At 49.8% G+C, this 70,065-nt stretch overlaps 3 protein-coding genes and 1 non-coding gene across 7 annotated transcripts; 2 read left to right on the top strand and 2 right to left on the bottom strand.

Annotated features, from left to right (window-relative positions):
- Positions 1-8,144: 8,144 nt before the first annotated feature.
- Positions 8,145-16,621, top strand: CCDC86 (coiled-coil domain containing 86). Its single transcript, XM_061166505.1, has 4 exons — positions 8,145-8,993; positions 13,611-13,740; positions 15,489-15,563; positions 15,742-16,621. The coding sequence occupies exons 1-4, from the start codon at positions 8,254-8,256 to the stop codon at positions 15,859-15,861; spliced, it is 1,065 nt and encodes a 354-aa protein (XP_061022488.1). The 5' UTR covers positions 8,145-8,253; the 3' UTR covers positions 15,862-16,621.
- A 14-nt stretch (positions 16,622-16,635) lies between these two features.
- On the bottom strand, positions 16,636-21,667 carry PTGDR2 (prostaglandin D2 receptor 2). Of its 4 annotated transcripts, none has more exons than XM_061166474.1 (2): positions 21,568-21,667; positions 16,636-19,238 (listed from the first exon to the last, which is right to left on the bottom strand). In XM_061166474.1, exon 2 carries the CDS (start codon positions 19,228-19,230, stop codon positions 18,010-18,012), a length of 1,221 nt encoding a protein of 406 aa, XP_061022457.1. In that variant the 5' UTR covers positions 19,231-19,238; positions 21,568-21,667; the 3' UTR covers positions 16,636-18,009. The 4 variants fall into 4 exon arrangements, with proteins under 4 accessions (XP_061022457.1, XP_061022479.1, XP_061022473.1 ...); XM_061166496.1 differs by lacking the exon at positions 21,568-21,667 and adding an exon at positions 21,403-21,534; XM_061166490.1 differs by lacking the exon at positions 21,568-21,667 and adding an exon at positions 19,853-20,758.
- Positions 21,668-41,555: 19,888 nt separating this feature from the next.
- On the top strand, positions 41,556-41,628 carry TRNAF-GAA (transfer RNA phenylalanine (anticodon GAA)). The gene has a single exon. It is a non-coding gene; the product is annotated as a tRNA-Phe (tRNA).
- Positions 41,629-55,072: 13,444 nt separating this feature from the next.
- Positions 55,073-64,889, bottom strand: PRPF19 (pre-mRNA processing factor 19). Its single transcript, XM_061166464.1, has 16 exons — positions 64,650-64,889; positions 62,776-62,925; positions 62,506-62,582; positions 61,613-61,754; positions 61,456-61,529; positions 61,274-61,336; positions 60,370-60,411; positions 60,169-60,243; positions 59,751-59,826; positions 59,468-59,577; positions 58,312-58,467; positions 58,012-58,081; positions 57,713-57,798; positions 57,241-57,411; positions 57,007-57,112; positions 55,073-55,566 (listed from the first exon to the last, which is right to left on the bottom strand). Exons 1-16 carry the CDS (start codon positions 64,666-64,668, stop codon positions 55,469-55,471), a joined length of 1,515 nt encoding a protein of 504 aa, XP_061022447.1. The 5' UTR covers positions 64,669-64,889; the 3' UTR covers positions 55,073-55,468.
- Between the last annotated feature and the right edge of the window lie 5,176 nt (positions 64,890-70,065).

Below are 70,065 nucleotides of genomic sequence, written 5' to 3'. Positions count from 1 at the left end.
AGCATTTACTAGTCTGGGCTCTAAGCATGTAGTAACATACAAAATAGAAAAAAAAATCCTATCCAAGGGAAACTGACATTCTAGTCAGTGGAAAATAAAAAATAAACAAGTAAGAAAGTCAAATATATTAATATACTGTGACTAGAGACCTTGCTATTCAATCTGCCTCTAATGAAGTCATGGGGCTCTGACTGGGTGTCATCCTTGCCAATCATACATGCCCTGGGAGAAGGTGCTAAAAAGGCCAAAAGACATTTTCTCTTGAGACAGACTCCTGTTTATGAGAAAATACCTCCTGTTCCAGTTAGTACTACTGTGTAACAAACATCCCCAAAACTCAGCGGTGTAAAGCAACCGTTTTATCATGCTCACAGATTCTGTGGCACAGAACTTGGACATGGCATAGTGGGGAGAGGTTGTCTCTGCTCCATGATTCCTGGGACTTCTGCTGGGAAGACTCAAAGTGGACAGTGACCTGACAGGTGGTGGCTAGAATCCTCTGGAAGCACCTTTGCTCATGCCTGTCAGACAATGTGGGTTGTCAGCTGGGATCTCAGCTGGGCTGTCAGCTGGATCACCTTCACCGGACTCTCCATGTGGTCTCTTCATGGGGGGTGATTTTGGCTTCCTCACTGCATGGTGACTAAGTTTCAAGAGCAAGCACCCCATAAAAGTCAGGCAGAAGCACATGGGATTCTTATGATCTAAGCTCAGAAGTCACAAAGCAACAGTTCTACCATAATCTTTTTGCCAAGGCAATCACAAAGGTCTATCCAGGTTCAGGGATTGGGGGGGGGGGGGCACAGATCCTACTACTCAAGGGAAAAGGTATCAAGGTCACATTGGAAGAAGAGCCCATGGATGGGAGATACCATTGCAGCCAACTTCTAAAACTGCAATCTTCTAAAACACCTTCTGTGTCTAATTTCAATAACCAAAAATGTGGGGGTAGATATACCCAGAGTCATCCTACAGGCAGAGAACTGAAACTCAAGCAGAGAGTGATAATATCTGAGGGTTATGTAATATTTTATTTTGAACAGAAAACAAAAGAGCAGTGGAATAACCCTTTAGTCATTCAGCCCTGCTCTGTGTGGAAGGCTTATGATTTCTTAATGACCTGAAATTTCTGCCTTGGGACTTATTTTTAAAGAATGAAAAATTAGGCCTAGGCTAAAGAAAGAATTTATTTTTTATTTGGGTCAAGTGCTTAAAACATAGAGGCAAAGAGGTGTGGGCAAAGGCACTTTGGGAGGCAGAGTCATGGGTTCCAATACATTCTCTGCTTTTTCCCAACTGCCTGTCCTTGGACACGTTCTTTCACCTCTGAAAACCAGGGTGGTAGGGTTAATTCCCTCATGAGGCTGCCTGAGATTAAATGAGATAATACCTGCAAACCCCCTCCATGCTGGGTAGCCACTCTGGACAGAATCTTTATCTTTTAAACAGCCAACAGAACAGGTGTATTTTTGTATATTTTAATCTACAGCAATAAAATAAACGTCTTCTTATCAATGTTGCTATAATTTTTACATCCTTAAAATTTGCCATAGGGACTTACCTGGTGGTCCAGGGGCTAAGACTCTGAGCTCCCAATGCAGGGGGCTCCAGATTCAATCCCTGATCAGGGAACTAGATCCCACATGCTGCAACTAAGAGTTCACATGCCCCAACTAAAGATCCCAAGTGTAGGAACTAAGAACCACACAGCTAAGTAAATAAGTAAAATTTTGAAAGGAAAAAATTTACCATAAACACTATGCCTTTAAATCTATAAGCATAGGAATGGGCCTTTAGGGTGAAATGATCTGTATGTTTCTACAACGATCCTTCGGTAGAGGAAGCCTTGGGGGTGTAAGGTCCGAGAGGATGAGTCTGGCTGGTCCACTGAGCTCTGGGAGCATGAACTCCTGGACGCAGAGTGAGAGGAGCAGAGAAGCAAGATTAGCAATTAAGGGGAAACCTCAATTCTGCTCGGTCTGATACAGGGCTGGTTTTTGTTCACCGCTAGAGTGTGCAGAGGTGGAGAGAGGGTAAAGATTCTCCTGCCAAAGGGCCAGCAGATGCCCATCCTCAAGTTGGGACCTCATTGGCCAGTGCTTCAGAAAAGGGGCCTCATAATTTGTTCCTTGGTCACCAAGGCAAATTCTCTAGGGGTTGCCTTGGAGATGAGGCTGCTATATTGGATGGGGGAGACAACCCTTGCTGGAGAAGATATGGCATAGAGGAGGGACCACAGCTGCAGAGAAACCAAATATTAGAGGAAATGAGAGGAGAAGGATAAGTGAACAGTGAGGAAGGGAGGGGAAGTGACTCACTGTGAAACTCTGTAGTTATCCTGGTCTCGGGAACTGAGTTGGGTGTGAGCATGGGGGAGGGGGGCCTGCCTGTCTGTCAAGCTTGCCTTCCATCCATAAGGATGAAGCCCCCAGCTGTCACATGTCCAGGGTCTGTAGCTCAGCCATCTAAACTCAGCCTCATGAAGCTGAGATGGCTCACAGCCAGGGGATGGCCGTCAAATTTTGAGTTGAGAAGTTCTGAGTTTAGGTCCTGCCACTTAATATTCACATGACTTTCAGCAAGACATGTAACCTCTCTGTGATGCTATTTCCTCACCTGTGATGGGGCATGAGCTTCCGTGTCTCGCTTCTTGGGGTATCTTCCTCCCACCTGGCATGGGTGTGAAACAGGGATGACAATTCCTGCTCAGCCTTCTTCAAAGGGCAGTTTTGAGATTCAAGTGATTAATATCTGTGTCCCCAAGACACTGTAAGTGCCACTGAGGCAGGCACCATGACTGCCCTGCTCCCTGCTGTACTCTTAGTGCCCCTCAGAGTAAACATTCAGTCAATACTTGGTGACTGAGTAAATGTGAGGATGATGGGGACTCAGGCTCTGCGTTATCCAACCAGGCAAAGCAGGGAAGCTTGCACTCCTCCTGCAGGACATAGCTCCTCCAAGTGTGGTCCACAAACCAACAGCCGAATCACCTGGGATTTGCAGAAATGCAGAATCCCAGGCCTACTCCAGACCTACTGAATCATCACGTCTGGCATCGGGGCCCAGAAATCTGGGTTTCAGCATGTCCTCCAGGTGATTCTGAAGCTCACCCGAATTTGAGAAGCATTGCCATTGGACACCGTGGAGTGAGGGTGAGATGGGGCATGAGCTTCCGTGCCCCTCTTCTTGGAGTGCCTTCTTCCCACCTGGCACAGGTGTTCATTCCCCAGCCCACCCCCACCCTTGCTTGGTCTGCCCAGAGCAGGGGAACAGGCTGTGGAAGCTGTCCTGGGGGGGCAGGGCGGAGCGGGGGGGAGCAAGAGGAGGTCTTGTCACACCCGTGGTAGCATGTCCACCCCTTCCTGTTTCAGCAAAACCTGCAGATGCTGGGAGGGGATCAGGAGATAAGCTTTGCCGGTACATGAGAGCTTTGCAAAGAAGTCCCTTCCCAATCCAGTCATCTTCTCTGCACCCCAGCAATATCCAAGGGTCCCAGGTGCCACTCCTGCCTTTCCTTCCCCCCGGCCCCTCTGTTGTCTCTGTCCCCCTCCTGTTGAGGATTGGAAACTCCCTACAAGCTGCTGGGAACACACAAAAAAGATGAACCTCCAAGATAAGAGCCTGTGATAAGAACTGATGTGATAACCCCACTCTCGTTGCAGGTTCTCAGCAGAGCCTGATTCACAGTGCCCAGAGCAGCTGTTCACACACGCAAAGGAGGAGGGGTGGCAAACACTGAAGGAGGAGAGATGGATCTCCCAAGGTCAAAGCAAAACACAAGGCCAAACGGCAAGTCCTGTGCTTCTCCAGAAAGGCCAGCAGCTCACGTCCAGGATCCTGGGATCGGCAGCTGGAACCAGATGGAGGGGTTCAATTGGCAGATCCCTGTTGAGAAAAGGGATGGCTGCCTGGCCGTAGTGACAGGAACCATGGAGCAGGGAGGGGACAAGTCCATTCAGCTCTCTGTGGGGCAGTCAACCTTGGGTACCTGCGGGAGCCCTGGACATCACATTCTGGAAGGTTGTAGACAACCAGTGTCTTCCCCAAGGATTGACTCTGTTGTGGGAGAGACAGATAGAGGAGCAGATGTCTGGTCAGGACAAAAGGCAGGTCTAAGGAAGCTACAGGATAACTGTCTTCAAATACTTGAGAACTCTGAGTGGAAGAGAAAGCAGCCTGGACCCATGTGACCCAGTGAAGGTCAAGCAGGGGCAGCCCAACTCTGGAGATGCCTCCTCCTCAGCCAGGTCCTGTCCTCACTCCCGCAATGCTCAGCCATGTCCCAGTCACCAGATCCACCCTCCCAGACCAAGAAATTCCTTACAAATCCTCAGCCCATTTCCCGATCCTGAGCACAGTGGATGTGAGAGCAGGGGCTTGGGTTTAGAATCAAGAAGCCCCAAGTTCCAGCCTTGACCCCACACCTTGCAGTGAGTCTTTGGGTCACCTTGTACCAAGTCACAGCCTCTCCCAATCTTGGATTTCCTTGTGGGTAAGCTGGGGAGGCTCCTCCCTGCCCCTTCCCTCATCCAGCCAGTGCTGCAACCTGCCTCCCGCACCAGTGCCCCAGGGGATTCAATGAGCACCCAGGGGAGGATCTGCACTAAGTGCTCTGTTAGTGCGTAAGGTGATGTGACTGCCAGGACCCATTCCCCCACCATCTCCAATCTTGGTTCAGGTCCCTGACATCTCAAACCTGACTTGTCAAACCCTCCCAACCACAGCCCCATGGCTGGGTGGAGGATGGATGCTCCCAGATGAACAGCCGTATCTTCCATCATCTGTGGGTACATGGTTTCCTTCAGTCAGCAGATCTTAGGTTACATAAAAAGCCAGGGTATTGCCAATTCAGCACACTCTGTCCTGCCCATGTATGCACAGGGCCTCAGCTGGCAGGTGGGGCGACCTGACACCCAGCATCTCCCAGTAAGCGGACCAGGATCAGTGTGAGGAACCAGTGAGGGAGGCCCATGGGGAGGGCAGTTGCAAGGCAATGAAGCTTGCCAGTTCTGGAATTGTAGTCCTTGCTCCTTGATGTAGAGTTATGTGACTTTAGGCAAACACCTTAGCTTTTCTGTGCCTTGGTTCCCTTACCTGGATAAGGGAGATTTACTCTTAAGAGTTGTGGCTCTGCAGTCAGAAGCCCACATGTAGATCCCACCTCCACCATTTCTCTGCTGTGTGACCTTTACAAGTGTTCCAGCCTCTTTGTGCCTCAGCTTCTTTATCTGTGAAATGGGAGCAATAACAATAGCACCTGCCTCACAGGGTGGTTATAAGGACTAAATGGGTTTGTATATATAGTGTGCTAGAAAGAATGCCTGACTCAATAATTGCTTGCTCCAGGGTTTTTGGTTGAGTTTCTCCATAGCCAACTCAGGGACAAGGATTTAAATGCAAATAGTCTATTCAGAAAATGACCCCAGCAAGCACCTACAAGGGAGTGGGAAACTGAGGTGGGGACACAGAAGAAACCAAAAGACAGTGGATAAATGACCAGGTTTCTTCATAAGTAATGGGGCTCAATCCTGCTCGAGCCTCTGGGAGACTGTAGAAGACCCACCCTCTCAGCATCCTTTCCCCCAAGATCAAGAGGTTGGTCTGTCTGCAGCAGAAAGACAGGGAGCACAAGAGAACACAGTCCCAACAGTGACTAGCATACCAAGCTTTTCTGAAAAATTCAGGAGTGTCCCCGGGACCCCTGCACACCATTTATAACGACAATGACAAACTGAACCCAGGTGGAAGAGAGGGTTCTGGGCCCTTAGTTCACTTGATGCCTCCATCGTTTAGGGGCCTCCTTACCTGATCTGAAAGATGTCTGTAAAGCCATTGCCTGCTCTTACACCCCCTGGCAGGGATCTGAGATCACCCTCTGAAGTAGTTTAAGCAGAACCAGGATATGATCCAACTGGCATTTGAGAGTGGGCTCTGCAGCTCAGGATGGGAACTCAGGAAGCAGGGAGAACGGAAGGGCCCCTGGGATAGGGCGGGTGATATGTAGTCTTCTACACAGCCCTGGTGTGGATCCCAGTGGCTGGCCATTATGGCCGCCAGGCTGGGGCAGGGAATTTAAGGAACTGAGAATTGGGGGTTGGAAGAGCTGGGCAAAGAAGGGACTGGGCTGCTTCTGCAGTGGGGAGCTGCACTGCTGGCCTGGGGAAAAGCCTTGCTGCATAGACTTCATCAGTCCAGCAGCAAGGGGACCAGGGATGCTGAGCCTGTGGGTGGAGCCTCTGAGAGTGGCCAAGAAGGCAGGGACTGACCCAGGATTTCAGTGCAAGGGTGCAACTATTTCTGACAACTTGGAAGAATACTGGTGAAGCCATGCCATCATCCTACTGTCAAGCGAGTTTATGCTCCTCGGTTCTTTGTCTTGTCACAACAAAGATCTGGAGTGACGGACATTAAAGCCCCCTTGGGGTGTCACAGCTCTCGGGTCTTGGACAGACTGTGTTATAGCTCTTAGACAAATCAGTGTTACAGCTGTGTTACAGTTCCACTTTATTTAGAAGATAGCAAGAAAATCCATCTTCAAGGCACGAGGGCTTGTCGATTCAAAGACGTGAAGAGAAGAGCATCCCATCGCGCGGGGTGGGAGAGGGGGGGGGAGAGAGAGAGAGAGAGAGAGAGAAAGAGTGCACGCATACATGGGAGTGGGAGTGGGGGAGAGAGAGAGAGAGAGAGAGAGAGAGAGAGTGCCCTTTGGCTCCTCTTTTTTTTCCCCCATTTATTTTTATTAGTTGGAGGCTAATTACTTTACAATATTGTAGTGGTTTTTGTCATACATTGACATGAATGTCTCCTCTTTTTATATGTTTTTTTTCTTACCCATGAGCCTACCCTACTCAAATTGGGCTTAGTCAGGAGTGCTGTTCTACCTGAAGTCCTCACTCTGGTCCTCGGACCTTCCTTTGACCTTCTTTTGTTCTGTTTTCGTGGGCTTTTCCCTTCCTTGTCTTTTAGCCACAGCCATTTCGGACTCCTTTTCCCTATTCTAACTACCTAACACTACCCTTATGGGAGGTAATTTCAACAAGCTAACCTCACTGGGAGGCACTTTGAAAGCTGTCTGGCACGAACCAAGGGGGGAGAGGTCTTAAGGGCTCCTCAGTCCTCTTTTTGGTCATCCAGGAACCTTGCTGGGTTTTGATCCTCCTTACCTCCTCTCCATTTGCCGTCAAGACACCCAGGGCCCAATCTGACACTCTCACTCATGTGGTTGGGCAAGTTCCAAGATGTTCTTCCTAAGAAAGGCAAGTGCTGTGAGTAACTCAAAGCCCTCATCTGGGTCTCACACAGAGGAGGGGAGGAGGCAGCCTCACACGTTGGGGTGGGGACAACTATGTTGGCTGAAAGAAAGCTCAGAGATGATCCAACCTCTCTGTTTCTAGAATGGAGAGGATGTGCAGCATGGCTGAGCACCCAGGGCTGCCACAGGACAAACAAAGGTGGTACATTTCTCACCAGTCCCTTAACATTATGTGTAAAGCTGACAGTGTGGCAAAGGGAGAGCCGTAGATTTTATGCTTGAGCACAGAATGGGAGAAGAGAAAGCAAGGATTACACTTTCTTTTTGGGGGGGAGCACCACTCAGCATGAGGGATCTTAGTTCCCCTTCAGGGATGAGGGATGGAACTCACGCCCTCTGCAGTGGAAACTCTGAGTCTTAACCACTGGACCCAGGGAAGTTAGGTGTTATATTTAACACACAATTCAGAACTTAAGAAATTTCCCACTTCCAGGATCCGCCAGCTACCACTCACTCTGTCGGTCAGGGGTACCCCGACAGGACCAAACTAGTGCAAAAGCATCCACATTACAAATGAGAAAATCGAGGACCCCTGTCTAATTCCACACGAGTGAGTTAGCGGTAAAGTTTCCATCCAGCCTTGCCTTCAGGTTCCCTGGATGTTTTCCCAATCCTCTTGTCTTCCAAAAATGGGTCCCTCTCTTCCTTTTCTCGCCTGCACATTTTCTTTCCCAGGAGACCAGGTTCTTAGGAAAAGCAACTGCGGGTCTTAATCTGGGACTAGTCAATCACAAGTAAATGCGTCAAAGCGCTTTGCGCATGCGCCTATTGAGCCTAGGCACCACCCCCCGGACTCCACCCACTCCCCTTCACCCCTCAGCAACATGGCCTCTGCGGCAACAGCCTCTCTTGCCAGGCACAGACGTGGCGACTTCTGACGTCATAGGACGGCGCCGGTAGTCCCGGAGGCTGCACGTGGGCTCGGAGTTGGTCCCGGAACCATGGATACGCCGCTGAGACGCAGCCGCCGGCTGGAAGGACTAAAGCCTGAATCTCCGGACAACCCCACCTCAATTTTGCGGGTGAGACGGGCCCTTGTGGAGTTCGAGTCGAACCCAAAAGAAACGAGGGAGCCTAGGTCTCCACCGGGCCTGGGATCTCCCAGTCGTCAGCCGGAGACAAGCCCAGGATCACCCAGTCTGCGGAAGGGGCCAGCCTTAGGGTCCCCTCGAAAGCAGCCAGAGCTGGACTCAGGGTCCCCCCAGGGTCAGCGAGATCCAGGCCTGAATTTTCCCCAAAGTCAGCCGGAATCGAGTCCTGAATCCCACCTACTTCAGCCAAAGCCAGGTGAGGAATCACCAAAGTTATCCCAGGACCAAGGAGAAGCGGACTCGGAGTTGCCCAAGAATAAGGAAGAGCCGACCCCGGGGTCCCCTCGACGTCAGTTGCAGCAGGACTCAGGATCACTAGAGCCTTTCCCCGGTCAGAAAGCACCGGGTCCTGAGCCCTCGAAGCCACTGCAGGAGCTGACACCGCGGTCGCCCGGCTCCCCACGGGATCAGCATGAGCCGAGCAAGCCACCTGCAGCTGGGGAGCCGGCGAGAGAAGGCCCCGCGCCAAAGAAGCGAGAAGCTTCTTCGGCCCAGGCCCCAGCGTCCAAGAAGCCAAAGGAGGAGGTTCCTGTAATCCCGAAAGGGAAGCCCAAGTCTGGGCGGGTGTGGAAGGACCGCTCAAAGAAGAGGTGAAGTGGGGGACAACTGGGCAGTATTGGGGTTTTTTGTGGTGCTGGGGCCTGGGTGCAGTCTGGAGATAGGTCATGGGTTAAAGAGAGCTCACATCAGTGGGGAGTCACACAAACAGGTCATTATAACCTGAATGTGGTAAAATGCACTGAGATCTCAGGCAGGGGTGCCCTCAAAGGACCCCTGGATAGCACCCTCATGTCTGTGTTCATTCAACACAATTTTATCCTTGTCTCTGCCCTCTCTAGAAATGGGGCAGAAGCAAGTGTACCAGCAAGGGAGGTCTTCATGGACCAACATCCATTACAGTTATTTGCCTTTTTTATAAAGGTGTTAATGAGCACCCAGTATAAAGGACGCTACTAAGCATTCTAGTACCTGTTGTCCAGGGAAAGGGCCTTTCAAACAGGGACCAGCATGCATCTTGCCATTTAATCTGCCCATCAGCTCTCTGAAAACAGCAGGCATTAGGATTATCCTCATTTTACATGTGAGGACCCCTTGGCTCAGGGAGGCTAAATGAGTGCTAGAGGCAGGACCTGAACACAGATCTGACTCCGAAGCCTGCATGAAAGCCTTTTACGTATGCTCTGTAGATCCACCTTGCACTGGATTGCAGCCTTCTTTTTTTCTTTTAATTTTTTATTGGAGTCCAGTTGATTAATAGTGTTGTGTTAGTCTCAGGTGTACAGTGAAGTGATTCAGTTATACATATACCTGTATCCATTCTTTTTCAAATTCTTTCCCCATTTAGGTTGTGACATAATATTGAGCAGAGTTCCCTGTGCTATACAATAGGTCCTTGGGGCTGTCCATTTTAAATACTGCAGTGTGTACATGTCAATCCCAAACTAACTATCCCTTCTAAAGGGTAGGCATGAGGTCACATCTTTCTGTGCCGCAGGCAGTAAGTACTCTGTTAAATGCTTGTTGAATGAAGGAACAAAGAGGCTCAGCTGATTAAAGAAGTGTTTAGGCTGCCAGTAAGGAGAGGTCCTGGGAAATCCCATGGACAGAGGAGCCTGGCAGGCTACAGTCCATGGAGTCACACAAGAGTCAGACAAGACTTAGCAACTAGACAACAATAAAATCACCTGGCAGGCAGGAACTTGTGACTGTGAGGAACCACGGGGAAGGCAGTGATTTTAAGGAAGGAGCAGAAATTTACTAAGAATTGACTGTATATCATGCTTTGTGTGCTAGGCCTTTTGCAGATGTCATATTGCTGAATCCCCTGGAGCCCAAGGCAGTGGGAATTATTCCCCTCCCCCATTAAATGGAGCAGAATCTAAAACAGGGAGTAATTTCCTACAAGTTACCAATCAGAGGCTTTGGGCTGTTGGAGAACTGGGTGGTGGCACTGCCCCTCCACATCGATGCCAGCAGGTCCCAGAGAATGCTGGGGCCAGTGATGGCCAGGCAGGACCAGATGAAAAGGCTGGTTCTGGTGGGAAGAGGGTGATGAGCAAGTTGAGTGTAGGAGCCTGGTACTTGGGAGGTGGAGGGGGGAAATGAGCTCGCTGAGCAAGAGGGGGCTGCCTGCACCCATGAACAGGCTCAGCAGAGGATACCAAGAAGTGAGAGAAACAGGGTATTTTGTCCCAACTCACTGCATGAAACCCTTCCTGACTTCCTGTTGTTTGCCTGGAGACGTGCTCCAGACTTCTTCCTCTCCTCCGTCATCACTGAGCATCTCTCACGCTGACCTCCCCTCCGTGTGCCCCTGTGGGTGATGCTCCCTCCCACTTCAGGGCCTTTGCACATACTGTTCTTCTACTGAAAGGCTGTCCCCCTGGCCAATCCCTGCTCATCTCTCAGGGCTCAGCTTAAACATCGCTCCTTGGGAAAAGCCCTCTTTTTCCAACCCAACAAAGGTCAAATCCTCAAGCTGTGTGTTGTCATTGTACCTTATACTCCTCTTTTGTTAACACCCCCACTTGCATAAATGCTTGTTTAGTTCTGTGATTCTTGTGGGCTGCCAGCTCCCCCTCTAGACCAGAGGCTTCAGGAAAGTGGGGATTTACCTTTAATGGCTGGATTCCTCCAGAGCCCAGCACATGCTAGACACTGAGTTGAACAAATAGATGAATGAAAACAAAAGGTAGTTCATTCATTTAACCAATTCACATTGCATCGAGCTAGGGTCTGGGGGTAAGCATGGCTGTAAATGAAACATTCTGGCTGTGAGAAACCGGTAACCAACACATAGTATGTCAGTAACAAGTAAAAGAGCAACACAGTATGTCAGTAACAAGTAAAAGAGCAGAGAGTGTGGGCCATTGTCACAATGATCGGAGATAACTTTACTGTCCCGGGGATGTGAGCAGAGGCTTGAATGAACATATCGGAAAAGAGTATCCAGGCAAGGGGAACAGGAAGTCCAGAGGCAAGCCTGTGCTCCCATGATTGAGAAACAGTCCAGAGGCCTCATCAATGGGCAATGGGGGCGCCGTAGGAGGAGAGTGGTCAGAGGGGTCATAGGGCCAGGTCACGCAGGTCCTTGTAAGGACCCAAGTGTGCGACGGAGACATGGGAAGTATTGAGCAAAAGAGTGATGCAACCTGACCTCTGGGAGGACCGGTGTGGCCTGTGGGGGACCATTCCGAGGGCAGGGGCGAGAGCAGGGAGACCAGTAAGGAAGCTGCTGCGGTAGAATTAAAGCACCTTCAGAAGCTGCACCAGGCCTGTGGATAGGGGCCAGAAGGGCGGTGGAGTGGGTGTTTGGGATCTTTGAGGAAGCAGCTCTGGCGGTTGGTGAGTAAGCCCCAAGACTAAATGGCGGCGGGGTCGGGAGGCCAGCACCAGCTGCGGGGGGGTGGTTCAAGGGACGCAGCCAAGCCTGAGAAGGCCCACCTCCCATGTCCAGGCCCAGGGCCCCCTTCTGCCCAGTCCTCCCTGAGTGAGCAAGCTCCCATCTCTAAAGGGTGGATTCACTGAGCACCTACCATGTGCAGAGCACTGGGCTAAGTGCTTCTCAGGCCGAGAGCCACTAACCCTCCCACCACCCTTTGCAATGGCAATGGCTCTCGTCTCCAGGTAACACAGACTCAGAGAGGCTGCCCGGCCCAATGTTACACAGGTAGTAAGGGGTGGATCCAGGCCTGCCTTCCTTCAATCTCCAGGTAAAAGCAGTGCTCTGAAACTGCACTGCCCCTGTGGCTGTTTAAATAGCTTACAGTTCAAGTTCAAAATTCAGTTCCCTGGTCATCAGCCACATTTCAAATGCTCAGCAGCCAGTGTGACTCGAGGCTCCCTGATTGGCCAGCATAGATAAAGGGCGTCCCCACTGCTACAGAAGGGTCCCCTGACCACTGCCCCGGGAGGATGCAGCACGAGTCCTGCCCGAGGCTCTGTGTGTCCAGCTCCCCTCGGCCTTGTCCCTTCGGGGGCCTCATGCCCCAGTCTGAGATGCCTGGCTATAAGGGCAGGGAGGGAGTCCATGCAGCAGGCCCTTAGGGAGGGGGAGAGGGAGCAGCGGGGGACAGGCAGAACTGGGGAGGGGGAAATCAGGCTGAGGATGGACAGGCCTGGGGTCAGGGTCCAGGTTGTATGTGCCAGACTCCTAGGGAGCAGGAAGGGGGAGAGATGAACTGGAAGAGCAGTTCTGAGCCTTCCGGGGAGTGGGAGTGAGGACTCTGCGTGGTGCCCACTGCAGCCTTCAGAGCCCTGCTTCCTGTGACCACGTGGGCTGTGATATAGTGGACGTGGATAACAGGAGCTCTGGAAAGTCAAGAAATTATTGAGGGAGGTGGAAAGGCCACTACAAAAGGATCTGCTGAGAAGGAAAGAAGGCCCATGGGACACCTGCACCCCAGGCTTCAAATCGTTCAGAGAAAAAGAAAAGGGAGGGGCATGGTTGCAGAAACCCCCAGGCCCACATCATCAGTCTAGGCAGCCCTCAGCATTTTCCTGGTCGTGCTCCTCGTTCCTTCTTGATCCTCAAAGTGTTTCTCCTTTTTCCTGGAAGATTTTACAGCGTATCCTACATAGGTCATCCAACCACTAGATCCTGGTGGTGTTCTTACAGAGGTGATCTCGCTCCTCCTGTGACCTTGTCACTGTCACTCTCTAGAATATCCAGGCTTCCCTGATGTTGCCTAGCTCCCACTCCGTATTCACGTTTCCCCTGCTGGGAAGAGAGACTCTGAATCACTGCAGGGGACTGTGAGCATTTGCATGTTCTGAGATGAAACGGGCACCTCGGTAGGGAGTGAACCCCACTCCAGAGGCGTCCACACCTAGGCCCCCTGCGCTTGGCCAGAGCAGTGGAGCTTGCTAGCAGAGGCCATTTGGCCTGGACTCTTGATCACAGACTGCTCCTCAGGAGCAGGGTGACCCAGAGCAATTATTTAACCTCTCTGAGCCATGTCAGCACCTCTGTAAAGTGGAGAGAAAGGGAGTACCCACCTCAGGCACATAACCAGGGCTTCAGAAATGGCCTCGGGTGCGATCGGGGGCCCTGTCCTGCCCCAGGCCTGGACGGTTGACTGCCTGGGGAGCTGGCAGGTGGGGGAGGTGATTCTGACCAGGATCTGGGGGAGAAGGCCCGGAACTGAGAGGAGGGAGGGCATGGGGGCATCACACCGGCTCCTTGAACGCCCACTTCCCACACCCAGGTTCTCCCAGATGGTTCAGGACAAGCCCCTGCGCACATCCTGGCAGCGGAAGATGAAGGACCGGCAGGAGAGGAAGCTGGCTAAGGACTTCGCTCGGCACCTGGAAGAGGAGAAGGAGCGGCGCCGGCAGGTGAGAGGCAGGCCAGGCAGGGGCTGAACCGGTGTTGGCCGTAACAGGGGCAGGTGGGGAGAGGAGCTGTCCTCTAACCCAGAGACCTTGGGAAGACAGGGAGCCTGGCCAGAAGCAGAAGCGCAGTCCAGGACCCCAGGGTAGGGAAGCCCAGTGGAACATCAGATTTAGCCAGGGACCTTATGTGAGCCCCAGGGATGGGAGGAGGCCCAGGATGAAGCCCCCTGGGCCCTCACTGGTGATCAGAGCATTCAGTGAGATGGGCTCAGGGGTCCCTGCCCTGGACCTGCTCTGATGGGAAGGGCTGACGAATCGGAGGCTTTATCCTGGGTATTGTTGCCAGTGTCCTCTGAGACAAGCTCCCACACATCAGCAGAGAGGGCTGCCTGCAGAATCCTCCAGCTCCTCCCTGACGCTCAACCCAAGGCCACAAATGTCCCGTTAGAGGTTCACGCCCAACTTCTTTAGTCTCCAGGAAGCGCCAGCAGGCAGCACCCAGAGAGAGGGAGGTGCTGGTGTTGGTTCACCAGGAGCAGAGTGATCAGTAGGACTTCACTCACCCAGGGGTCCCAGGAGCCCCCAAAGAGTCAGACACCTTGCCTCTAGCTTGCAGTCCCTGCCCGCCCTCAAGGGGAGAGGTGGGCCAGTCACCCAGCCATCTGTCCCCCGCCTTGAGTCGCCCCAGCTCAGCTCCTGTGGCAGAGACCCTGCAGATGGTGTGGTTGCCACCGTGTACTGGGGCCTTATCTCGCTTCCTGTGCGGCCCTGGCTCCCTCTTGGGCAAGACAGAACCTTCTTGTCACCATCCCCTTCAGAGGTGCCCCTGCCCAGCCCCCAGCCCAGACCTTCCCCAGCCTCCAGGAACTCAAGTATCACTTCTCCTTTCTCTCCACGGGCCCAGGCTGCCCCTTCTATCTTGAGTTGCCAAAGCCAAGAGGCCCCTGACCACACACAGCCTCGAGGCCGCCATCCCTGCCCCGGGCCCACCAGGCACAGTAGTCAGCATAGCCATTCCAGAGGAAGACTCCATCTAGATTCACCTTCTAAGTGTCCCCAGTGGGCCGGTACTGTTCCAAGCCCTGTGTATGTATTTGTTCATTTAGTCCTCAAAGCAACCTCATGTAATCACACCTTCACTTTAAAGTTAGGAGGTAGAGGCCCAGAGCTTAAACCACTTGGCCAGTGTCACCCATTTAGGAAGTAGCAGAGTCAGGATTCAGACTGACCCAGATCGCTTTGGGGTCTCTTCTTTGCAGCTTTCGCCCTTCCTAGCCCTGCACCGGGGTGACCCTTGGAAAGCCAGCCCTCACCCTTGCCTTTGCATTCTAGGGGCTCATGGACTTCAAGGAGGAGGGAGACGCTGAGAGGATGGAAATGAGGGGAAGGGCCAGTGATCCCTTATCCCCGGGCGGCAGTTGATGAGGGGCGTGGTGCAAAGGACCACTGTCCACGTGAGCCTGAGCTTCCAGGTGGGGCACCACCCATGTCTTACACCTGATCAGGTGCCCACCTTCTCAGGCGGAGTCAGGAACTTCCTGCTACAGCAGGCCTCTGGGTGGTGGTCCCACGGGCACAGGAACAGTGTCCTCACTGGCTCTCTACCCCCACAGCACCAGGAGCAACTGGGAACTGGGATAAGTGGCCCTTTGACCCTCCTCCCTGGGAATTCTCTCAGCTCTCACTGCCTGGGAGACCGGGGCCACCCCAGTGCCCAGACCCATAAATACCTCCTTCTCCTTTGTGTCCAGGAGAAGAAGGAACGCCGTGCGGAGAACCTGAGGCGCCGCCTGGAGAACGAGCGGAAGGCGGAAATTGTCCAAGTGGTGAGTGTCGCCCTGCCTGGGGGACGGGCAGGATGTCGGGTTCCAGACACCCTGGCACCCCTCCCTCATGGCCCCCTGGTCGTGCCATGATCCCAGGCCCCCGCGGTGACCTCCCTTTCCTTGGGGAATGGGGTGGAGAGCCCAGCCACACTGATGCCCTCCCCTCAACCATCCCCAGATCCGAAACCCCGCCAAGCTCAAGCGGGCGAAGAAGAAGCAGCTGCGATCCATTGAGAAGCGGGACACACTGGCCCAGCTGCAGAAGCAGCCGCCACAGCGGCCGGCCACCAAGGTCTGAGCTCAGGATGGCCGAGGCCTTCGGTGGCCAACCACCGTGTCACACACGGCAGCCCCCGGGCCACTGGCCACCCGCCTCTGCTGATCCGGCACTCCGGCTCTGTGGCCCCCAAACGGGCTGCACCCGAGCTGGGGCTCTGAGCCTTCGAGGGCCATCGGGCAGGTCTCTGTGGAGCAGACGGAGCCTGGAACTTCCATCCTGGAACAGAGACTGGAAGACAGAAAAGGGTCAGCCCTCTCCTCCCCCCTACTCCCGACCACTGCCCTCTTCTCTCCAAGTGCCTTCAAACTGAGAAGAGTAATTTCTGCTTCCTCAGGGAGCTGAAGACTGGAGGGTGACTCCCCAGAATGTGTGGGCTCTGTCTCAGGGTCCTGGGTCCAACCCAGGCCAGGAGATCAGAAGTCAGGAATCCAGCTCCCCCTTGAACCTTTCCAAAGGCTGTTTTGGATCCCTCTGCAGCCCACTGACCCTGTCACCCATCAGACTAAATCTAACTCCAGCACACTTTGCAACACTTAAGGTTAAAACAATGGGGTGGGAGAGGCATTTTTTGGGGAGGGAGGGATAGTGTCTATCTCCCCCTCTCCTGTCCCAGACTCTGCAGAAGCCCCCAGAAATCTGATTAATTCATGCCATCCAGTCTCCAGCAAAAATCTTTATTGAACGCCTGCTGTGTACCGGCACAATTCTAGGTGGCAGGGAATACAGACAAAAGTCCCTGCCTTCAAGGAGCTTTCATTCTGATGGATAAAACATAATAAACAAGTAAAGTGTATTGTGTGTCAGATGGCGCCAAGTGCTGAGAGAAGCAAGGGAGCAGGGAGGAGGGAACGTGGGTGAGGCATCAGGATGGGATGTCTGTTCAGTCAGCTGTCCATCAACTGCTCTGTTTGCCTAGCATGGGAATAAGTGAGTAAACACTGGGAGCCCAGCTGCAGGTGGTGGCACAGGGAGCCCTGAACCATGTCCCAGAAGTTTCTCACCCGGCTCTTCCATGGGTGTTCCATCAGCCAGATGTGTATTGCACCAGGCCTGGGATGCTGAGCTAAACAGACAGGATAGTGGAGGTGCTGTAGTAAGTTATCCCTCACACCTGCCAGCTGAGGGTCAGAGCTGCAGCCCCTGTGAGGTCAGGAGGTGAGGGACACACAGATCTAGAGGTTACCAGCATTGCCCGGAGAGCATCCCACGGAACTGAAAGCCGGCATATCAGGTGAGCTCAGAAAAAGGGCTGTGGTCTCGGAGGTTGCCAGGCACATTCAAACACTACAGACCTCAGTACAGATTCGCATTATACTTTAACTAGCCCAGGTTTCCCAAACATTTGACCATAGCACCCCTTGCTTTTGCCATTTTGGGCAGTGCTGGGGCAGACAGATAGGGGCTCCCACGCAGCTACTATCTTAAGGAACTTGAGTATGGGGTGGGGGCTGGGGGGCTCTTTCACATACTAACAGTAATTGAACAGGTAAATGCCAGTGGTTAGTATGCAGACCCTGTATGTTGGGCAGGTTATTTAACCTTCCTGCACTGCAACTTGCACATGGTATCAATAAAAAGTGGGGCTAATAGAACTTGACCCTCTTCCCCAGACTGAGATAAAGCCTATATAGGTCAGTAAATGACAACTAAACGACCATAGTGAAAAGGTTAGCCCCCAACAGCGCTTCCCAAACCTTTCCTCTCTCTCTTTCAGCTCCAAAACAACATGACTGGTTTAATGTAAAACTCGACCCCACCCATCACCTGCTAAAATAGCTCCAGGGAGATGTGTCCTGTGTATCCACTACCCTAGCTTGAGACGTCTTAGGGTTTTAGCCTTGCATTACTCTTGGGAGCTTGTTGGAAACAGAATTTCAGTCCCACCCCCCTCCCCTGCCCCTCCGCGCCAGCCCTCGGCCGGGCCAGCTCAACCAGACAGAATCCCTGGATGACTCCCGCGCAATGATGTTTGAGAAGCAGCAAACAGATGTTTAACTCACTTCTTTTCTGAAAAGAATTCACTGAGTCACGTGGGGGAGCAGATGTTTAACTCACTTCTTTTCTGAAAAGAATTCACTGAGTCACGTGGGGGAGCGATCGTTCCCAGCCCTTGCCTCCCCGGGGGAATGGAACGCTTCTCAGCCGGGCGATTCGGGTCCGCGCCTCCTACCCCGAGGTGGTGCTCAGCGCCCGGTTCAGGGGGCCCCGCTCGTCCTGGGATGGGGCGCGGTCCCTCTGCGGCGGTGCCGCGCGGTCGCCCAGCAGCCAGTCGAGCAGGCGCGCGGGCCAGAGCGCAGGCAGGCGGCGGCCGCTGCTCTCGGAGAAGGAGGAGGCCAAGGTGTTGGTGGAGGAGGCGCGGCGCCGGCGGCGGCTACTGCCCCCGGCGGCCAGGTCGCTGTCGTCGACCAGCACGCTCTCCAGCACGCTCCGCAGCGAGCGCCGCAGCTTGCGCAGCACGTCGGGGCAGGTAAACACGTAGAGCAGCGGGTTGATCACGCTGTTGATGAAGGCCAGGCTGGTGACGAAGGGCAGCCCGCGCCACACGAGCGGCCGCAGCGACGGGTTCGCGTGCGCCCGCGCCTCCATCACGCTGAACACGTGGTAGGGGCCCCAGCAGAGCGCGAAGGCCGCCACCACGGCCGCCACCAGGCGCACGAAGCGGCTGGACCGCCGGCGGCCGCGGTGGCGCAGCTGCGCGCTCACAGCCAAGTGGCTCGAGGCGATGATGGCCAGCGGCACGGCGAAGGCCAGCAGGAACTTGCTGACGGCCAGGGCCGTCTGGCGCGAGTCGCACGTGGCGTTGCGGTCCGTCCCGGGGCTCAGGAGCAGCACGTTGTAGTAGCACATGATGCGCCCGTCCAGCCGCGGGATGGTGTCCCGGAACACGAAGTAGGGCACGGTGTTGATCACGGCCAGGACCCAGAGCACCAGGCAGACCTTGTGGGCAGCGGCCACCGTGCGGTGGTTCTGCGCCCACACGGGCCGCACCACCTGCAGGCAGCGGTCCAGACTGATGGCGCTGAGCAGGAAGCCGCTGGCAAACATGTTGAGGAAGAAGATGGAGGAGTGTAGCTTGCAGAAGGTGGTGCCCAGCTTCCAGGAGTGGCCAACGGCCAGGAAGTAGGTGAAGAAGGGCAGGGAGGCGGTGGCCAGCAGGTCAGACAGGGCCAGGTGCAGCACCCAGGTGGTGACCACGGTCTGGCGCATGCGGCAGCCCACCACGAAGAGAATGAGTCCATTCTCCACCAGGCCCAGCAGCGAGGCCAGCCCGTGCAGCAGCACCGACACATGGTCCATGTAGCGGATGCTGGAGTTGCTGTGGCTTTGGAGGCGGCTCATCTGCTCCAGGAGGGGACAGAGTGGCTTTGTCGTGAGGTTGGCCAACATGGTGGGCTCTGCGGCAGAGAGGAAGAGGCGCTGTGGGGGGCAGTTCTGGGCAACGGGGGACCCTGGCCAGGATATGGGACTGTGTCTAGGTTATAGGGTTGTTGGGAGAATTAAATGAATGAACAAATATATAAGCATTTCAGGGGCTGCCCCGGTGGCTCAGTGGTAAAGAACCCAGCTGCCAGTGGGAGACGTGGTTTCAATCCCTGGGCTGGGAAGATTCCCTGGAGAAGGAAATGGCAACCCACTCCAGTATTCTTGCCTGGGAAATCCCATGGACAGAGGAGCCTGGTGGGCTACAGTCCATGGGGTTGCAAAAGAGTTGGACACGACTTAGCGACTAAACAACAACAACCATATAAGCATTTCAAGCAAGAGTAAGCACGAAGTAAGCACTATATCAGTGGCGTTGTGATTAAGTAGATAGCCTAAGATCAATTGGAGAAATAGGTACCAAGGTCAGGCCATGCAGGACTCCCTTTTCACAATCCCCAGAGCACTGGGGCGTGAGTGAGGCTCCCTTAAAGGGCAGGAGGATTCAACTGGACTGGGGGATGGGATGGGAAGGAGTCCGTGCCCTTAAGGGGTGTCCTCCCCCCACCCACCCCCAGCACCCCCAAACCTTGCCTTCCTGCAGATCTTCCTGCAGCCCTTCACTCCCACAGTGGTGGCTGGTTGGGTGTGTGGCTGCCAACAGTGGAAGCAACCCCCCCTTTGATAGTTGAAGAGGAAATAAGATAAGAGCAGAGAGAGAGCTGGGCAGGAGGAACTACCAGATTTGGGCTCTGGAGGCCCATCAGGGCCAAAAGACCTCTCCCCTGCCTAGAGGCGGCCACAGGCGCTCTGCCAGTTCCAGGAAACCCAGCCTTGTTCATTCATTTATTCACTCACCCACACATTCATTCAACAGCACTTTATGGAGCAACTACTTAGGTAAGCACTGGAGAATCCAGCCTCTGGCCAGGTGTGCAGACATCCCAGAAGTGCAGACCCACAGCCTCATCAAGAATCCAGGACCACCCAAAGTGGAGCCAGTGGAGATCAGTGAGGGCAGAGGAGGTCGGGATGGGAGGCTGCCGGCAGGAGGTCAGCAGGGTAGCAGGGGGAGGGAACTTGGATCGTCCTGGGCCCCCCGCAACATGCTAGGAGCCGTGGTAGGTCCTTTATCTAGGTGTTCTCCTGCTCACGGCTCTAGAAGAAAGGGGCTGGTACTTCTCTCCATCCCATTTTGCAGATGAGGACACTGAGACTCAAGTGTTTCCATCACTTGCCCAGAATTTCCCGAATAACACAGGCAGGTGGAGAAACAAGAGTTTAGCACTCAGCCTGCTCTCATTCCTCTGCCTCTGAGCTCTAAGGATGAGGTGATGGAGGAAAAGAAGAAGGAAAGGCAAGGCGGGGTCAGGGGGATTGGTCTTCAGTATCCATCTTTCCACAGGAGACACTTTTGGCCAGGATGCGAAAATCTACACCCTTCTCTGGAGACCATGGTCCTTCATAGGATGAGGGCCCAGGATATCAAACTAGAATTTCCTTGACAGGTGAGGCACTTGGAGCTGGGGACCTGCAGGTATGGGGGAGGGGTGCTGTTGTCCCCGTGTGCTCCCTAGAACGCTCAAATTTCCCAAGTTCTAGAGTCTGCAGAGCAATTACATTCACAATGACCTTGTGAGACCCCATTTTCCAGAAGAGGAAACAGAGGTTCAGAGGAGCGCAAGATCTTACCCAGTGTCCCTCAGCTGCCGGGGAAGGGGCGCTGCAGGAACTCCACTCCCAGCAAACACATGCGTGCCAGCCCCTCCCTGTACTGAAACATCCCTTTTAGCCCCATCTAAGTCCCCCGAGGATGCTGCGAAAGCATGTCCTGCTGTGCCCTGGGACCTGAGCCAGGATGGACCTTCTGGCTGATGGAGTATGGCCCCCAGCGTCCCAGGATTTTCAGGGAGCCCAGCAATGAGAGTCCTGTTTTGACAGAGGGTTGGGGGCAGAGAACACTAGGTTTTTGCTGTCAGAGACCTGGCTTTGAATCCCAGCTCCTTAACTTCCTGGCTGGGTGAACTTGGGGTCAGTTACCTTAGGACCCGCTCATGGAACCCTTCCACCCAGATGGCTCCTAAGTCTTGAAAGAGAAGCTTTAACAGTCTTTCACTGTGACTGCTGTCTAGTAATTACCTAAGAAACTGTGGTGCTTCCCTCTTCAGAGCAGTATGTCCCCTCCAGTCTAGTCTCTGCCATCCTAGCTGGTAAGAGCCCTCTCCCCTGATAAAATTATGCCCTCTATCCTGGGTCCAGAGGAGGCACTGAGGCTGCCCAGCCCCGGGGCCACCATCTCCTTACCCGGTACAGAGGGCACACAGGATTCCAGCCCCGGAGGCAGTCAGCTCCTCGAGGCAGACAGGAGGCAGCGGGCAGGCAGAGAGAGGCAGGGGAGGGAGGCTGAGGGAGGAAATAGCTGTCAGCCCCAGAGTCAGTGTGTGTGTATTTAGGGGAGGGGTGGGGGGGGAGGCGGGGACAGCTAGAGAGTGAAGTATTACACTGGTGTTCAAGTAACATCCATCTCCATTGATGGGAACTGGACATAACTGCCAGCAGCCCAGCTTGTCCTGTCTCTCTTTACAAAGGCGGTTTTGCAAAAGCCCAGGGTCAAGTGTACGTGTACATGGAGAATTAGGCGTAGGGCAGAAAGTGTGAGCCCGTGTTCATTTTGAGAGTGGCAGGTGTGTAGGAGAAGTGCTTGAGGAGAAGGGTGTCCTGTCCACCTGTCCTATCCTGGACTGCCCTCCCCTGACCCTATCACCCCCAGGAAAGAAACTCATGTGGCTCCTCCCGTGTGCCCAGGCAGCGCAGGGCCAGGTGTAGGGGCGGTCTGTGAAGTGGCCCCGAGGGCTCTATGGACAGGAAGGCAGGGTGGGGCTGTGGTAAGAGCATGGGTCTGGCTGTCCAGGCTGCCCACAGTCCTAGCTGGGAGGTAAGCCACTTCCCCCTGCCTGCCCCTGCTTGGCCATCTGTGACCAAGAGCAACAGTGTCACCTCCCAGGCTGACCAGGTGCCCTCATTCACAACAGACCCAGCACACAATAGGTGCTCATAAAAATCAGGTTTCTTCCCTCTGGGGGAAAAATGGGTATAGGCTGTTGGGCAAAGACAGTACAGCTTTTATTTCAAATGGGGTGGGAATTCCTTAGTGGTCCAGTTCTCACTGCCAAGGCCCCAGCCAGATTCAATCCCTGGTCAGGAAACTAAAAACCCTACAAGCCATGCGGGGGAGGCCAAAATAATAATAAAAAGGGCTGGGCTCGGACCCCACGGATGAAATGATTGAACTCCTTTTGTTGACCAAGCTTCCTGAGGTCGAGGACTCTTCAACCTCAGCTTTTAGCACCCAGGAAATACACAAAAGACATTAGGAACTCAGAAAACCACCCCTGCCATAGGATTGACTCTAAAACTCTTCCATTTTTGGTATAGGCTTAATGTAGTGCCTGGCACTTGATAAATTTGCTGAGAGACTGCAGCCCTGAGTGAGGAATGTGATGGTGAAACTTGCTCAGTCTCATCCAAGTTGGAGATTAGTAAGAGCCTTGATTAAACAAATGACTAGCACTGGGGCAATGTCACCTCTCCTCTTAGTGACAGAGGGGCCCTGTCCTCTGAAGACAAGTGCCTACAGCCCTCCCTCAGCGGTGCTTCCGTTCCACTTTGGGGAAAGTACCTTCATCCTCATCCCACCACCACCTGACCTGCTGAGCACAGATGTCCTCTAAGGCCACACAGGCAGCAGAGTGTGGCCGGTGACCTTGGGCAAATAACATCGCAGCAGTAAAATAGGAATTTTTTTTTTCAGGTGCTCCTTCTGCACAGCTCCTGCCCCAAAGTGGTGCACAAACTGCTCTTTGGACTTAGAAAGAATTCGCCCTTGGAGAAAGAATTCGCCCTTGGGGCTTCCCTGGCGATCCAATGGTTAGGACTACATGCTCACAATGCAGGGTCCTGGGTTCGATCCCTGGTCAGGAAACTAAGATCCTACATGCCATGAGGCAAACATGAAAAAGAATCCCCCCTTTCCTCCTAAAGGCACATCTTAGCTCCAGGGCATCAAGCTTGGGACAGGGCCTTGCCCTCCTCCTGGCTCTCAGCCCTTCCTCACCCCCTCCACCAGCACACAGTGAACACCCTGTACAACCTCTCCTGGCGGCCCTGCCAAGGTGCTTCTCACCTGAAACCCTTGCTTCTCTGATCCTTCCCCCATCTCTCCAGTTGAAGCCTTTTCCAGACTGAAACCCTCACTACTCTGACCCTCCCTTCTCCAACCCTCATTTCCAATCCCGTAATCACTGTGGTGACTCGTCTCCCAACCATCTGGGGATGGACATTTTAAGAAAAGTTACTAAAACAAACAAGACAGTGCTCCAGATGAGCAGGGCCCTGAGGCATTTTCTAAACAAAGAGGCAGGGCTATTTGTTCCTGAGGGGCTATTTGTTCCATGGGGCTACGCTCCCACGGTGGAAACCGGCCTCCAGCGTGAGTCCCACAGGCTCCACGTGGAGGTTGCCTGGGCAGGATAGAGTTTAGGGCAGGGAGCGTGGGGAGAATGTGCCTTCTCTCCAGATTTCAGGAATCTCGAGTGCTGGGTTTCAGCACTAGGCACTGAAGAGGAGTCTCACGAGTGGTAGGGGCTCAAAGAGGGGGCTCCCTGGCTGAGAGCAGAGGACAGGCACTCCCAGAAGATGCAATCAGAAAACCTTGTGGCAGCCTCTGCAGTGTCAGGCCAGTGCTGCAGGCAGGGGGACACCCAGACTGGCAGAGGGGCCCTCGTAGAGCCCAGAGTCCAGAGGAGAGTGAAATGACCAGGGCCTTCAGCTGGTAAAGAATCCTCCTGCATGCAGGAGACCCCAGTTCAATTCCTGGGTTGGGAAGATCCCCTGGAAAAGGGATAGGTACCCACTCCAGTATTCTTGGGCTTCCCTTGTGGCTCAGCTGGTAAAGAATCCGAATGTGGGAGACGTGGGTTCGATCCCTGGGTTGGGAAGATACCCCAGAGAAGGGAAAGGCTACCTACTCCAATATTGTGACCTGGAAAATCCATGGACTGTATAATCCATGGGGTCTCAAAGAGTCGACACAACTGAGCGACTTTCACTTCACTTGGCAAATACACCAGCCCACCACATGTTCAGTGTGCATCAGACCTCCTTGGGGGGCTTGTGAAACCCAGATTGCTGGGTCCTCCACCCCTAGAGTGTCGGATCCAGCATGTCTGGGGGGCTTCCTGGGTGTTTCCATTCGTGTCAAGTTCCCTGGGAGATGCTGACACTGGTGATTCTGCTAGGATGGAGAGCTCGGGGTCTTTGAATCTGATGCCCTCAAAGCCGGGAGCATCAGGGTCCTGGTAGCACTGAGAGGGAGGGGGCTGTTCACTGACACCCCGCCCCCCAGGACCTAGAGACAGATGCAGCCACCTCCAGGCCACAGACCCTAGTCCCTGAAGCACAACCTTTTCCGTGGCTTACAACCTAATGTCAGAGCGAGATAGAGCCAAAGTCAGGTCTGTCTCCACATGAAACACATGTACCGCCCTGGAGGAGACAAGCTGAAGCCTAACAGAGCTCTGCCGGGGCTCTGCCAACTGTGGAAACGGTCTAGACTCCCAACGCCATCCTCAAGTCCTCTTGGGCTCCAGTGCAGCACCCACCCATCCCCACCCCCTTCCCCGTGTCCCCAGCTACCCCATCCCCTTTGCTCACCTCTGTGCCTTTGCCTATGCTGTTCCTGCTGCCTGGAATACCTTCCCCCCTCCCCCACTCATCCTGCAGGGCCCCTTTCTGAGACCATCAGTGTCTCTGAGCTCCCAAGAGGATGCTCTTGGCATCAAGTGTATTTAACGTACAGTCAAGGCAATGGGCTGACTGCCCCCCCAGCTGTGGGGCCCGGCCCAGAAAGACTTTCTCCCTCTGGCCCTGCCTTAGGAAGTAGGTTTTCATGTTCCTTTCTGACCTCTTTAAAGAAGTAATCAAACAGGAAGTGAGATGCATGACAGGAAGCAGGTGAGGCCTACCCTAGAACCCTCCATCCCCCTGCACTCAGAAGGCCGTGGAGTTGACCACAGACAGCAGAGTAGGACCCCACCTGACACCTTGCAGAGGCCTGGATGGAGCTCCCTAATGCCATCATCATACACAGTGGAGGCTCAGCTCCTCGTATGGCCAGTAAGCCCCTGGGTGACCTAGCCCTGCCTGTACCTCCACCTTCATTTCTGCTTCTCCCTAATCACTTCCTAACATCAGTCAGCATTTAACACCACCTGGCCACACCCTATGCATATTACTGTGCCCTCACTTATGCTATTTGCTACCCACTCTAGAATACCGTTTTCTCCCTTGGCCTCTTTGTGAACTCCTATTCATCCTTCAAAACCCTGGCTAGAGGTTACCTCCTCTGAGAAGCCTTTGCTGAGCCTCTGACTCTACCTCCCACATCCTTGCCTCACTTCATATATAGTATAGCTTTGCCCTCCATAGTCCCTTTCACAGGCCTGCTCCCTACCCTCATCACCTTCATCAGCAACTGAAGAACCAGAGATGGTTTGTATTTTATCTCATCACGAAAGCCAAGCAGAGGATCTGACAGGTGGGAGGGGTCTCAATGAATGTGTGCAAAAAATTAACCTCTAGTATTGGAGATTAGACCTGAAAAGTCCCCCCAGCTCCTCATGGCAACCCGTCTGGACCCACTGTTACTCATGGGTACAACCTTGAGGACTAGTCACTTCCTGTTACTATTGTTGCAGAGAAGGAGCCAATTCTGACTCCATGTTGGAACTGTTTATTTGACTTGCTTTCAGTTGCTTTTATTATTATAATCATACAAAGTGGCCTGCCTCTGCCTGACTGCCTCAGTGCATTTGTTCAGAACCCCGTCCATCTGGAGACGGGAGAAAGGAAGAAATGAACACATCCCCTGCCTGAGGCTTGCCATTCTAGGAGATGTCTGCAAGATTTATGGCCTTTTTACTTTGCTTCCTCACCTACACCCCCAATCTCTGATCTATAAAAGAACGTGGCATTCAGACCCCGATAAGATGGTTACCTTGAGGTGCTAGCCTGCCATCTTCTCGGTCTGCCAGCTCTCAATTTAAGTCTCTTCCCTGCCTCAACCTTTCATTTCTCAGATTCATTGGTTCATCATGCAGTGAGCAGAGTGAGCTTGGACTCAGCAGCATTATTAACTAATAACTTTCTCAGACCCATGTGTATGCCAGTTACTCCTCACCAAAAAATGTATATGTGTATATTTTATGTGTGTGTATATATGTATGTGTTTATATATATATATATATATGTATGTATATATGTGTGTATATATATGAATTATGCCCCACCCAGATAATCCAGAATGGTGTGGTTTTGAGATCCTTAACTCAGCTACACCTGCAAAGCCCCGTTTTCCAAACAAGCTTTACATTCACAGTTTCAGGGGTTAGGATGTGGATATATTTGTTGAGGAGCAACCACTCAACCTATTTCAAATAGTATCAGCTACATTTACCAGGTGCTTCCTATGTGCCATTCAGCAGGCTAGGCACTTTACATTTGTTAGCTGGTTTAATTCTCACAAGCACCCTCTGAAACTGAGGTTCAGTTCAGTTCAGTTCAGTCGCTCAGTCATGTCTGACTCTTTGTGACCCCATGAATTACAGCACACCAGGCCTCCCTGTCCATCACCAACTCCCAGAGTTTACTCAAACTCATGTCCATCAAGTCAGTGATGCCATCCAGCCATCTCATCCTCTGTCGTCCCCTTCTCCTCCTGCCCCCAATCCCTCCCAGCATCAGGGTCTTTTCCAATGAGTCAACTCTTCGCATTAGGTGGCCAAAGTATTGGAGTTTCAGCTTCAGCATCAGTCCTTCCAATGAAGACCCAGGACTGATCTCCTTTACGACGGACTGGTTGGATCTCCTTGCAGTCCAAGGGACTCTCAAGAGTCTTCTCCAACACCACAGTTCAAAAGCATCAATTTTTTGGTGCTCAGCTTTCTTCACAGTCCAACTCTCACATCCATACATGACCACTGAAAAACCATAACCTTGACTAGAAGAGCCTTTGTTGGCAAGGTAATGTCTCTGCTTTTTAATATGCTATCTAGGTTGGTCATAACTTTCCTTCCAAGGAGTAAGCGTCTTTTAATTTCATGGCTGCAGTCACCATCTGCAGTGATTTTGGAGCCCCAAAAAATAAAGTCTGACACTGCTTCCACTGTTTCCCCATCTATTTCCCATGAAGTGATGGGACCAGATGCCATGATCTTAGTTTTCTGAATGTTGAGCTTTAAGCCAACTTTTTCACTCTCCTCTTTCACTTTCATCAAAAAGCTCTTTAGTTCTTCCTCACTTTCTGCCATAAGGATGGAGTCATCTGCATATCTGAGGTTATTGATATTTCTCCCGGCAATCTTGATTCCAGCTTGTGCTTCTTCCAGTCCAGCGTTTCTCATGATGTACTCTGCATATAAGTTAAATAAGCAGGGTGACAATATACAGCCTTGATGTACTCCTTTTCCTATTTGGAACCAGTTGTTCCATGTCCAGTTCTAACTGTTGCTTCCTGACCTGCATATAGGTTTCTCAAGAGTCAGGACAGGTGGTCTGGTATTCCCATCTCTTTCAGAATTTCCCACAGTTTATTGTGATTCACACAGCCAAAGGCTTTGGCATGGTCAAGAAAGCAGAAATATATGTTTTTCTGGAACTCTCTTGCTTTTTCGATGATCTGGCGGATGTTGGCAGTTTGATCTCTGGTTCCTCTGCCTTTTCTAAAACCAACTTGAACATCTGGAAGTTCACAGTTCATGTATTGCTGAAGCCTGGCTTGGAGAATTCAGAGCATTACTTTACTAGCGTGTGAGATGAGTGCAATTGTGCAGTAGTTCGAGCGTTCCTTGGCATTGCCTTTTTTAGGGATTGGAATGAAAACTGACCTTTTCCAGTCCTGTGGCCACTGCTGAGTTTTCCAAATTTGCTGGCATTTGAGTGCAGCACTTTCACAGCATCATCTTTCAGGATTTGAAATAGCTCTACTGGAATTCCATCACTTCCACTAGCTTTGTTCGTAGTGATGCTTTCTAAGGCCCATCTGACTTCACATTGCAGGATGTCTGACTCTAGGTGAGTGATCACACCATTGTGATTATCTGGGTCATGAAGATCTTTTTTGTACAGTTCTTCTGTGTATTCTTGCCACCTCTTCTAATATCTTCTGCTTCTGTTAGGTCCATACCATTTCTGTCCTTTATCGAACCCATCTTTGCATGAAATGTTCCCTTGGTAAGTCTAATTTTCTTGAAGAGATCTCTAGTCTTTCCCATTCTGTTGTTTCCCTCTATTTCTTTGCATTGATTGCTGAGGAAGGCTTAGGGACCATTATCTTCCTCACACCCAGAGGAGAAAACAGAGAAGTTGAGTGGCCCAGCCAAGGCTGCTCAACCAGTGAGCAGAAGAGCTGGAACTCAGAAGCAGATGCTCCAGGGGATTCCCTGGTGGTCCAGTCATTAGGACTCTGTGCTTCCACTGCAGGAATCATAGGTTCGATCCCTGGCGGGGGAACTAAGATCCCACATATCCTGCAGTGTAGCCTAAATAAATAAATAAAACAAGAAGAAAAAAAAAAGAAGTAGATGCTCCAGCGCCGTGTTGGAAATGCTCTCAAATGGTGTTGCAGGAATAAAACAGACAATCAAAAATGGCTCGGCAAGGTAAAAAAAAGGTAAGAAAAGCTCTTCACTTCTGCAGAAGGGTGTGCTACAGACAAAGGTCTGGGAGCAAGGACACCCAGTGGGACGTCAACTCGGTTTTTATCCCTAAGACGCAGTTTCCCTCCCCTGGCTCCTCATAGGCTGAGGACCACAGAGTTAAAATGTTTCCCAGATATGGCCTAACTTTTCATTGGACGATTGGTAACTATTTTCCCCACCTTTTTAGTTCTTTGCACATGTCAGGATAAAGTCCATGAACTTAGCCTGCTGAAATGTTCATATGAGGAAAGAGAATTAGAAAGTGAAAAGAACAAAGAATTAAACTAGCCACCATTTTAGGAATCTTGTTCACAAGCCGGCTGTATACCTTTCTGTTCAACTATCCTGAGAATGAATCACTTATTCGTTACTTACAACTTCTCCTTTGATAGAAAAGACCATACCTTTCTTACAACTAGGACCCAGCTCTTCGCAGATGACTGGACTCTCGGAGGTTCACTGTTGCCTGCGGGAGAAGTAGGACTGCCTTCCAGCTGTTAAACGTGCCCCACAAGCTTCAGGAAGCGTCTCTGCAGTCCCCAGTGTCCACAGGTGTTACCAAGTTTGAGTCCAAGTTCATACTATTTGCCCTACAACAGGTCAGTAAATCCAGAGAGGAGTTGTTGAGGCAAGACTTTTTTCAGAAAACCAGGAGACTGAGAAAATGGTAGACCTTGTGTCTCGAAGAATCAACTTGCCCAAGTTAGAATTCAGTCTTCTTTTATACTAAAAGTGTGTGTGTGTGTGGTGGGGTAGGGGGTAAAAGTTAAACATTTCCTGGTTCCAGTCAGATTCCAGAGGGGACATGTTAATTTCTTCTTTCCTACAACCATTCACACTTGTGTCTGGTCTCTGATGTTTCCTGTGAGCTAAACAAAGGTATTTTAGCTAGGTCATTATGTAAAATTTAAGCTCAGGCAATATCCCTTTAGTGATTAACTTGTAGCCAAAGAAACAGAATACAAAGGTTAAAGTAAAAGAAGCAGATCGTATATGGAGTCGCATTTGTTCTTCCCTATGACACAGGGACCATGGTCTGTGGGCTTCTAGGTGAGGTGACCTTCTTCCTGCTAATTCTCATACATGCTCTCATCCCTATGAGGATGTGTGGGTTCCCAACCACACCCCAACACCAGTTGAGGTGTTAGTTACTCAGTCGTGTCCGACTCTTCGCAACCCCATGGACTGTAATCCACCAGGCTCCTCTGTCCATGGGATTCTCCAGGCAAGAAGAATACTGGAGTGAGTAGCCTTTCCCTTCTCCAGAGGATCTTCCTGACCTAGGGGTTGAACCCAGGTCTTCCGTATTGTAAGCAGACTCTTTACTGTCTAAGCCTCCAGGAAAGCCCCAATACCAGCTGAGTGTCCTATAATTCAGGCCTGACACTATCTCCATGGAGATATAGCATCAGATCCCTTAAGTCAAGGGCTCAGTCCTACAAGACCATCCCCTCCGCCTACTTCAGACATCAATCCCAAGTCCAGGTGTCAACTGGTTATTGATCTGAGGTTCCAACAACCCCCTCCTGGGATTCAATTAATTTGTCAGAATGACTCACAGAACTCAGAGAAACAGCCAGATGGAAGAGATGGACAGGGTAAGGTGTGTGGGAGGGGCTGTCTGGGTGCCTCTCACCAAATCTCCGTGTGCCCACCAACCTGAGAGCTCTGAAACCATCCTTTGAGGGTTTTAGGATCGTTTCACTACACAGGACTGATTGACTCATTGACTCTTGGTGATGGACCTCAGTCCCCAGCCCCTCTCTCCTTGCAGGAGGTGAGGAGAAGGCATGTGTGATTGAAAGTTCCAGCTCTCCAACCACGTGGTTGTCTCCCTTGGCACCAGCCTCCATCCCTAAGTTCCTTCCAAAAGGAACCTCATCAACATAACAAAAGACATCTTCGTTTTGCTCTCCTCAAAGGAAATTCCAAGGGTTTTAGGAGGTCTGCTAGGATGGGAACAAAGACCAAATATATATTTCTCTCTGTCTCTCTTTTTGGCCATGCTTCATGGCTTGTGGGATCTTAGTTCCCCAACCAGGTATGGAACCCACCCCCTTGGCAGTGAAAGCACAGAGTCCTAACTACTGGACCACCAGTGAATTCCCCAAATGTATATCTCTTACCATAAATCACAGTATCCCAGTTCCCCTCAGCCTTTGTCTTTCCAGCCTAGAAAGACCCCTTCCTTCACTGGCGCCCTCCTTCCATCCCTGGCTTCAATTAACAGAACAGATAGGGTGGAGAATTAGCATGCTATTCTCAGCACCCCCGTGAGGTTGACCTTATTTTTAATTCCATTTTACCGAAACTGAAGTCTAATTTTTAAAAATAAAAAGATTAAGTTAAAAGGTACCTGGAGAAGACTCTTGAGAGTCCCTTGGACACCAAGGAGATCAAATCAGTCAATCCTAAAGGAAATTAACTGAATACCCATTGGAAGGACTGATGTTGAAACTCCAATACTTTGGCCACCTAATACAAAGAGCCAACTCATTGAAAAATATTCTGATGATGGGAAAGATTGAGGGCAAGAGGAGAAGGGAGTGACAGAGGATGAGATGGTTGGATGGCATCACTGCCTCAATGGACTTGAGTTTGAGCAAACTTTGGGAGATAGTGAAGAACAGGGAAGCCTGGTATGCTGTACTTTATGGGGTCACAAAGAGTCGGACCCAACTTAGTGACTGAACAGTAACGAAGTTTAAAAAGGTAAGAAATATGGGATTTCCCTGGTGGTCCAATGTCTAAGACTCCACACTTCCAATGCAAGGGGCTGTGTTCAATCCCTGGTCAGGGAACTAGATCCCACATGCCACAACTAAGAGTTCACATGCCACAACTAAAGATCAAAGATCTCCTGTGTCACAACTAAGACCAGACAGAACCAAATTATAATTGTAGTTTTTGGCACAGCCAAAAAATAAGTAATTACAAGAAAAAAAAGATACGAAAGAGATAAAGTGAAGTTTAGAAAGAGACCAAGGGGGAAGCCAAGATTTCCAAGTCAAGTCACTCTGATCTGACCCTGTCCTCACCCATAAAGAATGATGATGTTTTTCATCCCTATTGAGTTTGATTGATTACCACATGCAGATTGCTCTCAGTGCCTTACATGGATTATTTATTTAATCCTCAGAGCAACCCGACACATTAGGTACCCTTCTATTAGCTCTATTATATACACAAGGAAATGGAATCACCAAGCAGGTAGGTGACTTTTCTGAGGTCTCCAGAGGGTGAGCATTGGAGCTACAGGCTTGAGGCACGAGACAGATGGGCCCCCAGGTGAGCAGTCAGAGTTTGTCCCCTGTGGACAGATACTCTAAGATGAGGAGTGAGAGGAGAGCTGGGTCCTGCCCAGATAAGAGATAAAAGACCATATATTCCTCATTCTTGAAGTCAAGGAGACCTTCCCAACTACACAAGGTGGAAAGGCTCCTCGGAGGTCAAAGAAGGGTAAGGAGGTCACCTCATGGTAAGTAATGTCAACTACCCATAGAAACCACCTTGGCTAAGAAAGTGCACACACACACACACACACACACACACACACACACACGGGAGGACCCTGAGATAAACCAAATCCAGACTCAGAACCAGGCCAAGCAAGATGATTGGTCAAAGGAAACCCAGAGGGAATTCCCCATATAAGTGATTCAAACCACCACAAGGGCAGGACTCTCTCTGAGCCCACCTGTGTGTATATCCATACATACTCTTTTTCCTCCTAATAAATACTTGTTTCACTACTTTCCCTCTCTATGTAGAAATTTATTTCTACACAGCTGACGGGCCAGGGCCTTGTCACTGGTCACTGGTCCCTTGTGGTCTAGTGGCTAGGATTCAGCGTACTCACTACCCCGACCTGACTTCAATCTCTGGCTGGGAACCAAAGCCCTGCTGAAGCTGCTGTGGGCCAAGGTCATCCCAGATCAGACTGATGAGCTCTGGTGCTGAGTATTTCGAGAGTCTAGAGGCATGGTCAAGGGCTCAGGGCTCTCTCGCTCCAGGACAGCTCAGCACCACTTTTCTCAAAGGTATCCTTCTGCGCTTGGCCATGAGGAAGCCCCCCTGCTCTTTCCCTACCTTTCCAGGGACCTGGGAGAGATTCCTTCCTCACAACAAAGGTTGGTGATCAGTTAGAAAATACCTCTCTGGGTGTTATCGAATTCCATGCCTATTTTACAGATGGGGAGAGGCCTTTGGCTTTTGAGAGGTGAACGCAGGGTCAAATCCCAGTCTCTCAACTCTTCTGTCTGGTGCTTTTCCTGGCACCTAAACCCTCCATCAGGGAAAGCTCTTTGTTATGAACTAATCAGTCCTAAAGGAAATCAACCCTGAATATGCACTGGAAGGATTGATGCTGAAGTGGAAGCTCTAACACTTTGGCCACCTGATTCAAAGAGCCTATTCATTGGAAAAGACCCTGATGCTGGGAAAAATTGAGGGCAGGAGGAGAAGGGGGCGGCAGAGGATGAGATGGTTGGATAGCATTACCGACTCTATGGACATGAGTTTGAGCAAACTCAGGGAGATAGTGAAGGACAGGGAAGCCTGGCTTGCTGCAGTCCTTGGGGTCACAGAGTTGGACATGACTTAATGACTGAACAACAACAACAGTAGGAAGCAGAATAGTGTGTTAGAAGGAATGGTGGATTGGAGAATCAGCACACCAGTGGGTGACTGTTTCCTGAGGGACAGGATAATTGCATAGTCTCAAAGTATCTCCCCATAAAATGATTCATATTTACAAATACAAACACAGTAGCTATAGAATGGAGGAAAGTGGCCAACCCCATCATACTCAATGATCAGATGAATGGATAAAGATGTGGTACATATATTCAATGGAGCATTACTCAGCCATAAAAAATAATGAAATTGGGTCATTTGTAGAAATGTGGATGCACCGAGAGTCTGTCACACAGAGTGAAATAAGTCAGAAAGAGAAAAACAAATACCATATATTAATGCACACTTGTGGAATCTAGAAAAATGATACAAATAGATGAACCTATTTGCAGGGCAGGAATAGAGAGGCAGACATAGATAACAAGACATGTGGACACAGGGTGAGGAGGGGGAGGGAGATGAATTGGGAGATTAGGATTGACATATATATACTACCACATGTAAAGTAGATACCTAGTGGGAAGCTACTGTATAACACAAGGAGCTCATTCGGGATGGGGGGAGGAAGGAGGTCCAAGAGGGAGGGGGTATGTGTATACACATGGCTGATTCACTTCATTGTACAGCAGAAATCAACACAACAGTGTGAAGTAATTATACCCAATTAAAAAGAAAAGTTCTATCAGCAGTAATCGGGCAAGCCAGTTCCGGGAGCCTCCGGTTAGAAGACTCTGAGGACACAGCATCACCTCTGGGATCTTCCTGCCTGTTATGGGCTGAACTGTGCCTGGATTCATATATTGAAGCCCAAAGAGTACTTCAGAATAAACTGTATTTGGAGATGGGATCTTCAAGAAGTGATGAAGTTAAAGTGGGACCATTAGGGTGGGTCTTAATCCAATCAGACTGATATCTTTAGAAAGAAATATTTTTATTATGCCTTTGAAATTTTTATTTTGTATTGGGGTATGGCCAATTAACAGTGTTGTGATAGTTTCAGGTGAGCAGTGAAGGGACTCAGGCATGCATATACATGTACCCATTCTCCCCCAAACCCCCTTCCACCAGGCTGCCACATAATATTAAATAGAGTTCCATGTGCTCTATAGGAGGTCCTTGTCAGTTGGTTATCCATTTTAAATACATCAGCGGGTACACATCCATCCCAAATTCCCTAACTATCCCTTCCTGCTCCCTCCATCTTTCCCCTTGGCAACCATAAGTTTGTTCTTTGAGTCTCTTTCTGTTTTGTAATTAAGTTCATTTGTATCATTTCTTTTTAGATTCCACATATAAGGGACATCGTATGATATTTCTCAGAAGAAGAATTTTGAACCCACAAAGAGACGCCAGGGGTGTATGTGCACATGTGAGGACTTAGCATGAAGGTAGCCACTTGCAAGTCAAGGGACGACGCCTCAGAAGAAACCAGACTTCCTGACACCATGCACTTCCACTGAGTCTGTGCGGTTCTGTGTTATGGCAGCCCTAGCAAAGCATTCAGTTCAGTTCAGTCACTCAGTCGTGTCCTACTCTTTGCGACCCCGTAGACTGCAGCACGCCAGGTTTCCCTGTCCATCACCAATTCACCGAGCTTGCTCAAACTCATGTCCATTGAGTCAGTGATGCATCCAACTATCCCATCCTCCGTCATCCCCTTCTCCTCCTGCCTTCAATCCTCCCCAGCATCAGAGTCTTTTCCAATGAATCAGTTCTTCACATCAGGTGGCCAAAGTATTGGAGTTTCAGCTTCAGCATCAGTCCTTCCAATGAATATGCAGGATTGATTTCCTTTAGGATTGACTGGTCCAAAGGACTCTCAAGAGTCTTCTCCAACACCACAGCAAACCTGTATACCATCAAAAATCCATTACCTTCCACTAAGCAGGAGGAGAACCCAGACAAACCCAAATGAGGGCCATGCTGCAAAAGAATTGGCCTGAACGCCTCAGAAACATCCATGGTATGAAAGACACAGACAGAGGGACTGTCCCAGATTGGAAGAGGCCCAAGGAACATGATCCTGACCTTGGGTTGAATCCTAGTTTAGTGAAAAAAAACAAAAACTTTCTCCTTTGCTGTAAAAGTGTGAGGAGAATTGGTGAATTGAATAAGGTTTGTAGATTAGACAGTTGTGTCATACCACTCTTGATTTCCTGATTTTGATCTTTTGACTGTGGTTACTTGTTTTTTTTAAGAAATACACACTGCAGTATTTGTGGGTAAAGGGTGAGGGATCAGTCATGTCTACGACCACCTCTCTCATGCTGTATGGAAGAAAGTGCATGTGTGTGTGTACGTACAATCAGAAAGTGAGTGCTAAAACAAACGTAGAAAGAAGTTAGCAATGTTTGAGGAATCTGGATGAAGGATGTACAGAACTTTTCAGTAAGTCTAGAAGTATTTCTTTTTTTTTTTTCTGAGTATATTATTTTATTAACATTTAAATTTCACCAAGGTTTCAAGTATATGCTAGCCAGATGTTCAGATTTTGAGATGAAGATAAAATGGACAAACAGCTTTAAAGCTGCAACATATTTTAACATTGCACAATATATTCACCAACTAGACAGTGTAGGGATGGTGTAATATACACTTTGGAATACAAGTATAGGGACAAGCCCTGGAACTGAAGGAAAGACCTTCCATTCAGGACTGAATAGAGGTCCTTGCTTGCTGATAGAACCTCCCCTTGACTTCAGACTTGAGACAAACCCAGAAAATTTGTCAGTATACAAAAACCACTGAATTCTGAAATAAACAGTAGCAGGATAGATTTATTGTTGTTTTTAGTCACTAAATTATGTCCAACTATGCAATCCCATGGACTGTAGTCCTCCAGGCTCCTCTGTCCATGGGATTTCCCAGGCAAGAATACTGGAGTGGGTTGCCATGCCTTCCTCCAGGGGATCTTCCCAACCCAAGGATCTAACCCATGTCTCCTCTGTCTCCTGTATTAGCAAGCAGATTCTTTACCACTGAGCCATCAGGGAAATGTCCACTGGATAGACTGGCCAGAGTCCGTTTGGACTGTAGGGGTCCGTCTGAATGACCAGAGTCCATTTGGACTGTAGGGGCCTGTTTTAATGGCCAGAGCCTGTTCAGACTGTGGGGGCCTGTGTGAAGCAAGCAGGGCTGGAAGGAGATTGCAAATGTTAGAGGTGCAGTCCAGGACTGGTAGGTGTGAGCGGCCATCATCTAAAAATGGCCGATTTCCAAACAAGTTCCTAAGATGTTTTTCCCAAACAGGGCGAAAATATTCCAAAATAGCAAGTTGAAAAACCCCATTGTCCCAGGAAAAATTCAGCTTAGGTGCCCCTTCCCACTAGCACTCCAGCCACCTCTCCCCCCATTCCCAGCCAGCTTGATCCCACTGTTCTCCCAGTTTTCTATGCCCTGCCCCCCAAATTCCCTCTGCCTCAACACACTAGACCCCACAGCACCCTCGGCATCCACCGGCTCCCCGGCCACTGCTCAGGCAACCTGTCCTCCAGAAACATGCCTTCAGCCCCACCCCAACCAACACCCCACCTCAGGGTTCACAGCCTCCACCTGCTCTGCTGCCAGGGCCCTTAAGCCACCGAGCTTCCCCCGAGCACAGGTTGCGGAAAAAGTTCATCTTTGCCAAGCATTCAGTCATTACTACAAATGACTTATTACCCCCAGTATTTGTCTCTCTCAGTCTGTTGTCCACCCTGCAAGGTAAGCGTTTTGTGTGTGTGTGTGTGTGTGTGTGTGTGTAGTGTGTGTTTGCTCAGTCGTGTCTGAATCTTTGTGACCCCCTGGACTGTAGCCCGCCAGGCTCCTCTGTCCCTGGAGCTTTCCAGGCAAGAATACTGGAGTGAGTTGCCATTTCCTCCTCCAGGGGATCTTCCTGAACCCAGGGATCAAACCCAAGTCTCTTGTGTCTTCTGCATTGGCAATTGGATTCTTTACCGCTGAGCCACCTGGGAAACCCACCAGCCTCAATTCACAAACAGGAAATAGAAGCTCAGAAAGATAATGTGTCCCCAGTCACAGCACAAAGGTGGTGGAGCTGGATTGCAACGAGACTCTTAACTGCCCAGCCACGCGTCCTTCCTGCTGCTGTGAATTATTAATATGATGGACCGATGTGGACTAATGCTCGCTGAGCTGGACTCCTCTAAGCCCTGCACTAAGGCTTCCAGGTGATGAGGAGGGTGACAGCCCCTCCCTTGGAGAATGGGGCGGATGGCCGGTAATGAGCTAATTCAAAGGGCCCTGGGACTGTGTCCAGTGAATGGGAAGCAGCCTAGTCTGTGAACCGGGCTTGTTGTTACTGGACTTTCTTAGAACTGTCCTAGATTTTCAGAAAACCGGGAAAGACAGCACAGAGAGTTTCCGTATATCCCACTCTTGGCTTCCTCTGTAATTAACATCTCACATTAGGATGGCACATTTATTACAATTAATGAACCAATGTTGACACATTGTTATAATTAAAGTCCATTTCCTTAGCTTTTACCAAAGGTCTTTTTCTGTGTCAGGCTCCCAGGCAGGAGGCCACATTATTCAGTTGTCTGTTTGTGTTTGTCATCAGCGGTGTTAATGACCTTAGTCCCCAGGAGACCTCTACGAGGTACTTCTCCTAAGAGTGGAATCTTCTTAGCAGAACCCAACGGCCTCTGGCTTCACCCTTCTTCCATGACTCATCCCTCCAACCCTCTTTCCCCTCCCCTCATTCCAGATGAAGTTGGGAACCAATTTGAGGTGAACAACTGCTCTGCCTGCTCTGGGTGACTGCCAAGCTCCAGGGGCCCCACAGTCTTCTCTATTGATTACAAAGGCTGCCATGTGCTAGGGGAGACCCCACAGCTGGGAACCAGTGTCAGGTTGCAGAGGACCCTCAGGGGACCAGGGACACATTGGAGCCCAAGACCCCTTGGAGAGCTGGGGGGTGAGGGGGACTAAGTCCTGGGCACTGACTCCTCCTCTGCCTGGATGCTGCTCCCCTGCTGTCCCCCAACTCCTGCAAGATGGGCGCCCCCACCTGAGGGTGTTCATGGAAGCTGTGAGGTTTTCTCTTTTTATTTGGCTGCACCAGGTCTTAGTTGCAGTACACAGGATCTTCAATCTTCATTGCAACACTCTGAATCTTTTATTTTTTTGGAAGGAAATGAACCCATTTATTGGAGGACAGAACTTCAGCGTGAAACTGAAAGCAATCTGACATTTCCACAAATTAATAAAATGTGTATGGTTGGTATAATTCAATGTGTAAAACAGCATGCTAACTCTTGGATGTGGCATGTGGGATTTAGTTCCCTGACCAGGGATCAAACCCAGGCCCCCTGCACTGCGAATGTGGAGTCTTAGCCTCTGGACCACCAGGGAAGTCCTAGAAGCTGTGTTGCGTGATGGTCACTCTGATCCATCCCAAACCCGATCACACCTGGACTGCAGACTCCCACGTGGCAGCACCCACCACATTCTCACTTCCTGCCCCTCATCCCCACCCCCTCCACCACACCCCAGAGCTCAGCTTCACCCATCTCACCCCTGCCTCAGTGTCCCTCCACCCACCCACCCACCCCACCCTTGCCCGACCCCAACAGGGCACCCTGACATACCATGGGGAACGGCTGACAAGCCAGCTTACACCAGAGGTACACAGGACTCCTTGTGCACTCACTCGGTCAGAGGACTTCCAGAGGATTGGGCAGCCTGGCAGCCCTTTACTGGGCCCTACTAGGTTACTGCCCTCCATTTCCCTGGAGGTCTCCTGCCCACTTGGCTCCTTGTCCTGTCTTCAACACTCTTGTCCTCAGACCTAGTTACCTTCTGACCCATGAACGGCACTGGGTGGCCTTTGGCACATCCTCTGCAGAGTGAGAAGGAGTTCAAAGGAAGCCTGTCAGCTGGTTGCTGCCATGACATCACCAGAGAGGATCCCTGTTACTGTGGCAACATAGGTGCCACTTTCCACACCAAGCGAGACCCTGATCTCCCGAATGCTGAAGTGATAGGAGAGGTTCCTACCCCACTCTACCTCCCACTGATGCAACTGCTCCACACCTGGTTCCTAAGAGAGCCTGGTCCCCAGAATGGACTGCAGAGGAGATCTGTAGATGCAGCAACCACCTATCCCAGCTTGCCTGATAATAGTTAATCTGTCTTTACATGTACCCCTACCCGGAGATCTAGAACATCCCAGGGTGGATGATAAATTAAATGGTGGCCCTACTTTTAGAGTGTCGTTTACCCTTTTGCTGCCTACCTGAGAAAGTCTTTGAAGGCTTTCTGAGGTTACCAAGACATGAATGAGGAGCAAGAGAAGCCAGGTGTCCCTTCTGAGGCTGGCCCTCAAGAGACGGTCACCCAGCCCCTCTGCCCCTGCTGTGTCTGTGATGGACACTGAACCCCAAGGCTCTGGACCGCCTCTTTGATCTGTCATCATCCCAGTAACTGGCCGGTGCTTTAAAAATGGCCATTCCTTCCACACAGTGTCCCAAGAAATGGCCTTGATCCATGCTTGTCCCTCTCACCTGCTGTGACACTTTGGTCCAGGTAGAGTGGGGGCCATGCTGGTACCCAGGACCGCCCCATGGAAGGGCGTTGCCCAGCTGTCTCTTCCTACAGGTGGGTGGCACCTAGCTCATCCAGCAGAACCAGCTGGTGTCTAATATCAGTGTCTGGATGGGGCCACAGGGTTCCATCTTGTGGGTTGCTACCCTCCTTGAGCAGGCTAGGCTGCAGGTGTGGATGTGAAGGGAGCACAGGTGAGCTTACGACAGGCTTTGGAGCCATCTGGGTTCATACCCAAGCTCTGCTATCACCTGCTGTATGAACCCAGGTGAGCTACTTACGTCTTCCCAGCCCCTCTCCTAGGCCATGGCGATGCCTCTCAACCAGAGCTGATGTGAGCATTAAACTGGGTCTGCAAGCAGAAGCCACCATAGGGCCTGAGGGGGCCGAAGTCCTCAAGAGAACACCCCTTTGTCTCTCCAGGAACTAAGCTCAGAAATGAAGCATTAAGAAGCTGAAAGTGTCCCCTTCCAGGCCCAGGAGGAAGCCAAGACCATTGCCATTGCCTGATCTCTGGGTTACGACTCTGGCTGCTCCTGGAGTCTGATCCCATGGAGCTCTGGTTCCTGCAGAGCCCAGACTCCAGTCTGGTCCTGGTACTGCAGGACACCTGCAGCCTAGCCTGCTCAAAGAAGGTACCATCCCATGTGATGGAACGCTATGGTCCCATCCAGACACTGATGTTGGACACTGGCTGGTTCTGCTGGATGAGCTGGGTGCCACCCAACTGTAGGAAGAGACAGCTGGGCAACACCCTCCCATGGGACAGTCCTGGGCACCAGTGCCGGGCCATTCCCAGCACCAATGCCTTCCAGCAACCTCAGTGGCCATTTTGGCAGGGGAGTGGTGGTGATGCTGGAGAGCCTCAGGCTGCCTCCCCACCCTTCTACCCCTTTGACTTCTCTTTCCCAAGTGTCCTTTCAGTGACAGCTCAGGATTCAAATGGTGGTGATGGGAGGGCAGTGCTGCCTTTTGTCTCATTATCAGGGCTTCACTGTTACCGCCTTTGCTCTCCTGGACCTTGGCTCCTGGAGAGCCCTCCTGCACCCGCTGGTACCGACCAGTCAGAAGCAGGTCTCCCTCCTGTCTGCTCCTCTTCTGCTAAGTGGGGCTACCTGGTCAACAAATCCCTCCAGTCCACAGAGAGCTAATGCAGACAAAGGTCCCCAGATGGGGCTTGATCTTCCTGAGTGCTGTGGAGGGCAGTGAGCCCTGACCTGCAAACCATTCCAGAGGGAGGGAGGGAAATGCCAAATCAACCCAATCTGAGCCAGGCATGGTGCCCTAGAGTGGCCTCATTTCTGACTCTAGAAATGATGAGTTGAGCAGAATACATTAAGGGTATATTGAGAAGTAGCTGAAATAGCTCAGTTGGGAGAGCATTAGACTGAAGATCTAAAGGTCCCTGGTTCAATTCCGGGTTTTGGCAATGGTTTTAGGTGTCACCACCAATGGCAGTTTTATTGTGTGCCAAAGAATTGATGCTTTTGAAATGTGGTATTGGAGAAGACTCTTGAGAGTCCCTTGGATAGCAAGGAGATCAAACCAGTCAATTCGAAAGGAAATCAACCCTGAATATTCATTGGAAAGACTGTTGCTGAAGCTGAAGTTCCAATATTTTGGCCACCTGATGCAAAGAACCAACTCATTGGAAAAGACCCTGATGCTGGGAAAGATTGAGGGCAAGAGGAGAAGGGGGCGACAGAGGATGAATGGTTGGATGGCATCACTGACTCAATGGACATGAGTTTGAGCAAACTCCAGGAGATGGTGAAGGACAGGGAAACCTGGCATGCTGCAGTCCATGGGGTCGCAAAGAGTTGGGCATGACTTAGCAACTGAACAACAACAAGGGTATGTTTAGGTTTTTCTACATAATCTACAAATGGCACCATAGGACACATACTACTGTTTAACATTTGTTCTACCAAACAAGATACATCTTTCACATTAATATAGACTGATCTCTGTATATTTTATTTTATTAAGATTTGTGTATTTATTTTTGGCTGTGATGGGTCTTCATTGATTTCTGTAGGTTTTCTCTAGTTGCCACGAGTGGGGGCTCCTCTCTAGTTGTGGTGTGCAGGCTTCTCATTGCGATGACTTCTCTTGTAGAGCATGGGCTTTAGGCATGTGGGCTTCAGTGGTTGTGATGGATGACTGGTGTGCTGGGATTTTCACGGACCAGGCATCGAACCTGTGTCTTCTGCATTGGCAGATGGATTCTTAATCACTGGACCATTAGGGAAGACCATTCCATCAGGGAAGCCATTTCATCACTGGTTAGCACCTGGGAGGGTGGCTTAATAATCAGCTCTGCTGTGTAGTTCTTCCTGAGCCGAGAAATCCTAACCTGCTGAATGAAGGGGTACCTGTTGGATGGGCTGCTGAGGGCTGTGTTGTTAATTGCTAAGTTACTTCTGACTCTGAGACCCCATGGACTGTAGCCCTTTAGGCTCCTCTGTCAGTGGAATTCTCCAGGCAAGAATACTGGAGTGGATAGCCATGCCCTCCTCCAGGGGATCTTCCTGACCCAGGGATGGAAACCAGGTATCCCTCATTGCAGGCAGATTCTTTACCACCTGAGCCATGTGGGAAGCTTAGGGAGCTGAAGGTTGGTTCAGGTCAATTTCTCCTGCTTCTTCTCCTTATGGGAGCTGCCCATGGCCTTGTGTTTCTGGAAGCAGCGGTAACCTGACTCTCACCTCACCTTCAGTCATTGGTCATCGAGAGCCAGGAAAAGAGGATGCCAAACACCGGCTCTCCTGCTGTTGGTCAATGCCAAACAAAGAAAGAAAATCGGCCCTCCCAGAGGGACCCTGCAGGTTGAGACAGGGTGCTACCAGGTGTAGTGTTTCCTGCCCGCCAGATCCTCCACTGTAGACCTGAGCCACCCAGAAGCAGGAAGGTCCGGACTCCAAACGTGTAAGCAGCACATGCGGCTCTGTACCTCGTGGGGTTGGGGCTGGTCGTGTGCCCAGATCTCTCCCCGCCTGCCCGGCCAGCAGCACAGTGGACCTGGGCTGGGCCCCAGATCCCAGGTCCCTACCTCACTGCTTCCTGCCTGTGGCTCCGAGCCAGCCCCGTGCCTGGACCTTATTCTCGTCCCACCAGGTTTACGTCCTCTGTAGCATCTCTGCCTGCCGCCCCTGGAGACCACGAGTACATGTAGATCAGGGATTGCAGGTGAGTCTGGGGTGGGGACAGGATGGGGGGTTCTTTGTTTTCCCATCTGCGGGCCTGTTCCTGGCTTCTGAGTCACATGGGAGCAGGACGGCCGTGATCCTCAGGTTATCACAGTGACACTGCCAAGCCCAGAGCATGGGGAGCTCTGCAGGGTCCCTGGGCTTTGAGGATTCCTCCAGGCAGGACTCCACGCAGGGGCCCTCAGGGACCAGGCCTTCGGGCCAGCCCTTCAGGCCTTGGGCCCCCGGGGTGTGCCAACAAAACGGGGCAGTCCTGGCTGTAGTGAGAGCAGGAGATGGTGTAACCGCATTCACTGGGGATCTGAGCAAAGGTAGTCATGGTCCACCTCATCTGCATCTCAGCTTCAGCTCTGCCCACTGTGATTACAAAGGTCTGGGGTTGGGGAGAGGATATGAGTGGTCCTCATCCAGCCTTCCATCCTTCAGACCCTCTTCTCTGGCAGGTTCCACCAGGAACTATGACCCAAGCCCTCTCCTCTGCATAGTTCTCTTGCTGTTGCCCTGGTCTGAGGGGTTGATGTCTTCGTGGGCCTGAGCCAGGCCAAGTCCAGAAGCTTGAAGAAGGCAAAAGAGGGTGAACAGGCTGAGTAGACCCTGGCTACGTCTCCCATCGCCTGCTCCCCTTCCCCCTCCCTTGGTCCCCAAGACTGGTCCACACAGGGATGGTTGGCACAGGCTAAATGGCAGTCCACTGACCCTGATGCTTCCTGGTACCTCAGTGGCCACAGCTATTGGACAGGTCAGTACGGGTGCTGGTGTGGTGCTGACCTTCATCTGCTCATATAAGTTGCGGGCCTTCATCGCTGATTTGTCAGTGTAGACAGGCCTTTGCTGCCATGTAGAGGTTCTAAAATGGGAAAGGTAGGGCTGGGTACCTAACCCAACCTAGGCAGAGTGTGTGGGGTTCCAGCTTTGGCAGCTGGACAATCTGGGAGGAAGATCTGGTAGGGAAGTCAAACTTGGCTCCAGACACCACAGTGCTGGAATCAGGCCCATGGCCTGGGTGCTATGCTGGCGCTCTCCAGCCCTGACCTACTCCATCTTTTCTGTGGTCAGGATACTGGCTGAATACAAGCCAGGATGTTTGAGTTGTGTGACTCTGCCTCTTATTAGCTGGGTGATGTTGAGTTATTGAACGCTTCAGGGCCTCAGTTTCCTTATCTATAAAATGGGAATAATACCTATCCCCATGGGGGTGTTAGATAAAATTAATTAGTAAATAAGAATCCTTAGAATATTGTGTGTATGCTAGGTCACTTCAGTCGTGTCTGACTCTGTGCGACCCTATGAACTGTAGCCTACCAGGCTTTTCTGTCTGTGGAATTCTCCAGACAAAAATACTGGAGTGGGTTGTCATGCCCTCCTCCAAGGGATCTTCCCAACTCAGGGATCGAACCTGCGTTTCTTTATGTCTGCTGCTTTGGCAGGTGGGTTCTTAACCACTAGCATCACATGGGAAGCCAAAACGGCAACATTTACTGAGTGCTATTAACTGCTAGAATTTCTCCTCCTGCTGCCCCAAACCTAATGCTTACCTAATATTTTTTTTCTCCGCTATATGAGGACAAGCAGATAGTCCAAGATAAGGAGGGGCTGAGATAAGTGGCTGCCTCAGACTTTTCCAGCAGAATAGAGCCCTCAGGCAGGAAGACACAGACCCTTGCTGTGGAAGTTAGTTAAGGAGCTCCCCTTAGCTAGACTGTTTACCATCTGTGACTAGGAATGACCTGTCCTGTCCAACCTGCTGGCTTGTACAGGGCCTGTGGGCTATGCTCTTCAAGGTGAGTGTGAAGTAACAATTCTCGGCTTTGTTGCTGCTTGGAGGAGCCAGGCTGACGCACTCTGAGGGTTCAGGGATTCAGTTCCATCCAGGGCCAACTCTTCCTACCACTACCCTCATCACTCAAGCTCATCGTGAGCGTTTAAACAGCCCGGGAGGGTGGTTCTGAGAATGACACCAATGCTGTGTTTAAACCAAGTGTGAATCTACAGATTCCAACTGGAATCACAATGTATAACTGACTTTTCTCTTTAACTTTTTTCATGCAAAGGTAACCATCTTGTGTCATTGTTTACCATTTTTAAAAGCTGCATTCTCCTCCATATCATGGTTGAACTATATATTTGATCTCATTTTTAAAAAACTTTTTAATAAAAAAAAAGTTTTGGCCAGGCAGCTTGTGTGATTTTAGTTCCCTGACCAGGGACTGAACTTGAGCCATGGCAGTGAGAGCACCAAATCCTAAGCACTAGACCTGTGAGGAACTCCCTGATCTCCTTTTGATGGAAATCAAGTCTATTTTTAAGGATAACAGGTGTTAAATACAACTGCATGCGTGCATGCTACCTCGCTGCAGTTGACCCCATGGACTATAGCCCGCCAGGCTCCTCGGTCCATGGGATTCTCCAGGTAAGAATACTGGAGTGGGTTGCCACTCTACTTGGGGAGTGGATCTTCCCGACTCAGGGACCGAACTTGGGTCCCTTGTCAAGTCTCCTGCATTGGCAGGCGGGTTCTATACCACTAGTGCCACCTGGGAAGCCTGAATACGCCCGTCAATGTGTGTAATTCTTTGTACACCATTTTTTTGGAAGAAAATCTTAGAATTGCTGGGAACTACACCCCTCGTGACTGTCGGGCTCTGGCGAGGTATGGGTACCTGCTCCCTCACAGCCTTGCCACCACAGGTCATATCGTTCTAAAGCTTTGTCTATCTGAGCATCACTAGGTAAACAGCATCACTGATTTAAAATAGGTTTCTTTCATTAGAGGCTAAGCATTTTTTTCTTTTTTAAAAATTTTATTTGCTATTGTTTTAAATTGGCTGCATTGGGTCTTAGTTGCAGTTGTTTCATGCAGGATCTTTCGTTGGTGTGTGAGTTCTCTAGTTGCGGTGTGCAACCTCTGGAGCTCATGGTCTCAGTAGTTGCCCCACTCAGGCTTTAGTTGCTCCAAGGCATATGGGATCTCAGTTTCCAGGCCAGGGATCGAACCCACATCTCCTGCATTGCAAGACAGATTCTTTTAATTTATTTACTTTTAACTGGAGGATGATTGCTTTACATATGTGTTGGCTTCTGCCATACATCAACATGAATAAGCCATAGGCACAAGGTGCCTTAAACTACTGGACCACCAAGGAAGTCCCACGCCAAGAATCTTTTATAGTCTCTAATATCTAATAAATTGCCTCTTCGTCTCTATTATCTACTCTCCCAAGTTTTTTCCCTTGTGTGTTAAGCGCTTTCGCGAATCAGGGGGTGGGTGGATATCCTCATCTTTTAGGTTTCCCACTGAGTTGGTCATGAATTTTTCTTCGTAAGGTCCTTCCATCTTGGTGTTTGAAGGGATTATGTAACAATGGATATTGTTTCCCTCTTATTTTTCCTCTTTGAACGTGGCAAAGACCTTTGCTACCCTATACAGTCAGAAAAGTATCCATTCACTGTTTTGTCATGCTTCTATACCAAAATGCAGGAGTTTTCCTCCCACGGTTGCATGTATACAGGCTCAGGATTTTGATGGTAGCTTTGTCAAGTGCAATTTCCATGGTATACAGACTTCTGTCAACACTCCCACATCAAAGGGTTCTGTTTGAAGAAGCAAATGTACAAAGAATGTGAACAGTGAAGGCCCCTGCAAGTGCTAAGTTTCCTGTGCTTTTCCTGGAAGGAAGCAGTCTAAGCTTTGACTTTCCTGGCTGTCTAAATCCAGTTCAGATTTGCCCAATTTAGAACTTCCTTCCCTCAAACCACCTCCTGATATGAGAAAGCACCTGAGCCTCAGGAACAGTTGAGTCAGACCTGATGGGGTCGATAACAACCTATTTTTGCTGACCTGTGGCAGGAAGCAGAGCTGCTTGGCAGCCTGTCAGTTTCTCTCTTCCTGCCCCTTGGGGAGAGGGCCAGGGGCTGTGCCAGCTAGGTGACGCCAAAGAGGATCCCATATCTCTCCATCTACACCAGGCTCCCTCATCCTGACACTGTGATTGTGGTATGTATGTGTACTTAGTCACTCAGTCGTGTCGGACGCTTTGGGACCCCGTGGACTGAGCCCACCAGGCGCCTCTGTCCATGGGGTTCTCCAGGCAAGAATACTCAGGGGGTAGCCATTCCCTTCTCCAGGGGATCTTCCCAACCCAGGGGTCAAACCCAAGTCTCCTGCATCTCCTGCATTGGCAAATGGGTTCTTTTACCACTTAGCTACCTGGAAGCCCACACTTTGCCTTAAATAGAAAGGAGAACACTTCACAGCCTATTTCTTCAACTTAAGAAAAATTCAATTCTGTCAAGTGTGACTCCATGCCCAGACATTTCTGTAAGAGCATTTTACCTAAAAGTGCTACTCTGTTGCAGCAGTAGGAAGACCAGATAGCCAGATCAGTCTTTTGAAGTAAACAACTATATTTATACGTGTATATTTAAAAACGTTGAAATCATTGCTGAACTAATTTTTGTTTAAAGGCTATGCACAGAGGCCAAAAATAAAGTAAAAGCAAAACCTCTGGGAAGTGAAACCAGCTTCTATTCTGGGGATTTCTGCAGAAGCCTGGAGGTCCTGGCGTTCTGCTTTGATGAGCACACGGACCACAGATCAGCCCCGGGGCTACCAGAGGCAGGGAGCTTCAAGGCAGACTTCCCATCCAAGCTGGGACTCAGGGGGCCACATTCTCAGGCCAGAGAGCAGGAGAAACAAACCCACTGCATGGAAGAGGACCACATGGGATCTTGCATGTCTTGATAATGGAGATGAATGGATGGATGGATAAGAAAAAAAAATCTTCGCTGAGAATTAAGAGTACAATTCCCTCTTCTCTGGTCTAGATTTAGTCTAGGGCAGGGGTGAAGTCTCTCAAAAATTCAATCTGGAGAAAATTCAAGGGCTGAATTTAACTTAAAGTGATCCCAGGGTAATAATTAAGGTAATCCCTGGGCTCAAGGAGAAGCAGATGGAAATTTTGACTGAAAAAAAAAAATGATTTCAGCCAAAGTCTGAAAGAATTCTCAGAGTCACAAACGAAACCAGAATTTCACAAGCCAAAAACCACAAGACACCATAAAAAAGAGTGAGAAGGCAAGGCTAACTGGGAATGTAATTACAACACATTGATAAGGGATTACTAATGTTTATATATACATATAAACTGCTAAATATAAACATATATGTTTATATTTAAATATATAAAATATATTATATATAATATATAAATATATAATACATAAATATAAATATATTTATATATTTATAAATATAAAAGTATATCTAAATATAATATTTATAATATATAATATATTATATATCATATACATATTACATACATAATATATATTTATTATATATTTAAATATATTATATATTTAAATATATTAATAAAAATATTAAATATAAATATTTGTGTATATATGTATAAATATAAATAATATATAATTATATATTACATATTACATATATAATTATATATTATATATTATATTATATTATATTATATATGATTATATATGATATATTATATATGATTATATATGATATATGATAATATAACATATTATAATAATTATATTACATATGTATATTATATTATAATAATTATATTATAACATTATATATTATATATTATATAATTTATGATATAATATAATAAAATATATCATAATAATATATTTTAATAATTGTAATATATATTATAATAATATATTACAATATACATATAATATATGATCCTATATAATATTATTATAATATGATATAATATTATTGTATATATTGAATACATATAATATATTTATAATATATATTTATAAATAGATCAATATATAAAAATATATAAAATATATTTACATATAATATATATAAATATAAATGTATATATAAATATATGTATAATATATTTAAATATATATATTTAAACTGCTACAAATCAACAGGAAAAAGAGAATCCAAATAGGAAAACAGGCAAAGGTCTTTCGCAGAAGATAAACTCAAATGGCCTACAAGTGGATAAAAAGATGCTCAACCTTATTAGCAATCATGGATGTGAAAATAAACTTCAAGATGCTATAACAGGACTTCCCTGGTGCCACAGTGGATGAGAATCTGCTTGCCACTTTAAGGTACACAGGTTCAATCCCAGTCCAGGAATATTCCACATACAGCAGAGCAACTAAACCTGTGAGTCACAACTACTCAAGCCCATGTACCTAGAACCTGTGCTCTCCAACAAGAGAAGCCTCAGAAATGAGAAGCCTGGACAGTGAAACTAGAGAGTTGCCCCCACTCTCTGCAACTAGAGAAAGCCCACGTCCAGCAACGAAGACCCAGAACTGCCAAAAATATATAAATATAGCAGTGATGCTATTATATATACACCCCTCAGATCCATCTGAGCCACCAGCAAAGCCCATGATAAACCACAATGGAAAAAAGTATAAAAAAGAATATATAAATATATGTATAACTGAATCACTTTGCTGTACAGCAGAAATCAACACATTGTAAATTAACCACACTTGAATAAAATAAATTTTAAAAATTGTCATTACATATCATATATGATATACATATGATCTATATAATATATATGATATAGATATATATGATCTATATAATAAATCCTCCCTAGGTTAATATCCTAGGGAAAACCCTTGCACCAGAATGCTCACAGAAACACTATTTATAATTGCAAAATAACTGGAAATCTCTATGTCCATTATTGGGCTTCCCTGGTGGCACAGACTGTAACGAATCTGCCTGTAATACGCGAGACCTGGGTTTGATCCCTGGGTCAGGAAGATCCCCTGGAGGAGGGCATGGCCACCCGCTCCAGTATTCTTGCCTGGAGAATCCCCATGGACAGAGGAGCCTGGCGGGCTACAGTCCAAGGGGTCGCAAAGAATTGGGCACGACTGAGTGGCTAAGCACACCCATGTCCATTATCAACATTAGGTCATATAAGAGCAGTGTAGGGTATTCCTATATTGGGACTTTACAGTGTAAGGTTAACCTTACATGTAAAGGATAACCTGTGCAAGTTTATCCCTTACAGGCTGGCCTCCCAGAAAAGGAGTTGGCCTCTTATCTCCATGGAATCCAGCCACTGCCAAGAGCCTAAGGTGCTGATCATTACAAAGCTTGGACCCCGGCCCCTTAATTATGTCAGAGGAGGGCACTGGTACTTCTCCAACTATGAATTCAGTGAATGAATCTTGCTGCCTCCTAGCCACATCAAACAGCTGCAACAGCATGCTTTCGACCCTAGATTCATGGTCATTTCAGGGGAAAGAGCTGGGACAACCACTCCCACCACTGCCTGAACCCAGCACAAACAAGGAGCTGGCAGATTAGGGCCAGAAGAAAGATTCTGCCACATCATAGTGTTACTGTATCCCTTCCCCTGGGGACAACAAAGGAGAAGCTATGCTTCCCAATCACCCGACTCAAGAGTACCTCAGCGGGATAGTGGGAGTCACTCCCCTGGAGCACCCTGCCCAGGATGAATGCGCCCTGGGAACCTGGCTGTCCCCATCCTCAGTGAATGCTGTTCCAGCAACCTGGGGGGTAGTTCTGTTTGGCCACTTGCACTTGTTGGCAAAATAGTTAAGAACTACAGCTACGTGAGAAGTCTCTTGAGAGTCCCTTGGACAGCAAGGAGAGCAAAAAAGTCAGTTCTAAAGGAAATCAACCCTGAATATTCACTAGAAGGATTGTTGCTGAAGTTGAAGCTCCAATACTTTGGCCAACTGATGCGAAGAACTGACTCATTGGAAAAGACCCTGATGCTGGGAAAGATTGAGGGCAAGAGGAGAAGGGGGTGACAGAGGATGAGATAGTTGGATGGCATCACTGATTCAATGGACATGAATTTGAGCAAACTCTAGGAGATAGTGAAGAACAGGAAAGCCTGGTGTGCTGCAGTCCATGGGGTTGCAAAGAGTCGGACATGACTTAGTGACTGAACAATAGCTGTGAGTGTCAGTACTGATAAGTCTCAAGAAGAATGTTGAGTGGATAAAGTCAAAGATTGCAAGCTGAATGATTGCAGTTATACAAAGTACAAAAGTCAGCAAAAAAAAAAAAAAAAAAGGAAGAATAATAGATTGTGGCAAAATTATAAAAGCGAAGACATAGATAGTGGCGTAAATATAAAACCCCATATCAGTGTAGGGTAGCAGTTTTCTCTGCCTGGTAGAAAGAGGGATGTGTTTGTGGAAGGGTGCACAGCAGGCCCTCAATGCTGTCTTTCCTAAGCTGGGTGGTGGGTACGAGGGTGTTTATTATCCTTTGAACAGAAAAGATACGTTTTAGACCCTTTTGAATGAATGTTTCACAGTTGAAATAAGAAGAAAAAAAACAAAACATTTAAAACGTGGTTAAAGACCTGTTCCAAATTTTGAAACTCTTCAGATGAGATCTTAAGACTTCAAGATGCTGATTGAGACTGGCTGTCTCCCAACCTGCCTTAACACAGTCTGTGGGGCATTTCCACACATCCTGCCCCCCGCTGCTCCCCACACTGTCTGTCTCCCGCCCCGTTCCCACTCCTTCCTCCCTCCTAATTTGGGCAAGGCAGTGGGGCTGCCAGAGCCTCTCCTTACACCAGCCGCCCCTACCCTGGGACAACCTAGGGAATTTTTACTTCTCTAAAATGTGCCTATGTCAACCTCTCCCCAGATTTACCTGCCTTTCAAAACAGCTGCACCCCATCTTCTGCATTGGTACCTCTATCCGAAGTCTACAGCCCAGGGTCATATCACCTGCATGCTCCCACCTCCCTGCCTCATCACGTTGCACCTTGTGTCACCAAAGCTTAATAAATGGAAGAGTTACAAACGAAGAAGGCCCTGTGGGGCCCCACTTTTATAACACAGGTGTGGATCCCAAGGCCACCAGGGCCAGCAGTGTCACTCCAGTGCAGACAAGAGCAAGGAAGAGAAGCAGCCAGCTATGGAGGTCTTCCCAGGAGGCACGTATCAGCTCAACAGCCCTGTTTGATTTGAGGCACTAACTGAGTTTTACAGACAGAAGGTATTAATAATCCATCACATGCTCTGTCATGTCCAACTCTTCGGAACTCCATGGACTATAGCCCGCCAGGCTCGTCTGTCTATGGGATTCTCCAGGCAAGAATACTGGAGTGGGTTGCCATGCCCTTCTCCAGGTGATATTGCCGACCCAGAGATTGAATCTGCACCTCCTGTGTCTCCTACGTTGCAAGCAGATTCTTTGCTGCTTGAGTCATTGGGGAAGCCCACACCTGCAGAAGCAGACATGAAGACCAAAGTCATAGAAAGCTGTAATACTGGGATTCAAACCTGGCTTCTGACACCAAAAAGGTGAAAGTGAAAGTCGCTCAGTCGTGTCCGACTCTGCGACCCCATGGACTCATGGAATTCTCCAGGCGAGAATACTGGAGTGGGTAGCCTTTCCCTTCTCTAGGGGATCTTCCCAACCCAGGGATCAAACCCATGTCTCCTGCATTGCAGGCGGATTCTTCACCAACTGAGCCACAAGGGTTAAGGCCTGACACCAGAGCCCACACCTAACCACAGCCCTACACTCCTGGAACACCACAGAGCTGCCTGCTCCTGTCTCAGCTGACGCTAGGGCAGCCAGCTGTCTCTGAAGCCAGTTTACAATCCCAGCTCTACTATAATACTTAGTTTTCTGTCTGTGGAATGCAGATGATAGCGCCTGACTGGTGCTGAGAGCTGGGTCCTGGTGCCTCTGTTACCGCGGAGACTAGTGTAACTACAGTGCCCCCAGGTGGCTGTCTTGGTCAGTGCCCCAAGGCTGAGCAACCTTCGACAGCAGAGGCACAGGGGTGCGTGTGGGGACTGGGTCCTCATGCATGGACAGGTCTAGATGGATCGTCAAAGGGCTAAAGTTCACATAGAATGCAGTAAGCATGAATTACAAAAATTCATGAGCCTAATGACAGGAGCCCAGAAAAGACGAGCCTCTTACAATCTATCGAGACCCAATTCCAAAAGATGCACCTTCAAGGCAATGAGCTGAAATCTAGAGACATGGCAGGAATGACAGCTCCCATTCCATTTTGGCTGAAATAACAAAGTCTGTCATCCATCCCCACCCTCCCCCTTCCTCCCACCAGTTCGTCTTTTGTGTTCTGAGGAGAGACAGTCAGCTTCTGGGCTTTGTTTGAAGCCCCAGAGCTGAAACTGTCTGCCTCTTTGCAGCAATGAATTTGAATGCCAGCAGAGTATAGGGTGCTGCCTTCAAGGAGATTAAAACCTAAGTTTTAACAGTTAAAAGATAAATGAATAAACACCTCCAAGGTAACATGAGGACACTCTCCTGGCAGGGCAGGGACCCCAGGGAGAGTAAACAGCAGAGCAGGAAGAAGTAAAAGCTGCAGCAGCAGTTAAAATATGTGCAGCATGCACCGCATTCATCAGTCCAAACACTGCTCACACACTAACCTACTTAAGCCTTGTTGTTTAGTGGCTAAATTGTGTCTGACTCTTTGAGACCCCATCTCTAGCCTGCCAGGCTCCTCTGTCCAGGGGGTTTCCCAGGCAAGAATACTGGAGAGGGTTGCCATTTCCTTCTCCAGGGGATCTCCCCAAACCCAGGGATTGAACCTGAGTCTCCTGCATCAGCAGGCGGATTCTTTACCACTGAGAGAGCAACCAGGGAAGCCCACCTCAGCCTTCCAACATCCTAGTAAGTACACTAATCCCGTCTTAACGGACACTAACAGAGACAAATTAATCAATTTGTCTGTGGCCTTACTCTACTTAGTGCCAAAGCCCGGAGTCTGTCCCCAGGCTTGCAGAGCCCACCTTCTAGGCTGGACTGCCAAGGTGCCTGAGGCCCCATGGGGGTGCAGGAAGCTGCCCAGTTGCTGGACAACTAAAGGCAAGGTTGTTTCAGGCATAAAATGAACAAAATGTCATCTCACATTCTTTCCCCCCCCCACGTTCCACTGGGACCGCTCTTTGAAAGGGTACTGATGACCTCCCAAGGCCATACCCAGTGGCACCACACTCCAGTCATGCTAGCTTCCCGAACCTGCAGCATGCATCTTGACCTTGATCTTCCAGCCTCGGAACCTTCCCTCAACTGCAACACTCCTCCCCTTTTGCTCCCATCAGTCATCCTCCAGCTTATCATCTAGAAGAGGCCCTTCTTGACCATCCAAAGCAGCTACACAGATACCCTACCTTAATTCCCCAACCACAGGGGGTGTGAGTTCCCTGACATTCTGCTAATTTACTGTTTGCTGGCCTGGGTCCTCCTGGACCAGTTTGACTTCTAATCTTCAAATACCAGAGTCACAGAAACATTTCTGATTAAGGCCAGGTGAGAGAGATTTCCTGCCACCTTGGACTGAAGGACTGAGGACGTCCTGAGAGATGGGCAGCTCTGTGGCAGCGAGATCCTCAGCACTCTCCCCTTCCACTTCCAGGCTCACATGGGAGCCATCCCACAAGGCAGGTGACATGAAACCCTATAAATCACAAAGTCAAGGCCTGCAGGGATGTGGAAGAATCATTCTGGCAAATGGCTTGTAGATTATTTTTTAATTTCTGTTGTCCAATTAAAGAAACAACAGAATGATGGGCATCCTGGTGGTCGAAGTCCTATTTGGTGCTCCCTCCCCTTGATTACTCCCCGCTACAAACAGACACAGGAAGGTGGCTATGTTTGTTGTTTTCTTTTTTTAATGAAACTAGAGCGCTGCTTACAAAAACCTGCCTGAGCCCTCGGCCCAGCCCCTTCACAGTTCCCTTGGCTCAGCCTCTCCCCAACTCACAGGAACTGGAACACGGTGGGTGTGGAACAGCCATCAACTCCATCAACTCCTCGAGGAGAGAGGCCCTGGGGCCGACCCTGAGCCCTCAGTGGGTGACGGATGAGGGTGGTCCATGCCACTGCGGCTCTCAGGCCACCACCGGGACCAGAGTGAAATGATGCGAGTGTTCCACCCCATACACCCCCCACCCCCCCCAGTAGTCTCTTCTCCCCTGCCCCCCACCCCCACCCCTAATGCTATCCCCACTACTGAGACGAGGCCCCACTCCGGTCCAGAGAGCTGCCGCCTACAGGCTGTAGAATTTGAGGCTCCGGTCCATTCCTGTGGAAGCAATGAACTTGGCGTGGTGCCCGAAGGCCACCCCCGTGGTCAGGCCACTGTGCTCTGTGGAGAGACAAGACAACAGTGAGGAGGTTTTTCCTCTTTGGGGTCTCAGCATCAACCCCTGATGACACGCTCTCCACCCATCCCTGTGACCTGTATGTAAACCCCCGAAGCTAGAGCTCTAGGGTGACCCACACGGCACTGAGCTCCAGAGCCTCCCTGGGGCTGGCCCGTGGCAGGCACTGTGTGTGGCTAGGCTGAGTGAACACAGGAACACCAGTCCCCCACCACATAAGCTTTCGGGGGCAGCTACAAATCGGCTCTGCCTGGCTCAGTTCCAAGTCTGAGAACTGACAGGAAGCTGGACTTGTTGGTACTTAGTTCTAAGTCCCTGTGTGTAACTAGAACAGTCTTATCAGCTTGTTCTGGCTCACATGGAAAGCTGGGCTCCTGGCACAGGGCAGGGCTGGGTCAGGGGCAGAAGACATCAGGCAACCCTCCTCGCTGGGCTCAGGTAGTTCATGGACATCAGGGCAAATTCCCAGGATCACAGCTGGCCCACCAGCTCCCCACTCTAAAGCTGCCCTGTGCTTCCAGCCTGCCACTCCACTGACTCTGCTCCAAATCAAGGCACTGGGGCCCAGGGAAGGTGAAAACCCATGGGCCAAACCATCAGGCCTGGCCACCTCTGGGACACACACTGAGGAGAATCTGGGGTGGGAGAAGGTGCTTGTGCCCCGCCCACCACCTGCTAATGAGAACAAGAACTTCATTAACAAAGATGGGAGCAGCTGCCATTCCTTCAGTTCCTGAGGGTGCAAGAGGCACCCTGTCCCCATGCAGGCCACCTCCAAGGCACCGGCCGGCACAATATGCAAAGCAGTGTCAATACGCCCTTTTAAAGATGAAGGAACTACAGTTCCAAAAGGTAAAGTCATGTATCAGACGCCACACAACTATCAGGAGGCGCCAACTTTGTTGAGGTGGTATTTGCATATAATGTACGCACATTCTCCTGTATACTTTAAGTCATCTCTAAATAACTTATAATTACTAACAGAACACAAATTCTATGCAAATAGTTTTAATTTTTTTGCAAATAGTTTTAAATATAATGTAAATGCTACATGAATAGTTGCCAGTGTGCAGGCAACTCGAGTTCTGCTTTTTGGAACTTTCTGGATTTTTTTCCTCCCACAAATATTTTTGATCCACAGTTGGTTGAGTCTGTGGAGAATCAACTGTACTATTTCTCCAGAGAAGTTAAGTAGCTTGCCCAGTGTCACAAACCTGCAAGTGGCAGCTAGCATTTAAAGTCAGGCAGTCTGACTCCTGAGTTCCTTGTCTTAGCCACTAAATTCTACTGCCTCAGAGAGTGATTAAAAGCGGCCTTGGCAAATGCATGCCTGCCACTAGAAACCCCTAACCTAGTGATATTTCCCCCACTTTCTTCTGGGCCAGAGCACCCAGAGACCTCAGGATCTTAGGGCAAGCCTCTACCTGTAAAGTGAAGAATCTCTGTCCACTGTTTGCAGATGTAGATCTGGACATCGGTGCCGCCAAGGGCCAGATAAGTACCGCTCTGGTCAAAGATCAATGACTTCACCTGCCAGAATCAGGAAAGAAGTCACATGAGAGGAAGCAGAAACTATAGGCAATTCGGGAAATACAGAGGCAGTTTAGAGTTAATTCATTGACAAATGAGGAGGAGGGGTGACAGAGAAAGGGGTATACCTCAAAGTTATTATCCAGTTGCAACGTCTTAAAGTTCTTAAGTTTGCGCAGATCCCAGAGTTTAACAGAGGAGTCATCGGCTGCTGTAGCCAGGTAGTAGCCGTTCTCCGAGAAGGCAATGCTGGTGATGGGGCCCGAGTGGCCGGGGAAGTTGGCCACATTGGTGCGCTCCTGCAGTTGGGGAGCAGGGAGTAAAATGTCACCCACTGGTCACAAGGAAGAAAATGGAGCTCAGACAACTCCCACTCCTGAGATGTCCTCCACCCTCAGGGAGAACAACCAGCAGGAAGAACAGGGGTGGACGCCCAGCCCAGGACCCCCAGAGTACACCTACTGTGTGTCACACACACACAGCCCCTGTCTCCCCACTCTCGGGACACCCCTGGGGGCAAGGTGCCATAAGCACTTCATCACACCACACAGGGGCAAGAGCTCCAACCCTGGGCTGCAGACAGGGACGGCCATGTCCTACCTTCAAGTCCCAGATCTTGATCTGAGAGTCCATGGTTCCTGTCCCGAAAATGAGTCCATCAGGGTGGAACTGCGCACAGGTGAGAGCTGTAGGGGGGAGACAGACGGGCGGTCAGAGCCTGCCCCCAGGATACTAAGCACAGCAAAGGTAGGCTCCTGCTCACTGGGCCAGCACGTGCCCGGCACTCAGCAAGCACCCGCAGCATGTACTTTTCAGAACAAACGAGCAACAACTAAATAAAACACTAAAGTAAACAATACACAGCGAATGAAGAGCCCAGCACTCAGGAGACAACTTACAGCAGCCAGAGGTCTCATCGGTCACCTTGGTGAGCACACGTCCTGTCTGGATGTCAGAGAAGGCCCAGTACTGGAAAAACAGTGACAGCAGAGCTGGTGAGACCGCGGGTCCCCAGGTTCTGACAGCCCCTCAGGAAGGCAGGGACCCTGCTCGGGCAGACCTTGGCAAGGTCATCCCCTCTCTGTAGAGAGGAATACTCTCTCCGGGGTCTGGGGACCCAGCTGGGTAAGATGTTTCCTCCTCCCAGGATGCCTGAGTTTGGGGACCAGAGGCCTCTTTGGGCCTGGCTGGGATGATACCTGGTCATCAGAGGAGCTCAGGAGATAGTCACCAGTGGCGTGGAGGCTGAGGCCTGTCACAGCGCTCTCGTGGGCACGAACAACCTGTACGCATGAGGCGTTCGGAACCGACCAAATCCTGATAGTAGCATCGGGGGAGGCAGAAAACACCAACTCCTAAAAGGAGAGCAAAGAGGCAGATTATCAGAGACAGAAGAGATGGACCACAATCATCTTGCAAAAGGGGACTGGGGATGGCCACAGCCCTACTGGGCCTGGAACCTTCCATCCACCCAACAATGCTTGAGTGGGCCAAAGGGTAAACGCTATTAGGATGGGAAATTAAACAGCATTTGGCCAAGTGGAGGAGGCCCTGCCATCTAGTGGTAAAAAGGATTAGTGAACCAGAGGGAAACCGTCCATCCCTTAAGGACCAGAGAGATACACACCTAGGGCAATTCAGAAACTGAATGTTTAATTCCATTTTATTTAAACAGCCACATGTAGTTAATGGCTCCTGTCTAGGGCAGCACAAGTCTGAGCAGTAGCAGACCTGGAAGGGGTTGTGAAGGCATGTCCTAAGCATCCCACACTTAAGGATGTCAGGGCCAAGTTAATTCTCAGAAAAACTGGTGACAAGGAGAGAACTCACATAGTGTCACCAACCTATTATTTTGGTTAGTTAGGACATTAAAACCTGTAAGGTAAAACCAACTACCATCTTCCATCAACATAACTGCATAAGAGAAATAACATACTAACACGCTCAGCATTTAGTTTCCACCCCTGGCCTAGAGGACTGTGGGAATCGACCTATCCATCCCCCTCATACTCAAGGGGCAGAATTTTGTTGAATTTTGTGCTCTGCAGTTTCTATTCTAAAATAGCGTAGAGATTCTTCCTTCCCTAACATAAAACTTTTCAATATGCTTTTCAAACTATACATTTCCTTTCTTCCCTGGTTTCAAGGCCACTGTTTCAGGAGTTCTGACACAGAGTAGTGGGCAACCCCATGACCCTAAACCTGGCCCTGAACTGCCAGTGCTGAAGAGTTGGCACTCTCAGGCCCGTGTCACTTCACCAAGGAGGCAACAAGGGCGGGGGACTGGTTCTGGGCCCTTACACCACGGAAACAGGGCGCAGGAATGAGGGCTGAGGGTGTTAGGGGAGCACTTACCTGGGAAGGGTGAAAGACCACGCTGGTGACCTTCTTGGTATGGCCTTTGAGGGTGGCCAAAATCTGCTCAGAACTCTTGTCAAAGACGACGACATTCTTATCCGCCCCACCTGGAGGGGACCAAAATGAGATCCCAAAATGAGTCAGGTCCCCAGGCCCCTCTGCCAAAGGTTCTTTTGTCCCCAAACCCACACGGAGGACAGGAGTGGGCACCCTCCTTGCTGTCCTCCTCCCACCCTTCCCCCACCCTCCTCTCGGCTTGGTGGGCTGGGCCCGCTCTTACCAGTGAGGATCTTGTTGGTGTCGGAGGGGCAGAGGTCCAGGGCCAGGATCCCGGGAATGCTAGCACTGTGCAGGCCCTATGCAGAAGAAGCCACATCAAACCCAGTCACGGCTGAATCAAGGGAGGCCACAAAGCCACTCAACAGACCCGGCCCCGGCCCCAGCCCCAGCCCTGGGGAACAAGAGTGACTTCTGTTCCTTGTCCACTGTGCTTGGCTTTCTGCCCAGATGCAGCAACTCCCTCAGTGACGATGGGGAAAGCCACAGCCGGGCAGGAGGAGAAACCCTGACAACTCAGCGGCCAAGGTGAGAAACAGAGGGGGCCAGAGGCCCTGGACAATGCTCCATGCTGGCCTGCCCCACCCTGGAAGTAGCCCGGAGGACCCTGTCTCCCAAGTCTGCGGGAACGAGCCACTCACCACATGTGATGCCACCTGCCGGTATTTGCTGAGCTCTTCTGGCTTCACCAGCTCCTCAGGCACAGTCTTCCCTCTCTGAGAAAAAGAAAAAGCCCCCAAGAAGTTAGTGGGTGCAGGAATTAATTGGCCATCCCCTCTCCTCCTAAGGGAACCACCAGCTCCTCCAGGTCAGCTCTGGGCCCTGGCCCTGAGAGGACTCACCTTCTTCCGCTCCGTGGTGAGCACGGTGGCCTTGTCTTGAAGCTGGGGGAGAGAGGGGAATAAGCTCAATGTGAGACAAATTTATTTGCCAGAAAAAAGCACAGTGAATGGTGGTCACATCTACACTTTCATAAGCCATCACCAAGAAATCATCAACTGCCAGGCTCTGTGCTAAAGGCTTCCGTGCATTATCTCTTTTCACATTCACTCCAACCTTATAGAGGTGGGTGTTGATGACTATTTCTCAGAGGAGGAAACTGAGCCTCAGAGCAGTGCAGTCACTTGCCCAGGGCCACAGAGGCAATAGCTGGCAGGGCTCCCAGACCATGCCTGTGCCACTAAGGTGGGAGCTGAGATGCTAACAAGCTGCATGGCTTGGAAAAGACACAAACTATCAACTGGTACTAAGAAGGATCCCAAGTCACACAGCAGAGGACATAGAATCAGGGGCCAGCTATGCCTCTTGTGAGCTGTGCTTCTGAGTCTGAATCTACAGATTCTTCATCCATAAAATCAAAGTGATAATTCTTGTACTGTCTCCTTCAGAAAATAGAAAAACATGTAACAAAATGCTATAATATCTGTAAAGAACCCTAATAAAAGCAACAAACTGTACTTAATAATTAAAATCTTTAAAATTCCTACAAGTCCATAGAGTAGGTACTATCATCCTCACTTTAGTAGCAAGGGAAATTAGACATAGGATTAGTTAAGTCAGCCCAAGGTCATAAAGCTGATAACTGGGGACATCAAAACACAAAGCCAGGCAGCATGGTTGAGTGTGTGCTCTGTACGACTCCACTCCATCTCCAAATGGATGGGTTTTTTTACTAATATTCAACTCCAGGCAAATAGTGAAAGGGACAGTCCATCAGCTTTCCCACCAAGCGAGAGCATGACGTACCTTCTGAATAATCTCAGGAGTCATTCCCACCAGTTCGCCCAAATCCATTGGCTCACCTGCACCCTGAAGAGAACAAGGAGAAAGGTGAGAGGAGCATGGAATGCCCTCCTCCTCCCTTGCAAAGGAGGCCGCATGGGCCACCACGCACACTCCACTGCTGGCGGGGCTGAGAGGACACTCACCACAACACTTGGCTGGGAGCTTGGCACAGCCTGGGGCACAATGAGACCGGCCTGAGGTTTCAGGGTCGCCAGAGCTGAGAGAGAAGACAACGTTAGGGATGGGCTATTACAAAACAGGCCTGCTCCACAGTGGGGGATGGTAGGCTGGAGGCTGTACCTTCTCGGGCAGCAGTGACTTCCTTGGTGAGACGGGCAATGACACGGCAGGCGGCATCGTGCTGGTACAGAGCGTGGGAGAGCTCCTGGCGGGTGGTCTGCAGCTGCTGGCGCAGGGTGAAGCTGTGGAGCATGACCGCATCCTAGGAGAGGGAGACGCCACAGTGAGAGGGCGGAGAGGCGTGGGGAGCACCCAGCAGAGGAGTCAGCCCTTGATAAGAGGACACTGCCTCCAACCCTGGGGCCTAGACCGGTATCAGTGACCCAAGGAAGATCTGAGTGACCCTGAACTTGCGAGCAGACGCTCCCAAGCTCCTCACCGTGCCAAACCCTGGGCACACAGACAGGAACGGGAGCCAGCTCTTCCCACCCGTCTTCTCTAATTTACCGGCACATCTCCGGCGTCATGCCGTCACCTCACCAGAAAGGAATAAAAACACTACAGCTGCTGTTTATTGATTGCTCTCATTGTGTCAGGCACTGAGCCAGACAGTCCTCAAGATGCAGTCCTTGACTCATTCAGAGCGCCTACTGTGTACCTGGTTCTCACTGCTGGGGCTCTAACAATGAGTAATACAAGTCCCAGACATCATGAAGCTTATACTCTAATCTTACTCTGATTCTCTCAAAATCCTGAGAAACAGGTACGAATCCATGCAATATGGTTGGGAAAACCAGGACTTGGATACTTGCTAAGGGACATGGCAAGTGGGCAACAGAGCAGAGGGTGGAGCCCAGATCTGCATGACATTAACAACCAGGTCCCTCCTCTGCTCTCACCCTCCCCTCAAAACAGAAAATGAGGTTCCATCCCTCCCATCCCCACCCATGTCCTAGTCCAGTGATCCCCTCTTTTCAAGTGGGAAAGATATCAATTCTCTTCCAGGGACTCACCCACTCGTCCTGCAAGGCTTTCAGAATGGCTGGGATGCTCGTGGCTGAGGGAGGCTTGGGCCGGATTGGGTGAGCAACTGCCAAGAGAGACAAAGTGGGTGTGAAAATCCATGACCTAGGGCATGCTGGCCCTCCCACACTCTTTCCCCTTCAACACTAACAGACCATCGTCTCCGCCCCCGACTCCCATGTGCTGTGCACCCACCACCCTTCCCACCTTCCCAGGCTCTAAGCTAGGACAGCCCTTGACTGAGGCTGGCCAGCAGGCACCTTTGATATCAATGAGCTGCTCCTCAGACAGAGGCTGGTTGTTGATGGGATCTGTGCCATTCTCTGCAATATACTTCTCAATGAGTCGCCTCTCATACACATGATTAGAGACAGGGGACACACAGGGGTGTTCTGGCACTTCATTGGAGACTGTGGAGAAAAGGCAGGTGGTGAGCCTGGGGTGGCGACAGGGACCCTGGGCCAAGGCTATGCTTCACCTTCGGCTGGCCTCCCCAAGACCTTGCCTCCCTACACTCAGCTAACAGGAATCAAGACATGACCCCAAGCCAGTTCTAGATTGTACCCACAATGCTTTCCAGCCACTTAACTAGCTTCTCCATCAGTCTCTGACAGTCAGGTAGTCAACAAATAATTGCTGCAAGACTACTAAATGCTAAGCACCTAGGGAGCTGTCAATAATCCCTGCCCATCTCATTTTTGAACAAAAACACTTAGGCACCCATAATACGGCAGGACAGGGAGATACACACAAAGCCATTCAAGTCTCAGGCTAGGGCCTTGATGGAGTCTCAGACAAATTACAAAGCGATGTGATAAGTGGTACGATAACAAAGTATTTATACGGTGTTTACTAGGTGCCAAGCTCCACTGTAAACACTTTCTATTGATGAAATCATCCTCACCACGCCCCAATGGAAGTGTCCATTTACACCCCTGAGGATCGGGACTGTAGTTGCTCTCTGACCTGGTGCTAGGCAAATGCTCAGTAAACATCTAACAGACCAGTGAATGACGTGGAGTTGAGGGATACTGAAAAGACCTTCTTCAGGACTGAAACAATGAATGTGAAAATACTCCGCACACTGTCATTTCTTTAACGCTTAAGGATTCTTTTTCTAGTCACATTGCCCTTCACTCTTTCTCTCCTTTGTTTTGGGTTTATGGGGAGGTTCTGAGAAGAGTCAAGGGCTTGAGAGTTAGGAAACCGACAGAGAAAAGGATGAGAAACTAACAACCTGATGAACAACCAGAATGCAAAACACCCACTCGCCTCAATAACATATCCAAAGGAAAGACAGGACAAGGCATTTGAAAAAAGCATGGATTCAGGGTCAGAGAACCTGGCTCCGTCACACAGCTCTGCCACCGTCACACAGCTCTGCCACTAACTAGCTGTACTGTTTTACAAAAACCACATTTCTCCTTGAACCTTACATCCTTATCTGTAAAACCGGATCTTTATTTCTGCTTTGGAGAATTCCTGTGGGGGCATAACGACTTTGCAGTCTTGCAAGCGTGCTGTAAACCAACAGAGGCTTTTCCAAATGTGCAACTGTTTTCATCAGCCCTACAGGGTGAGGCTGGTTTGGCTCCCAGGCCTGGCACCACCTCCAACAACTCACTGTGCGACCTTCGCAAAATGCAGAAGCTCTGCCTACGGGGCAAGCGGGGCCTCAGACAACACATCCAGTGCCAAGGCCTTTATTTTTGCAGTTGGGGAAACTGAGGACCGCATCCCGGCGCCAGATCACAAAGTCAACTGGAGGCGGATCCTGCACAAGCTCTCTGGCTTCCTGATTCCTACAGGAGAGCTCTTTCCCCTGCACCACCAGCTCCCCGCTATCCAAGCCTCAGATCCACTGCGCAAACGAGGTGGGTTGCCTCTGTGCAGCCTGCGACAATGCGCTGGAGACGTTATGTAAACTATGAAGCGCTGCGCAAATTGACCTCACGCTGGAGGAGGAAGACCCCCCACCCCCCACCCCGCCCCGGGCTGACAGGCCGCCGCCCTGCCTCCCCAGAGCCCCGTTTTTCAGGTCCGGCCCCGACCCCAGCGCCGCAGAGGCGCGCAGATCCTCACGCTCGGCTCTCCGGCCTCCAGCGCCCCGCGAGCGGCCGCAGCCGATACTCACTAGAGCAGATCAGAGACATGGCGCCCTCGCTGCACTCCGAGGCTCCTCACACTGGGCTCCGGGATCAGCTTCTGGGCCCCCGCGGGACACTTCCAGTTTCCTCGCTGCTTCCAGACGCTCCGCTGCGAGCGGGGAGCTGCCCCGCGGAGCGATGCTCGCGAAGGGCTTCACGTGGGAGTGTGGCCAGTCGCGCGCCTCAGCCTCCAGAATTTAACGGAAACTGTCCTTTCCCATAATGCAATCAGGCAGGAAAGGGCGCGCCAGGAAATACTCGGCTATTTCCGGGCCCTCTCGGCTAGTTTCGTAAAGCTCCAATGGATGGGAGAGGAGATTGGAAACTACATTTCCCTTAACGCACTGGGACCTTAAAGCCAATCAATTTAGCTACACTCTTTTGAGCCAGGGGCGGTGCATTGACCGTCTTGCAAATATTGGAGTATTTAAAAAAAAAATTTTTTTTTTAATGCTATTAGTCTTTTATTTCGTGAGCATGGTATACTTTTATTTACTTTCGTCTTCTGTAATATTTTTTCAGTATAGTTTATATTATTGTCCATAATGGTTTTGTGTATTTTTATAAGTCTATTTTTGAGTACTCCATAATTTTTTATTCTATTTTCAAATTTTTAATTTATTTTTAATTGGAGGATAATTGATTTACAATGTTATGTTGGTTTCTGTAACAATTTCTTAAGGAACTTTTAAAAATGCATTTTTCTGGGGTCTAATTTAAAGAGTCTGCATTTTCAGTTCATGCCCCATGTGTTTTCTGGCAAGTGTTTCTCAGAGGACTAGCTTTGGAAGACCCAGTGAAGAAGACGAAGATACAGATGGGTAGAGAAGCTAACACTGGCTAAGAAACTCTTCTGGTCTTGTCCCTACTACCAATTTGCTGTGTGATTTTGGGCAAGTTATCTGCTTCTTGGACACACCGACCTTTTAAGTTCTCAAACTTATCCACTCTGACTGGTTCCAGATCCTTCACCTGGAACACTTTCCTCAACTCCTGCCCTTCTTCTCCACCCCCCATCACCTCCAAAGTAAACCCAATCTCACCCTAAATAGCACTTCCTCTGGAGTCTCTTCTTGACCCCTGACTGAATTTTAGTCCCCACGGCACCCTGTAATTTTCCTCTGAGTCACTCTGGATAACTATAATAATTTATTTCAAAGAATTTATTATTTATTTTTGGTTGTGCTGGGTCTTCATTGATGTGAGAGGGCTTACTCTAGTTGCAGTAAGCAGCGGTTACTCTTTGTTATGGTGTGTGGGCTCTCATTACAGTGGCTTCTCTAGTTGTAGGGCACAGACTTAGTTGCCTCTTGGCAGGTGGGATTTTCAGGAACCCTGGATTGAGCCTGTGTGCCCTGCATTGGCAGATGGATTCTTAACCACTGGACCACCAGGGAAGTCCCACTATAATCATTTAATTATGTACAAGTATCTGTTTGCTGTCTGGGTTCTCTGCTAGGTTGTAAAGTCTATAATGGCAGGAACCATGATTGTGCTGGTCACTGCTGTTTCTCAGAGTCTAGCACAGTGCCTGATACATAGCAGGAATGTCGTAACTATTGTTGGTTGAATGACAGGCTGCCTGACAAGCCAGGCATCTAAGGTATTTGTGTGTGGTAGGAAATAAAATCGATCTGTTTAGAGGGGAACTTGAACCAGAGGTGGTTAGACTTGATTGGATCAACAGATGAACAGCAGATAAGCTATAGCATCATAACCACATTTCTAGCAGATTCCTCTGGAAGACATTTACTGGATGGGTTACAAAGGGAGGCAGCAAGACCCAGTCATTCACTTTTTGGACAAATCGTTATGCTAAATGACTTTAGTTATGACCGACTCTGTGTGACCTTATGGACTGACTATAACCTGGCTCCTCTGTCCATCAGGACTCTCCAGGCAAGAATACTGGAGTGGGTTGCCATGCCCTCCTCCAGGGGGGTCTTCCCAACCCAGGTATCGAATCTGCATCTTTTACCTCTCCTGTATTGTCAGGCAGGTTCTTTACCACTAGCGCCACCTGGGAAGTCCAATCTTTATTGAGTACCCACTATGTGCTAGTCAGACATTATACTTGACATTGGGGATAGCACTTTGAGCAAAACCAGAGGTGTCCCTATGAAAGTGAAAGTGAAAGTCACTCAGTCATGTTCGACTCTATGTGACCCAATGGACTGTACCATCCATGGAATTCACCAGGCCAGAATTCTGGAATGGGTAGCCTTCTCCAGGGGATCTTCCCAACCCAGGGATCGAATTCAGGTCTCCCTCATTGCAGGCGGATTCTTTATCAACTGAGCCACCAGGGAAGCCCATGTCCCTATGGTAGGGAGCTTACAGCTGTGACAGAAGAATGCAGGAAACAGGGAGTTGTTTCCAGGCTTTTGAGTTTCAAAAGCCAGTCCCTCATAGCATAGAAAGGATTCAGGGCAACTGATTTTGGAGTAACTATTAGAAGTGAGAATTTGATCTCAGTTTCCTCCTCACTCCCTCCAGTCTCAATCTCTGCACAAAGGAGATAAAAATTACCTAAGGTTGGGAAGCAAAGAGGTGGGGGGAATGGCTATAACTGTCAGTGGGTTCTCGAGACTGGAACTCTATGCCCTGCTCCCCTGGGCCAAGACTGCTGCTGCTGCTTGAGAAGCAAGGGTACACATAGGTCAATAACCCAGAAGCTCCATCTCCCAGGTAGATTAAGTTACAACCTTGTGGACAACTGACAGAGGATTAAGCAGGACAGTGCACCTCAAGCAACTAAGGATTAGGTGGATTCTCCCCCTTCACCCTGTTAATTTTCCAGAAGGTTTATACAGACTGTAAAACAACGGTGGGAAGAGCCTTGAACTGTCTGAGTGTCCCTCCACTCAGATGGAAAAGAGAGTTGAAAAGAAGCTAACTTGGGACTTTCCTGGTGGTTCAGTGGCTAGGACTCTGTGCTCCCGATGCAGGGGGTCCAGATTTGACTCCTGGTTAGGAAACTAGATTCCATATGTTGCAATTAAAGATCCTGCATGCCACAATGAAGACAGAAGATCCCACGTGCTACAATTAAGACCCAATGCAACCAAATAAATTAAATAAATATTTTTTTAAAGAAAGAAGAAGAAAGGAGGGCTTCTCTGGTGTTTCATTGGTAAAGAATCTGCCTGCCAGTGCAGGAAATATGGATTTGATCCCTGGTCCGGGAAGATCCCACATGCCATGGAGCAACTAAGCCAATGTGCCACAATTATTGAGCCTGTGCTTTAGAACCTGGGAACCACAACTACATGCCCACATGCCCAACTGAGCCCAAGTGCCCTAGAGTCCGTGCCCCTCAACAAGAGAAGCCACTGCATTGAGAAGCCCATGCATTGCAATGAAGAGTAGCCCTCCCCGCCTCCACTCACCGCAACTAGAGAAAAGCCTGTGCAGCGATGAAGACCCAGCACAGCCAAAAACAGATACACAAGTAAATGAAATTTTATAAAAGAAATTAATTTTTCATAAGGGGAAAAACAGTTATATTTCCTGCACAGGAAAGTCCATGACATGGGACTGGTAGTCCTACAAATCAGAAATGATCTCACAAGCAAATGTGAAGTTGCAGCCGTTAGGAAGGCTGGGAGGTGTGACTGAGGATGCTACCAGAATTTGTTCTGAAAGAAAGAGACCCTTCGTCAAAGCAGAGGGCCCAGAGGAAAATGAATGTGTCTGAAGGAAAGAAGCAATTTGACAAGGGGACAGACTGGTTGCTACTCATGTGTAGTCTGTGTACAACAAGGAATGTCACTTACTATCTAGTCCTACAAGGAAGGATTAAGTCATTAGCCACTATAGTCACTGCCCTAAGTACTCCTTGAAAGGAATTCAGGACAAAGAACAGGATGAGGCAGACTGTGCTTTGGAAAAGTGCACAAAACGGGCCCTTAAGTTGTCAGCTATAAAAAGAAAATTTTTTATGAACCTCAATTCTTCTGTCCTCCTATACATAGAAAAGCACTAAAATCACAGATGGAGATACCTGTTCCTCACAATTAGTAGTAACCTACTGAGATGTAAATGAGATTGTACACACTCTTTGGCCAAAATCACACGTACACTGGCCTCTCTCCCTCCTTCTCAGCAGCAGTTCCTCAGCGCCATCAGAGGCTGTCTCTCAGGCTATAGTCCTCAGTAAGATAAGGCATAGAACTCAACTCACAGCTCCTATGTCGTGCATCTTTTTTCAGTTGACAGTTGGTGACCATACAGAGAGGGACCCAGAGCAGACTCCTCTCATTTGCCTGAACTCTAGGGTGATCCAGAGCCCTGGTACCGCCAAGGGCTCCTTGTGTCCACCCACCTCCTTGGTGTGACCCAATGAAATTAGATGAGTCTCTCTTAAACTCCAGAGCTTCCATCTGGGTTGACAATCCTGAATTTTATTCACAGGTTGTTAAATTCCTTGGTATGAAAAGTGGGTTATCCTTGAACTTAGGTTCAAGAAGAGATACCTGTATTTCCTGTATTGAGAGACACTGGGGAAATTTTTCTCAGTTGAAGCACGCTGAGGAGGACTTTCCTGGTGGTACAGTGGATAAGAATCTGCCTGCTAATGCAGGGGACATGGGTTCAGTCCCTGGTCCGGGAAGATTCCACATGCTTCAGAGCAACAAAGCCCATGGGCCACAACTACTGAGTCCATGGGCTGCAGCTACTGAAGCCCATATGCCTAGAGCCCATGCTCTGCAAGAGAAGCCACCACAATGGGAAGCCTGTGCACCACAATGAAGAATAGGCCCCACTTGCTGCAACTGGAGGAAGCCTGTGAGCAGCAACAAAGACCCAGTGCAACCAAAAATAATAAATAAATAAATACAATTATATTTAAAAAAGAAAGACATTGTGGAGGTTTGGACTGGGTGATTAGGTTGAAAGCTGACAGCTTCATAAACTCTAACAGAAAGTGAAAGCGGTAGTTGCTCAGTCATGCCTGACTCTTTTACAACCCATGAACTGTAGCCTGCCAGGCTCTTCTGTCCATAGAATTCTCCAGGCAAGAATACTGAAGTGGGTTGCCATTCCTTTCTACAGGGGATCTTCCCAACCCAGGGATCGAACCGGGGTCTCCTGCATTGCAGGCAGATTCTTTACCATTTGAGCCACTAGGAAAGACCAAACTTTAACAGGGTTAGTCTGAATTAAAGTGAAGCTACCACGAGAGCTTTCAGCTCCAGAGATAAGGGACACAGTTCCTCCTGGTTGGTTGCAGCCTTCTCAGGCAATGGAGACATTTATGGCAGTGGCGAAGGAAGGAAACCCACTCATTAACATAGAAAAGTTGCTCATCGAAAGGAACACATAAGGATTGGCCATCCAGTGCTCTGAGAAACTGGGGGTGGGGGTGGGGTTTAGATTGCTGGAGGGAGAAAGCAAGGCAAG

This window comes from Dama dama, chromosome 2, assembly GCF_033118175.1.
Source record: "Dama dama isolate Ldn47 chromosome 2, ASM3311817v1, whole genome shotgun sequence".
Taxonomy (NCBI): domain Eukaryota; kingdom Metazoa; phylum Chordata; class Mammalia; order Artiodactyla; family Cervidae; genus Dama; species Dama dama.
The sequence above is the reverse complement of the archived record's forward strand: the minus strand, read 5'-3'. Positions and strand labels throughout refer to the sequence as shown.

Excerpts from the sequence above, each read along its gene's own strand:
- PRPF19 (XM_061166464.1), bottom strand. Across the intron at positions 61,530-61,612 it reads AGTCACTGCTGCCCGAGAAG|CTCTGGCGACCCTGAAACCT; the intron begins GTACAGCCTCCA and ends CTTCTCTCTCAG. Across the intron at positions 59,827-60,168 it reads GGCAGGTGGCATCACATGTG|GGCCTGCACAGTGCTAGCAT; the intron begins GTGAGTGGCTCG and ends TCTTCTGCATAG.
- CCDC86 (XM_061166505.1), top strand. The coding sequence starts at position 8,254 with ATGGATACGCCGCTGAGACGCAGCCGCCGGCTGGAAGGACTAAAGCCT. Across the intron at positions 8,994-13,610 it reads AAGGACCGCTCAAAGAAGAG|GTTCTCCCAGATGGTTCAGG; the intron begins GTGAAGTGGGGG and ends TCCCACACCCAG. Across the intron at positions 15,564-15,741 it reads AGGCGGAAATTGTCCAAGTG|ATCCGAAACCCCGCCAAGCT; the intron begins GTGAGTGTCGCC and ends AACCATCCCCAG.
- PTGDR2 (XM_061166474.1), bottom strand. The coding sequence starts at position 19,230 with ATGTTGGCCAACCTCACGACAAAGCCACTCTGTCCCCTCCTGGAGCAG.